This window comes from Sarcophilus harrisii, chromosome 6 (genome assembly GCF_902635505.1).
Source record: "Sarcophilus harrisii chromosome 6, mSarHar1.11, whole genome shotgun sequence".
NCBI lineage: Eukaryota > Metazoa > Chordata > Mammalia > Dasyuromorphia > Dasyuridae > Sarcophilus > Sarcophilus harrisii.
Window position 1 is genome coordinate 244,157,368 of NC_045431.1, and position 60,948 is coordinate 244,218,315.

Sequence of the window (60,948 nt, forward strand, 5' to 3'; positions counted from 1 at the left end):
CCTTCCCTCGGTGAATTATTTCCTATTTATCCTGCCTGCAGCTTGCCTTGTATATACTTGTATCTCCCCTGTTAGACTGTCAGCTTCCCGTGGGCAGGATCTGTCTCTGTCTCCCTAGAGCTCAGCAAAGTGTGTGACAAGGAGATGCTTCATAAACCTTAATAGAACTGGATCGACTAATTTGTATCCTGGACCCATTGGGTATTCTGGGGCAAGGCCTAGGTATTCCTTTTAAAAATGACATTTAAAAGGCATTTGGGAGGACATTTTAGTCGTTTTATTTGCATAATTCTGGACTACTTTCCAAAATGGCTGAACAATTCACAGCTCCACCACCCGGGCAATGACAGGTTAATCTTTCTACAACCCTTTCGATATTATTAAAAGACATTTAAAAAATAGAATTACAAAGGAGATCCATGATATTCAAATACTGTTATCAAACTATTTTTTAAAAAATAAGACCTCAGGCATTTAAAAATAGAATTACAAAGGAAATCGACGATATTGAAATACTATTATCAAACTATTAAAAAAAAATTAAAAGCAAGATCAGAGAGCTCAGGTTAAGAACGCAAACCTTAAAGGTAGCTGATCTCCCCAGTATCCACTCAGAGCAATATCTCCCATCTCTGTCTCTGCCCTCTTAGTCACATTCACATTCTTTACTTGGCTTCGTCTCCCCGCTAGGCCATTAAGACCCCTGAGGACAAGAGCTAACTGTCCTTGTTCAGCATCACTCCCATAGCATCTTAGACAAATCAGGCAGAGAGCAGATATTCAGTGAACTGGAGGAAAGGGCTTCTTTATGAGAGCATAGCCTGGCCTCTAGGGAGGCTCTAGGGAGGCCGTGGGGCAGAAAGTATTGCTGGGGTGAGAAGAGAAGCTGGGATACCAAGAAAGGCAACAACTACCCTGCCTTCCGGAGTTATCTGTTTCCTAGAGGCGGGGGAAGGTCCATGGAGGATCAGATGGCCAATCTAGAGCTGGAAGGGACCTTGGAGGCCACTTTGTAGTTGGAAAGATAGCGCCCCAGAGTTCACACGGGTAGAGGGGCATGGAAGAGGGAGGGGGGAGGGATTCCCTAATTCCAAACCTACTGTTCTGGGAGCCTCCCAAGGTAAATGCCAGGAACAGGATGGAATTGGAAAATCTCTTTGTTATGGCAATTGTTACCAAGATTCCGATCAGAGGGAATCTCCACAGTGCTGGTTTGAATAACAAAAAAGCTGCAATATTCTGGAGTTTAGGGTGTTCCCTCAAAACAATGATAAGTACTCCCTTTAAAAAAGAAAGAAAGAAAGAAAGAAAGAAAGAAAGAAAGAAAGAAAGAAAGAAAGAAAGAAAGAAAGAAAGAAAGAAAGAAAGAAAAAGCAGAGATAAGAATTTTTTCCTTTTTTTTTTTTTTCAGAGATAAGAATTTCAAAGAAAAACAACTGAGAGACCCAGATTCTGGATGTGGATTTGGAGTGAGCTTTAGGATCCTAGGGAAAATGAGGTGTCCTTTCCCTGTGAAAACCCATGGGAAATTTTTTGTACTGAGAGGATTTTTCTCTTTTTCTTTGCCTTGCTTTTGTTTGGGTAAAAATCATACCCAGAAAAGATATAGACAAAGTCAATGAAAGATCATGTGTCAGAGGGAAAGCACTTTCAGTGGGAAGGGGTGGAAGAGAAAGGTGCTTAGTGTTAGAGGAAGCCTGGGAAGCCCAGATACATTCATTCAATTGATGTTTATTCTGTGCTCTTTGTATATTAGTAACTCTGAGCGAGATCCAGAGATTACCCAGCTTTCCAAGAGCTTCCAATCTAGTTACAGAGATAAAACTCCAAGGAATCATTACAGGAAATTCAGACAGATGCTAGAGAAAAGGGACAGGTGAGCCAGGGAAGGATGTGCCAGGAGGTCCTTTTTCAGAGGACATAGATGGGAATGAGGGATGTTTCCCGGGAGCACAGAGACTGGCTACAGCCAGGTTAGTTCCTCTATAAACCATAACCATCGGTGTTAGAAAAGTTTAAAGTTATAATGCTAACATTCTATGCTTTGGGCTCCCTCCCACTTCTGACATTCTGTGTCCTACGGTCCTTCCACTTCTGACATGGCCACGTTCTCAGGTCCTTCTATTGCCAAACCATTTCTGTGTCTTTGCCAAGAAAACTCTACATCCATGGGGTCACGGGGAGTCATACACGACTTGAACCCAGAACAATAAGAAAAGATCTTTCTATTTCTAAAGTCCTGGATTCTAAAGTTCCCGGCTTTCATATTTTATATTCAAAGCCCCAAGGTCCCTCCCAACTCAGAAATGCTACATTCAAAGGTTTCCCTACTCTCTTAATATTCTTTGGCTCACCCAGAGATCAGGGTGCATGAATGAGGGCAGAGGGAGAGAAAGAATGGGAGGAAGTGAGAAGTAAGAAGAGATATGGAACACAGAGTTTTGCAAGGATGAATGTTGGCAACTATCTTTGCATGTATTTGGAAAATAAAAGGCTATTAATGAGAGAGACAGAGATAGAAAGAGAGAGAGAGAGACAGAGACAGAGACACAGAGAGAAGTAAGGAAGACCAGTCAGTAGACATCCAATGACCTTGATCTTCATTGTCTCGGTCATCCACTGTGATGACCAGTTCGTGTACTATCAACCTCACAGTTCACCCACCATCCACTAGGCTTGATAGTTCAGGCAGCACCTTTACACAAACTAAGGCTCCTACCCCTTGTTAGAAGGCACCTGGTGATCCCAAGCAAGAGCCCCACAACTTGGCTTCAGTGGGAGGTGGGGGATATTTTGGGCAAAGAAGCAGTTTTTTCCCAGCCTTTGAGGAAGTGCATCCTCCTTAGGGGTGTGTTCCCTCAATCCTGCTGATGCAGAATTCAGGCCTAACTTTAATTGTTCTTCCCCATCCCACCTCGATCCCTCCCTACAGCTTGAAACATTTGGGGAGAGATGGGAGGTGAGACCATTTGTTTTGAATGTGTCTGAGTTGGAGATGGGAGCGTCTATGGGAAATGGCAACCCCCTCCACTCTCTTTCCCAAGAAAACTCCAAATTGGGCCCCAAAGCTTCAAATGACCATAAAACAACCGAGCAACATGGTCCCCAAATTCTAGATGCCCACAAGGCAACAGTTGGCCAGGCAGGACCACAAAGACGGTCATTGAACCCCAGGGTGCTGGTGAGCTCATCAAACGAGATAAACAGGAAAGAAAGCCCAGCACAAAGGCTTTTAGAAGGGAGAATCAACAAAGGAGGGATACTGATAAGGGGAAAAGCAAAAGATAAGTTGGCCCAACAGTCAGTATATGGGAAGTCCCCAATAAATAACAAACAAATAGATGAATAAAAGGATGACTTAATAAACAAGTAGATAAATGAATAAATAAATAAATAAATGCTGCTTGAATTGAATTGCATTGACCCTTAAAGCACTATTCAAATAAGAGTGTTACCATGTGAGGCAGCTGGATGGTACAGTGGATTGATCATCACCCCTGAAGTCAGGAAGACCTGAGATCAAATGTGACCTCAGACACTTAACCCTTCCTGGTTGTGACCCTGGGCACTTAATCCCAATTGCCTTAGCAGGAAAAAAAAAAAAAAGGTGTTCACTATGTCTATGGGGGTCAAGGGATAGAAGACAAGAGCCTGTCTCAAGAGGCCCCTTGGTGGTCCTCTGTCCTTCCCAACTCCTTCTCCAATGTTCTTTTTATCTTTATTTCAGCAGGCCAGTGGGTGCCCAGTGCTGAGCCAGTTAATCCTCCCAGAGCATGGGGACTGCCTTGCGAGCAAGCCAGTCTGCCGGCAAAGCCCCCCCAGCAGACCAATCTCCTCGCTCTCTCCTCCTGACACTGAGGGGCTTAGAACCAAGAATCTGAGGACCTGAGAGACAGACCAACGTGTATTCCTGGCCTCGGGGATTGAGCGTTCCCAGCCTGACAGGGACTCATTCAGGGATTCGGGGTGGCGCGGGGCCCCTTCTTGGGCCTCCGGCTCCACATCTGGAAAACAAGCCCTCCCAGGGAGCCACTGCCTAGAGGGATCCTGTATGCAGATGCACGAAGACGCTCATTCCATCAAAGAAGGGATTATTCTGCTGTAGACCTTGGACGGCTGCCTCCTCACGGAAAACAGGAGGGAGGCCCTTTCCAGCACAGCCTGTGGGGCCCCTCAGCAAATATTGCTCGATGCCGATGTGGGGCGTTCCTGGGAGGCTTCCAGCAGCAGTTGGGGAACAGTTCAGGGACGCGAGCCTCGGGGCCACCCCCGGGTCCACTTCCTGTTGAGCCTGAGATGGCTCCCTGGGCAGTGGCTCCGAGCAGGCGTCCACCTCCGGGCCGAAGCCTGGCTGTCCAAGGCTCCAGCACTTAGGTGTCTGGTGAAAGAGGAAGAGAGAGGAAAAGAAAGTCCTTCCTAATGGAAACTCAATGACTTTGGGAGCCTTTGGTCTTTCTCCTTGCCTCTTTTCTCTCTCTCCCCACCCCCCCCAGAAGCTCTGAGAGGAGAGGTTCCCGGGGACCTGGGAAGAGGAAGGACAATCATTTGCCCCCACACAGACCCAGGTTTGGAGGCATCTTGGGAGTATCTCAAGCCTGACAGACAGGCCTTGTATATACATAGTCTCCGATTGGAAAAACTATTGTTCTTGAGTGGGATGGGCCCTCAGAGGCCCCTAATCTGACCTTCAGTCCTTTCTGGTTTCAGAATGAGGTCTGGAGAGATGATATGTGACTTGTCCAAGATCACACAGTGATTTGCTGTGTCCTCAGAGCCAATACTCAATCATACCACACTCAATCCTAACTGAAGGCGTGAAGGAAAGCCCACATGCCAGATCCTCCTGGGCCACAATTGAGGCAAAGCGTCAACTTGTGTGAATACGGGGGCTATCTATGTGTGCAAAGATGGAGGGAGAGGGATCCCAGCGGCCCCTGGCAGGACCCCCCCGGCCCTAATCTGAGGCCTTTCTTGTAGTGTGACTTCCAGTCACTCCCTATCTCTGGGCCCCATGAAGGGGTTGGGTTGAGTAGGATCTCAAGCCTGGGCCCGTCTTTATTTCAGACAGTCCTTTGTTCAGAGAAATATGCAATCTGATTAAAAAGTGCTTATGGGGAGACACAAAGATTTAGTCAAAGAACCTGGGACTCGTGGCGTGGGAAGGGGCCCCAGAGGGCAGCCGGCTGCTCCAAGCCCTATCTGAGTGCAGGGCCTGCTTTGCAACGTCCCCAACAGGAGGTTCTCCAGCCTCAGCAGGCAGAGGCCCTCCAGGGGCTCCCCGTGGTCCCACTGAGCAGGCTCTGCGGGTCTGGGTCAGACCCACAAGGGTCAGGAGGACAATGCCAGGAGACAAGGAGTGACAGATTTGTGACCGGTTTCCTAGGTCGGTCTGTCTGTGGTGATAAAACAAAACCAAATGTGACTTTGGGGCCCTGTCTCCTTCCTGGACTGACTGCACAGAAAGTGGCTAGAGAGGGCTTCTGGGAGGAGCCTGGATGCCAAGCAGAGGACCTCGCTTGGGCCCTGGCTCAGCCCCTTCTGCTCTAGTGATCATGAGCCAGCCTGTTTTCCTCTCTGAGCCTCAATTTCTTCACCTGTAAAATGACCTCCATGATCTCCTCAGATGATTGTGACGATTCCCCATCAGCTTTAAGTCTCATGACTTATGACCTAAGGCTGTAATTTCCAAGCAACCCTTGTGACTTATCTATGCATTCCTGGAGGCCTTCACACTCTGTTCTTGTCCCTAGTTAAGCAACAGCCCATGAAGCAAGAGTAGGGGAAAAGGGGAAGGACTTTGGGCCGCTCTATCTCTTCTGAACCGAGGGCAGTCAGTGACTTAAAAAACCCAAACGATTTTGATCTTCCTGGCACTCTGCTAAGACCATCTGGTGTGGGACTCTTGTTGGTCAGGGCCTCCATTCCTTCCACCACTTAGGGCCTCCATTCCTCTGGGAATGATAAGCAATTACTTCCTTGAGCTTCCAGGATGATGGATATCAGCCCTCCCCTCCACCGAGGCCCTCCATTGTGGCCTCTGAGCCTTGAGCAGAAGGTGCAAAAAATCAGATCTTCTTCATGACCAAGGCTGTCTATGACTGGATGTCTCCTTCAGAGAAGGAGATTCAAGGGGCTGTCAGAGGCCCAGCCAGCCCAGATGATCTGAGTGAAGAATCTAGCAGGTCTCTAGTGTGGACAAGCCTGGTGGCCCTTAGAACCACTTCCGGCCCGTTGAACAAGCTCTGGTCCAGTGGCTGAATGAGTAAAGGAATGAGTGGATCCCAGCCTGGCCCTGGCATGTTGGGCCTTGCTGAGGAAAGAGCCCGGAGTCCCAGCTTCCCCAGCCTTTGCTAAGCCCTGACTCTCTGCCCGGACCCACGCCAGGTGCTGCCCAGGAGACAACGCCATGTGGCTTACAATTCAGTGCAGAATTACACTTTACAGGCCAGCACAAAGCAGCATTAAGCATATAAAGGGTAGCAGCCTGAAAGGATGGAGGCGTTTTAAGAAGGGACGGGCTGATTGGTTAATGTGGGCCCCTGGCAGAAGGATTTGAGTGGGCTTGGGCAGCTGGGGAAGGATTCCAAAGGGGCAAAGAGAGCAGGAGGCCCTGGGACCAGGAGAGTGGGTGAGGCTGTATGTCAGTAACAGCAGCTCAGAGTCATCAGGCCTTTCCCACAACTCCTTCTCTTGGGACCTTTTCCCTTTAAAGTACTGTTTTGTAAGCATGTGCCTCCCCCAGTCCAAGGTTGCCAACCAACATAGGCCCACTCTAGCCTTGATATCCAAGTGTCTCGCTCTTTTTTCGGAGGAAGAAATGGGGAAGGAAAGAGGAACTGGCTCTGTGTGAGGGAACTCCCTCTATCAAAGCAGCTTGCAGCAGTTTATAGAGTGGGTGGGGGACGCTGAAAAGCAACATGACTTGTCCAGCGTCACACAGACAGTGAAGAGACTGGAACTCGGATCTTCCTATAAAGGTCGGGCACACTAGATCCTTAGTAAAGGGCATTTCAAACATAATAAGTCAGCATGGCTCAAATCCAGCAATCTGCCAACTTTGTGGCACTTTCAAAGTCTTGGAAAGCTGGCTCATCTTCATCCTTCCTTTTCCCCAAGGTTTGGAAAGTTCTAACTCCAGCCTCATTATGAAGAGTCAATCATCTGAATCAATCAAACTTTATTAAGTGGGTGCACTTTGTGCCAGACACCACAATAATCTCTGAGGATAAAAAAGAGGTCAGATTCAGTCCCAGCCCTCAAGGAGCTTCCAATCAAGTGACTTCCAGCCTCGTATCCCAAGAAGATGTTTCTGAGATTCATCTTGGATCACTTTTCCCAATTGTTTCCTTCTACTACATGGGATTTCTTTAGCTCCATAAGCACTGATTAAACACTTAGAGCCAGACAATACAGATACAAACTACTCCCATTTTACATTCTACTGCAGACATGTTATCTCTGCAAGTTCATAAATAACTACATGCATGTGAGTGTGAAAATGTGCAAAGTAGTGGTGAAGAGAGAGTCCTAACAATTTAGAGGCTTAGGAGGCTTCTTGTAGGAAGTGGAGGTGCTCGTTGAACTGAGCTTCGAAGGGAGTCAGATTCCAAGAAATGCATCATAAAGTTAGGAAACTCCTAATTTAAAATAGGGGAATGACAGGCAGTTGGCCAAGGATGGAGTACCCTGAACAAAATTAGGAGGAAGATAATACAGCATATCGAGGAGACATATTCGTGCTTATGTGAATTTATCTAGGAACCAGAGAGAGGAAGAAGAGCAAAGAGCTTTTGATAATCAATGAAAGGAGAAAGACAAGTGTTTTTGTCATCAGGGTATACGGCATCTGAACAGGAGAGAGGCGTTTGGGGAACAGAGCACAAACCAGGCAGAGCTACGATGGCAACTTGATCACCCACATAGCCACAATGAAGGTTTGGGGCCAGTTTTATAATGACCAGCTTAGACATTGTGATATTTAGTCTCAGAAGACAAAACTGAGGGAGAAGAGAATTACATTCAAGTATTTGAAGTGTTTTTTGGGGGCAGAGGGCTAGGACTTGCTCCATTGGCCCCCGAGGATAAAACCAGGACCTATGGTAGATGGAAGCCACAGGAAGAAGTGGGTACAAACTTAGCAAGAAGAGCCACTTCTTCCTCTGAGACTGAAGTGAAGGGAGAGAGTGGAAGCTAATGTTTAGAGGATCTGAAGCATAGAAGGTTATGGTGAAGACATAGAACAGGTTCAGAAAAGGAAGATGGGAAGATGTGGTTAGACATAGACGTGGGATATTTGGATGACAGGATCAAAGGTAAGAGAATCCCTGTGATGACTGGGGCAGAGAGAAGGCACACATCATGGCGGCTGAGAAGATGCAAAGGCATCTGACAGCAGTCAGAATGGAAGCTGGCGTCCCCAAGATGGAGTGGAGGAACAATGTGAGGCAGATACCAAAATCCTTGAGAAAGGAGGAACTGGCTAACAGGTACCAAGATCAGATGGAACTTCAAAGGGAGAGAGGCTACTGGATGCCCCGGAAGCACCTGAAAATGGCAGTGAGGAGTGAGGATGGCTGATCCCATAGGTAAAGAAGGAAATATACATGCAGTCCTGGAGAAGGGAGGCTGGGGAGGGAGAGTCCTCCCGGGGAAGCCAGGTTTGGGGGACTGTAAGGGGATGGAAGGAGCCCGAGAGGAAGAAGTCTGATGTGAGGGGCAGGTAGATAATAATAGAAGAGGGGCTCCATAAGGCAGTGGAAGAAATAGTTGAGTCAGACAGAGTTTTGTAAGGATTAATGTTGAAAATTTATTCATAAATATCTTTTGAAAATTAAAAAGGTTGGGGCAGCTAGGTGGTGCAATGGATAGAACTCCAGCCCTGGAGTCAGGAGGAACTGAGTTCAAATCTGGTCTCAGACACTTAACACTTCCCAGCTGTATGACCCTGGGCAATTCACTTTACCCCAATTGCCTCAGCAAAAATAAATAAATTAAAATTTTAAAAAAAGAAGAAAATTAAAAAGGTTTAATAAAAAAAAATAGAGTTGAATCAAATTGAGACCCTGGAAAGATAGTGACGACATGGTATGATATACTCTCAAATATATAAAACCCCCTATAATCACTGGCACTTGACTTATGCACCTCCCTAAAAAACAAAATAAAGACTCTTTTCACAAGCAGAGAAAAAGGTCATGATTCCATCTCCTCAGCCTTCAGAAGCAGAAACCAAGGAGCCAGCCACACATCTGCCTGTACCTGCTTATTTACCGCCGGCCAGCCATCATTAGGCTAGCACTGCCCAAAGCCAGACCCAAAACTGTGATGATACTGTAGCCTCTAAGAGAAGCACTGGGTGGTGGCTGCCCCAGCTTGGGCGCCCAGCCCTCCCAGGCGGTCACCCGCAGGGCCCCGTCTTGCAATAAATTGAGGAGAGTTGGCTCAGAGCACAAGACATCTGGCAAATCTGGCGCCTCAAGAGGTTTTTCTGGAGATTGATTTTCCTTATCAAAAGTTCAGACCTATTGGAATGAACGTCTGATGGTCAGGGTAAAAGAGTTGTTGGGGCAGGATTGCTTTTCACTCACATGATAATGATATCAGGTCATTCCGAGACAGAAACCACATCCAATAATTGCATCTTTCGCTGTGTCTAAGAGAGATGTAAGCTGAAGGTTCTAAGAGGGAGTGGGAGGAGAATAATGTGAGGCAGGCACCAAAGTCCTTGAGAAAGGAGGGACCGGCTAACAGGTACCAAGATATAGATGGAACCTTAAAGGGACAGAGGCTACTGGGTGGCCCTTTCTAGAAGTATCTGCAGTGATGGGTAAGATGGATGGCCATTCCCACAGGTGTAGTAAGGAAGAAATATATATCCAGTCCTGGAGAAGGAAGATGGGAATGGAAGGCTCTCTTGCGGAAGTCAGGTTTGGGGGATTGTAAAGGGATGGAAGGAGCTTGAGAGGAAGAAGTCTGATGTGAAGGGCAGGTTACTGACATCTGCTCTAGATGAATATGGAGCAGATTCATAGAGCATCAGAGCTGGAAGTAAACTTGGAACATGGAATATCAGATCTGAGGGGGCCCTTAGAACATGGATTGTCAGAGCTGGAAGGGACTTTAGAACATGGATGAGACGAGAGGGAGCCCAGAACATGGATTGTCAGAGCTGGGAAGCACCTTAGAACACCTTAGAACATGGAATGTCAAAGTTAGGGGATCCTTGGACTAAAACACATATCACATTTTAAGCCTAGAAGGAATCTTTGATAATAGAAAATCAATCAATAAAGCACCAATCTCTATTAAGCAAGTTCTATATGTTAGACCCAATGCTAGGTGCAGATGATAGAAAGACAAAAATAAATCAGCCCCTGCCTTCAAGAGGCTTATATTCTATGAATATCCATAAGTTTAACTTCAAATCTCAGAGAGACTTAGAACATAGAGCTCAGAGCCCAGGAGGACCTTTGGACATGAGTGTTGTTGGTTAGAAAGGACTTCATCAATCATCTCATCTGATCTACTTATTGTACACATGAGCAAAGTCAAGTCAAGGGTGCCCCGTTGGGTAAGAGAGAGCTAGGACTATAATTTCGGGTCCCTGACTCTCCATCTGTGTGCTCTCTCCATGGAGCTTTCTGAATCGTTGCTGCTCGGGGCTCTTAGAGTCTATAAAAGGATAATTCAGCCTATAGAAGCGATCAGTCCCCTGGCCTTGACCCTGGTTGAATTATAGCAGCATTTCCTTTGGTTTTGGGCACCGTGTTTTACGAGGGATGCTGCCAGGTTCAATGGATGGCCCCTCATAGGGATTCCCAGCCTCTGAACCACTTATGAATCCTTCTTTCTGACCAAACTGAGCCATGTCATAAATCTGTCTTTCTCACCTCTGACCCTGGTATCAAAGGTCACCGAGGTCCTTTCGATCTCCAAACCTGTGATCATTTAATTAAGGTTACCACCTTACGTCCCGCCCTCCACAAAAGCTTCACTCAAGACAAGATCCCTATCCAGAACCAGAGGCCATGGTATCCAATCCATCCTCTTAATTTTTTTTTCATTCAATGGAAATCTAACTTTTCTTTCCCTCCATCATCCCTCCCTGTCCTTCCACCCTGAGAAAAAGAAAAAAATCCCTGTTATAAACATGTATCAGGAAGCAAAGCAAATACCACCATTGGTCATGTCAATAACAGCATCTCTTGATCTGCCCTGTGTCCATCAGGAGGCAGAGAGCATGTTCCATCAGGAGTTTGCTGGGATCCAGGACCCTCAGTCTGTCAAAGCTGATTATCTCTCCAGTGTTGCAGAAATGGTCCACATCAGTTCATATCAAATTTTCAAACCATCCCTTTCATCATTTCTCACAGCACAACAGTGTTCCATCCTCTTTGGTTTAGCTGGCCGTTCCCTCACTCTTGGGCACTCCCTTAGTTTCCAGTTCTTTATCCCTACCAAAAATGCTGCTGTAAATATAATTGTACACATGGGCCCTTTTGTCCTTTCTTTAATTTTTTTTTTTCTTTTGCTAAGGCAATTAGGTTTAGTGACTTGCCCATGGTCACACAGCTAAGTGTCCAAGGTCAGATTTGAACTCAGGTCCTCCTGATTTCAGGGCTGATGCTCTATCCACTGTACCACCTACCGCTCCTTTAATTTCTTTAGAGACTCACCAGTGGTATCACTGGGTCAAAGGGCATGCACTTTAATAGCTTCGAGGACATAATTCCAAATTGCTCTCCACAAAGGTTGGGCCGGTTCAATGTGTCTCTTTGGTAATTGTCATTTTTCTCCCCCCACCTTTTCTTTCCAGATAGAGAAACTGAGGCACAGAATGGTTAAAACATTAGAACGTCATATATGCCTGCCTCTGGAATGGAAATTTAAGTCATTGGGCTCTTATAGATTCCAGGGATTGATTTTGATTGTTTTTTTGGGACCCTGCCTCTGAAAAGGGGAGGGAAAGGCTTGTCCTCCAGAGAAGGGCTTCTGGCAGGGAGACAGACTCTCCTCCTGAAATGCCCGCCTTATAAGGGCAGCCTTGCCCCGCGCACCTGTTGTGGGCGCCGGGGACGCGCTTTGCCAAGTATCGGAGGGGCCGGCCGGAGCCAGGCCAAATTTGTCTCGGTGCAGAAGCTCCCTGACCCTTCCTCTACTCAGCTCTGGCCGGCCTGTGCTGGGGCCACTGAATAATTTATGGTGTAACTCCAGAGAGACACCCTGGCCTTCCACCCTCTCAGAAACTTAAACCTGCCACTGTGGGGCCAGAAAGACCCGCCCTGTTCACTGGGAGCAGAAGCTAAAGGGTTTTCTGAGACCTGGGGCAGGGCCGAATTTTCCTGAGCCAGTGAGAGGCTCTGAGGGGACCTGCTTTCCTTGGCTGGTCAGTGTTAAGCGTGCCCAGCTAGAGAAACATTCTGGTTCTCGATTCTGTTCTGAGCTTCTCCCAGTTTGGGCTTCCTTGTCTAGAACCCCTTGCGGCCTCAGCATCCTCTCCGTTAGCAAGCCAGTGTAGCTGAGTAAAGAGCCGGCCTGAAGCCAGCAAGATATGGCATTGATCCTCCCTCCTCAGGACGCTGCTCCACACTTCCTCATGCCAGCTGGGCACTGTGCCAGCCTCCCGACACTCAGAGCTCTGACCATCCTTGACCCTTCCCCTCTTCTCCCTCCCACTCCCCACCTTCCATCACCTGCTCTGGCCTACCAGTTTTATCCCTGCCACATCCATGCCACAAGAATTAATAATAAAAGGGGGCACTTGAAGGTTGGCGAAAACGTTCTCTCACTTGAGCCTGGGAGGTGGAGTCATTATCATCCTCCATTTATAGCTGTGGAAACCGAGTCAGGGAAGGGCTGAAGTAGCTTTTTCAGAGTCACCCAGCTGAGTGTTGGAGGCCAGATTTGAACTTAGTCCCGGCTCAGTATCACCGTGGTCTTGTCCCTTGACATCTCTTACCCCCAGTTGGTCTCCTTGCTGCCCGTTCCTATCCTGATAGATCCATGCTTCCAGAATAACCCAAGACTGCTTATCCTCTGCTCAAACACCATCCATGACTCCTGGTTTCCCTGGGATAGCAAGTCTGAATCCTCCCTACGTAACTTCCCCCCCTCATGTCCTATGACTGTATCACAAACTAAATTCTAGTCATAATGAGAGAGGCAGAGAGAGAGAGGTTAAAAAGAAAGGGAGGGGTAAAAAGAGAGAGGAGAAAAAGAAGGAAGGAGGGAGAGGGAAAGAGAGGAAAGGAGGGACAAAGAAGCAAGGAAAGGCAGAGAGGGAAGAAGGGGAGAGAAAGAGTTCGAGGAAGGGAAGGAGAGAAAGCCGGGTAGGAGGCCTGGAGCCTCCGTTTCCTCGTTGGGGGCCCGGCCTGGGTGTCCATGGCCCTGCTCTTCCTGCTTGTAGCTATGATAGCTACATCCTCGTGGGCTCCAAGAGGCCTGAAGAACAAGCTGCCAGAGGCCCGAGCCAGACTTTGCCAGCGCAGCCCTGACGGCTGGGCCCGAGCCCGTTTTGCCCACTCAGGACGCTCTGCCCTGCATAGGGGGACCGAGTGGTCCGGTAGCCACGGGACACTCAGACATGGCCTGGTGACCAAGTGTAGCAGCCGAGTGAGCTTCAGGCCCTTCTCCCCTGGGACTGATGCGCTGGAACAGGGGAGCCTGGGCCCTGTTCGGGGACTGCCCCTCCTTGCTCCATCTTTCAGAAAAGAATCCCTGTGCACGAGCTAGCTGAGGTTACCCGGCCAGATCGGTGGTGAGACTGGTTACCAAGAAAGGGGAGATTCTGAGAAGGGTCACTGACCCTGGAGAAAACAACCCTGAGTGAGGCTCAAGCCAGTCACATTAGAGATCCCACGGCTCCTTAGAGCTTCCCCGACTCCTGAGGGAAATAGTCAGCCGCCCTCTGGGTGGGATTTTGGGGACCAGTGGGAATGGGGAGCCCCTGAAGGCTTTAGAAGAAAGGTAGAAGCTTGGCCCCTTGGATTCTGAGAGGACGGCAGTGGCCCGGGCAACCATGGGCAGAATGCTGCTGTGCTGGGAGTTAGAACCTCCCCCCCTCAGTCTGTTCTGTTGGGGTGCTCAGGGACAAGGCCCTTCCCCCACCCCGTCCCACCCGCACCCCATTTGTTTCCCCAACAGTAAAGGCTAGGGGTTGGCTTAGAGGGGTGTTGGGGTCCCCACAGCTCTGGATGGATCGACCGCTAGTACGTTTTGTCCAACCTCTCCCATTTTTTTGTCAGGCTGAACCAGTTAACTCTGCCAGCCACTGAATTGGGGGCAGAGGCCCAGGGTGCCCCAGGGCCTGGCAGCCTGGCCTGCTGTCTGTTGAGGGCTCAGATGCCCCATCTGTTGCTGCTTCCTGGGGTACATGAAAAACAACAATACGAGCCCTCTGCTCCCCAGAGAAGATTAACCGTGGAAGTTAACTGGCAGCCAGGGCTTGTTCTTGGATGCCCGGGTGCCAGGCCCTGCAAAGCAGCGACTCCTGCCTGGCCAGAGCGGAGGGAGTTAACGTCAGCTCCAGATGGCTGATGGGTCCCCCGCTGCCAAGTCTTCTCCCTCCCACTTGTGGTGGTCTGACTCCCGCCGGACCCAGCCAGCTGCTGCTCCAGGGGCCCAGGCAGGGGGTGGAGGCGGGTGCCCGGGCCTGCTTGCTCCATATTTACAGTCTGTGGACGTAGGGGATGAAGGAACTTTGCATACAGTGAAAAGGAGGCCAGACCTGGAGGCCGGGGGATTAGTCTGAACCCCTTCCTAGAAGCCCCCATTGAGGCCTCCGGAAAACTGCCAACCTTCTCAGAGGCCCCATCAGTCAATGGGGCATCCCACTCAACATCCTGCCATCCCCAGAGCTGCCCGAAAGGCGAAAGAGACATAGGAGGCATGAATAAGCTCTGGGGAGGAGAAGGGCTCAACAACTGAACAGGGGGGCAAGTTCCTGTCCAGGGGCCGGGTTTGTGTGGTGCAGCTGCCCGGGAGAGAGACAAAAGTTGGCCAAGAAAGTGGCCAAAGTGGGGAGGAAGGTGGCGGGGGGAAGGGGAGGCTCTGGCCCAAACTGGCTATGTGACCTCCTCTGGGCTTCAGCTCCCTCCAATGTTACAGAAGAGCCAGCGGTCTTTAAGGATTCTCCCAACTCTCCCATTCCCTGCTCTGAACACCTTCCCAGCTCAGACATTCTATGTTCTAAGGGCCTTCCCAACTTGGACATTCTGTGTTCTAAGGACCTTCCCAGCTCAGACATTCTGTGTTCTAAAGGGCCTTCTAAGTTCTGACAGTCTATGTTCTTGGGTCTCTTCTACCTTTGAATTCCATGTTCTCAGGGCTCTCCCAGCTCTGACAGGCCATGGCTCTAAGAGTGGCCTCTCCCCTGTCTTCAGTCATGTCCAGCCTCTATCCCAGGAGAACTTCCCTCAGAACCCCCTGGATTTGGCCTGGGAAATCTCTGTTCTGACAGACAGAACGTGGCTTTTGACCAGTATCGAGAGTTATTTAAGCTGGCAGCCAGGAAATACCAAGCAGTCAGAGGCTGGCCTCTTGCTGAGTGCTTCTCTGACCAAGGTGCCCCCTCCCCAGTCCAAGTGATGATTTTCCTGAAGCACAACAGGTCTGACTGTGTCACCCCTCTTTCAATAACCTCCAGTGGCTCCCTATTACCTCAGGATCAAACGGAAAACCCAGCATTTGGCCCTGAAAGCTCTTTACAGACGGCTCCCCCCCTCTCCCGACTTTTTCTTGAACACCCTTCATATTCTCTGGCTTCCTCGGGGTCCTCACTAACAAATCCCCCATCATCCCCAAGAAGGGCGCCTCTCGGGTGACTCGCCCCTGACAAGGGTCTCAGGTACCCCGAGTCCCAGTGGCATGAGCAGAGTCCCCCGAGCTGAATGTGGGATTCCTCACGCCCCGTTACCGCCTGGCAGTCCTGGGCTAAGTTGTCACCCGAACAGCCAGGAAGCCAAGGCTAGGACCCAGCACAGTTCGAAGGCAGCTTACCGAGGAGACCAACTCCCCCTTCCCTTTGGCCCAAAAGTGCGGTTCAAAGGTGGAATTCTGAGCCTAGTCGACTGTCGGGGGCAGATCTCTCTCCTGGAGGGTTTTGTGTTGTCCTGCAGATCCCGGCAGGAAGGCCTCTAGCCCCGAGGTCCACCTTCACTCATTCTTTCCACATTCAGTAAACTCTGCAGGGGGAACCAAGCATATAACCTACTGAGTGGGGACCAGGAAAAGAACCTATTTGTGGGAGACCCTGATGAGACTCTATGTGGCTCAGAAATGATGAGGGGTCACCACTTAATAAAAAAAAAAAAAGCTGGAGACATCTCTAGAAGCAAAGCAACGTTTATTATATGTTCTTGAGAGAAGGGTGGGGGAAAGATCAAAGAGAGGAAGCACCTCCTGGCGGCAGGGTTAAAACTTCAATCCCTACCACAGATATTCCTCCCACCACTGACCCTCATCCTCATTGGCTGAGGGTCTCACATTCTAAATGAGAACTACCCAAGAAATTGAACTTGACCAATAAGTACATAGTGGCCCATATTTGACTGAAATAGGGAGAAAATGATGTCATGGGAGGATAGCAAGAAGGGGACTCAGATATGCCCTTGGATCAATGCTCAAAGTCCTTCAAGCCTACTCCAACTCTGAAGCAGATGAAGCCTTCCTCGATTTTCACACCTGTCTTGAAAGATCTCACCTCATCTCTTTCAACTCCAACCAGGGCCAACTCCCAAAAGGTCACACCAAGGAAACTCTTCTAATCCCCCAGGGGTGGAGGTTCTGACCCAGCCCCATTACTGTGATGAATCCACCCTCCAAGTTCATTCTCTCATCTAACCTTCTCCCTTCTAAAGAATACTTCATTTTGTTTACAGATACAGATTGAGGAAGAACACCCCAAAAATGAGGAAACTTGAGGGCCTTGGTTGGGACTAGTCACCCCCGGGAGGGAGACGCCTTGAAATGAGGGTTGAATGACCAGGAAGTAAACTTGACTCTGGCTTTTGGGAAATGAAATTGACTCTTGGGTTTCTGGGGCAGGGTGGGGTGAGGTGGTTAATATGTAGTGAAGTGAGTGAAGGAAGAACATTGTGCACAACAACAACAAGATTATGTGAGGATCAACTGCCAAGACTTGGCTCTTCTCAGCAATGCTGTGATTCGAGGCAACTCCGATAGACTTGGGATGGAACGATGGGGACCGAATGGGGAGTGAAGCAGAGAATTTTTCCTGTTGGTTTTTGTTATTTGCTTTTTCTTTTCTCCCTTTTGAGCTGAGTTTTCTTGCACAACATGACAAATATGGAAATGTTGAAAAGAATTGCACATTTTTAATCTGCATCAGATTGTTTGCTGTCGGGTAGGGAGGAAGGGAGGAAGGGAGAAAAAGTTGGAATACAAAGTCTTACAAAAATGTTGAAAACTATATTTCCCCCCCTTCTTTTAACAAAAATATTTATTGATTTATTTTTAAGACGCATTGCTTTATGAATCATGTTGGGAAAGAAAAAAATCGAAACAAAAGGAAAAAACCATGGGAGAGATTAAAAAAAAAAAAAACAGAAAAAAAGAAGTAAATATAACATGTGTTGATTTACATTCAATCTTCTTAGTTCTTTTTCTGGATGCTGATGGCATTTTCTGTCCAAAGTTTATTAGATGGCCTAGAACTGAACCACTGAGAAGAACCAAATCCGTCATAGTTGATCACTGTATATTCTTCCTGTTACTGTATACAGTGTATTCTTACTTGTTTCTGCTTGTTTGGCTCAGCATTTATTTGTGTCAATCTCTCCAGGGCTTTCTATAATCAGCTTGTTTATCATTTTTTATACAATAATATTCCATTATCTTTATGTACCATGACTGAGGAAGTTGTGAGCTGCCACATTTTAATACATATGGGTCCCTTTCCCTCCTTTATGACTTCCTTGGGATACAGACCCAGTAATGGCCCTGTTGGGTCAAAGGGTATACAGTATTACAGCCCATTGGGCACAGTTCCAGATTGTTCTCCAGAACGGTTAGATCATTTCACAACTCCACCAACAATGCATTAGTGTGCCAGTTTCCCCACATCCCCTCCAACATTTGTCATTATCTTTTCCTGTCATCTTAGCCAATCTGAGAGGTGTGGGGTAGGGCTTCGGAGTTGTTTTATTTTGATGAAAACTATCTTTACCTGTATCTGGAAAAAGAAAATATAACTGAGGAAAAAATGTTGCCTCGGAGTTGGACCTGCTTCTCCAACAAGCTCTCAGTTTCAAGGCTGTTTTCCTCTCAGTCTGATGAGCCCGTGACAGTTCTTACATAACGGAGGCTTTGGGATGATGCTGTGCTGTGTGGGAGGGATGTCTGCCCCTCAGTCACTGAGATCCTCCCCATCACCCTCTCTAACCTCCAGTCCATTGTGACCTTGTGATTTGACGGCCATGGGATTTTCCCATCTGCCCCTTCCTCTCCACTCACCTGATCAGGCTGAGCTCAGCTTTTAACTAGAATATTGCACTGGTCTCCTCCCCTCCCATGCCTGTGTTTCCAGTCTGCCTCAACCGTACAGGAACGTTCACTCCTTAGACCCCCCAGCCCAGTCAAATTTGCCCTAAATGCTGGAATTCCTACTAACTGCTCTACTTTCCTCAGCTGTGAAATGGGAATAATAACACCCTAATTGTAATCTCACAGGCTCGAGATGAGATAATGTCTATAAAGAGCCCTATAAATGTCAGTGATTATCATTAAGTGGTTAATGAATTAATTAATATACTGGGAGCCTCCCTGTTACCCTCAGGGAGTCAGACAACTCACCTTGTTCAGAATAAATGGCAGCAGGTAAGTGATTTCCTTCCATGAGGAGGAGTCCTCCTCTTCCTCCTCTTCAGGATTCAATCTTCAAGAAGTAGGCAATGGCTGAATGCTCACCTCACTTCACCTGCCTCTGCCCTTCCTTCTGCTATTTCTCCCTGAACAAGTCCTCCACCCCTTTATCTAAGCCTTTGCCCAAGGGAAGGAGAGATACTGTGGGTACTGCTGGGTACCTGGAGGGCACTGCTGGATACCCGGAGGGCACTACTGGGTACCCGGAAGGTGCAGGTGGGTACCCTGAGGGTACCACTGGGTACCTGGAGGGTGCAGAGTTCTGAGGAAAGCCACAGGCCCAGGCTTTGGGAGGCAGGTGACTGAGGAGGGAATCAAATGTAACTTCTTTGAGGGTAGGAGCCACGGGGATACTTTTTTTAAACTTAGTATCACCAGCATGTATCGAAGCAATATAGGATTCTGCCCCCACCTAAGCCTGACTAATGCTGACCCTGCGGTTCAGGCTTGGGGACGCAACACAAAGAGACAGTCCTAGCACAGCAAACATCTGACAGAAGGAGATTCGTACAACGGGGGCTCAGGAAAAAGCGCTTGTCCCAAGGAGCCTCCCCCTCATCTTCTCCTACACTGGGACCTTCTGTTCTGTGACCGGGAAGCCTTGCCCCTGGTTGGCACTTAATGCCCCAGACCAGGGAAGGATTTCACGGCCCAGTCTGGGTGAGGGGAATGTTGTGTCTGTGGCAGACCATCCCCTTCTCCCAGAGCCTCGGCCCAGCCCAGGCCTGGCAGGTAGACCTTAAGGTAGAGGTACCTTAAGGAGACCTCGGTGGGGCAACAGAAGCTCTTTGGGGAGAGGGTAAGTCTGCATCCACACCGAGGAAAACAGAATCATGCAAGTCTGGCGCGCCCTCAGCACTGGGATCAGGAGGCTCCATGGACCGGAGCCAGGGAGCGCCTCTGTCCACATTTCAGGGCCCAGGCCAGCCCAGCTCGGCCTCCCTGACCCCAGGCCCACTTTTCTACTCCCATTGCTCCAGGCTTGCCCTCCGAGGGCTCTCAGCTAAGCTTGGCTAGAGTAAAGGGGCTGGCTTAAGAGGAAACCCCAGACACTAGTGTGCAACTGGAATGGCAATCAAAGAAACAGGTTCCCATCACCTTTCTGCCCCCAGTGGCCCCTCTGTGAGAAAGTCACATTTCTGGGTTTCGTTTCCTCAGGGGATGGATTGGGCCAGAGGAACTCAGTCACTTCCCAATTCAGAATCCCAAGACCTTTCTTGATCTGGGGAGGAGTGGTATCTCTCACAGGCTTCACCTGAGGGAGGGGCGGGGGTCACAGCATTCCCCTGTCCAGCTCTGACCCCTGAACCTGAGGGAGGGGCTCTGGCCATCTCAGGAAGCAGCTGGGAGGTCAAGAGTGGAAAGGCCTGGCCTAGTCAGAAGGGAAGTGAGGAATAGGGGAAGGGACTGATTTTTTTTTAAGACAAATTTCCAGATGGACTTTCACTTCCTTTTTGAGGTGATGGTAGACAGTGTCTTACTGATTCTGGAACTTGAAGGTTCTGGCACTTGTCCAAAGGGGCCTGAACTTATGGGGGGGAGGGGTGCCTGACAAATGGTGAGCACCGAAGACCTTTCATCTCCCCTGACCACTCTCCAGCTCCTGCCCTGCCCAGAACTGACCACAATCCACCTGGGGCAGTGTCTGGTGGGGGTGGGGAGGTTGCCAAGGATCCGGCAGCTATGGCTCCCTTTGCACACAGTAGCTGCGGATGCCAGGCTCTTAGCCCAGAAGGCAGCAGCCATGCTGGGCTGGGAGTGGCTGCTTTTGCTCACGGTTGAATTGCTGGGTTTGGATCCTTCTAAGCGCTTACCCAGTGCCTGAGCCCCTCCCCCCCTCCGGATCCATGGAAACACAAAACCCAGGGGAACTGAGACCAGGTTGCCCAGGTAACCAGGATCCTGGCAGGTGGAGATGCCTTTCGGTTGGAGCTAAGTCTGGGCCGCTGGCATCCATTCTAAACCTTCACACACAATTCAGCAGCCTCCCCACTGCCCTCCCCCCCCTCCCCCCCATGGAAACCGCCGCCAGGCCACCCCTTCTCTTAGCTTCCCCGACTTCCTCCAAGACTCCATCTTAGGCCCCCTCCCTAGTGGCTGGAGCCTTCCCATCTTAAAGAAGGCCCTGCTTCTATTCCCTCTGTCTTGTACTTTGCATGGTATTCCTGTTGTCCCCTGTCCCTCCCCCCAGACCCTTTAGGAGGTGAGCACCTTGAGGACAGGGACTCCCCGAAGCTGCCCCAACTTGAACCAGCAGGTCAGGTACCCAGAAGGCAGCTGACATCTCTCTTCAGAACTCCAGGGATAATCAATCCCAAGGGACTCAGGGCTTTCCAGGCCCCCTCCTCCTTCCGGGGGACCCTTCCCAATGGTTCCCTCCAGCCTGGCCCTCCCTCCCCTCTCCAGCCTCTGGGCCTTCTCACTGGCCGGCTGCCCCCATGCTTGGAACCTCCCTTCTTCTCCCGCCGACCTGGTTTTAGTTGAATGATGTTTGTGGCAATGTGGAGAGAAGAACTGCCCGGGTTTCACGCATATTGGATTACGAGGGGAGGGGGTGGGAGAAGGGAGGGAGAAAAAATGAGACCATGAGATTTTGTAAGGGTGAATGTTGAAGGTTTTCCGTGTGTATAGTTTGAAAATAAAAAGCTTTAATTAAAAAAAAAAACAAACAAAAACAGTTTCAGCTGAAATCCTGCATTCTGTGGGGAGCCTTTCCCAACCCCCTCTCCATTTTAATGCCTTCCTATTGTTTATTTCCATTACTGGGAGCTCTTTGAGGGTACTTACTGTCTTTTTACCTTTCTTTGCAGTATCCCCACCATAAAGCACAGTGCCAGGCATACAGTAGGAGCTTAATAAGTGCTTATCCCACCAATGCTTCCCAATATTATTTAGCCTCTCCTCAATTGCAATTAACCAATTAGCACTAATTAACTTTTACAAAAAAACATTTACTGGAGGAGGTACAGCAATCTCCCCTCAGCTTCACTACCCAGCCCCACTCCATCTGAGAGATGCATTCTCTCCCTCTGGCCGCTCTGTAACAGTATCCACCTGGCTGGGAGGGGGAGGGGGTCCTGGCAGTAGATGTTTTTTTCTCCTGGGGAGTCCAGAACCAATCTATGGATTTCTGCCTTGCTTGGCTAGGCTGGCTTCCTGCCGGTGTCCCTCTGGCGAGCCCTAGCCTCCCTGCCCGCAGGACGTGGGCTATTACAGGGACTTGGAAGGGCCCTGAAGGACCCCCTCAATCTCGGGACATTTCTTGATTCAAAGTGAGGTTGAGGAGTCTCGACCAGGACAAAGGCATTGTGTGTTCATGGACCTGCCACGTGGTGGCGGGTGGGGAGACAAAGCCTGGCTTTCCCTGTCCTCCCCTGGAAATAAATGGCTGCTCTTCCCCTTCAAAAGTGTCAGGGAGGAAAAGAAGAGATGGTCTGTCGGGACCTTTGCCCCCTTTGAAGGCCCTCTGCCAACCATTCAGGGAGCCATGGGGAATCCTTCAGGGGATACCTGTTGATACTCCCAAGTGGGGGCCCTGTCTCTCCATTACACAGTGGGGGGCAAAGTGGAACCTCACAGCTACGACATATTGCCCATGTGGACCCTCATCATCTAGTCCCCTGGAGGTACCCACATCCCCAGCACTAGGAACCTGGCAGACAACAAGTGCTTAAGAAATGTGAATTTATTTCAAGTTTCCACCCTTTGGACTTTGCTCTGAAGCAACCTCCTCCTCCTCCTCCTCCTCCTTCTCAGGGCTAAATTCCTACCATTCCCTTAAAATTGAGTTTTGCCTTCTTTAATGTGCTTATCATGCATTCATTTGTATTATAGTTACATATCTTATCCCTCATTGGACAAGATGAGGTATCCTGGATAGAGCATCAGCCAGATCCTTCTTCATTTAACCTTTGCGGGCCTCAGTTTCCTCATCTGGGAAATGGGGATGATAATTATAAATGATTATATACCACAGAGCAAAGGTGTGGATCAAATAAAAGAAACCTATATACAGTAAACATACATTAAATCACTCCTATGGTCCAGGGTAAGTACTAGAAATATAAAGAAAGGAAAAAATTAGGAATTCACATCCCAGTGAAACAATTAGTATGTAGTATAGGACATATAGAACCAATTCTATAAAGGCTTTGCAAAACTTAGATCTTTATATGAAGGTACACAATAACTATTATAATTAGGGCAAAGATTAATACAGTAGGTGCTTAATAAATGTTGATTTGAATGGATGAATAAAGGAACAAAAAGGTAGATGAAGACCAATATCCCCAAGAGCTGAGCCTAATAGTACTTAATGTATTTGCTGAAATAGTGATTGAAAGGAAGTAGGACAGATTTTTTAACAGATTATGAAAGGCTTCTGGTAGGAGTAGAGCTTTAGGGGACAACAATATTTTCCCCCAATCTTTTTATTATATAAATTTTTTTTCAATCTATAAAAGTTTATCTGCTTACACTCAACATCTCCCTACCCTCACCCATTGAAAACAAAAATAATACAAAATCTAGGTTAAAAACACAATAAATCCGTTCTTTCTTGGCTTTATCCAAGCAAATATTTGTCTCCTTTCTGTACTCGGAGTGCCTGGCTTCCCTATCAGGAACTAGGAGCCACGTGACTGGTCATGATGCTGATAAGCGTTCCTAATTCTTCCAGAATTGCGCATCTTTCCTATTGTTAGGAACTGTTCTTGCTCTGTTTGTTTCACTCAATACAAGTCTTCCGAAATTTCTCTGAAATGTCACAAGATCTTATACAGCACCAGAGTATTTCATCACATTTTTACATCATAACTTGTTCAACCATTCCCTAATTTATAGATACCCTTTTATATTCCCACTTCAAAAAAAGCAAAAAAGCAAGTTTTCCCCCATTCTTAGTTTTTTTTACTTAGGACCAATCTCTCCCTTAACAGACCCTCCCTCTAATTCTCACTCCCTCTCCTTTTTCTCCTCTGTGCTTTTGTACCATATGTCTGTCAGTCAATACTAACTATAATAATAATATACTAAGCAGCAGCTTTGCTGGGGATGCAACTAGAAAAAAAGAAAGACAGCCCCGGCCCTCATGGAGCTTACAATCCAATAGCAAAGATGACCAGCCTGGAGAGAAATGAGATGTTCCGACTCTAACCTAACCCTAACCCTAAATGTGAGTGTGAGAGTGTGTGTATGTACCTTTCTGGACCGGTTCATCTCCCTCCATGTCTAGATGTCTACTTCTGTACCCTCACAGTGTGAGATAATTTTCCCTAACCTTCCTTTCCTCCCTTTTCCCAGTGTATTCCTCTTTTCCTCTTTTTCCATTCTTTTCGGGAGCTCATCAATGCTTCAGAGAACTATTCTCTAATTAGGTTCTATTTCAGAGAAGTCAAGTGCCTCATCTTTCCATTCTAGAATGAAGTTTTTCTTTTTTCCCTAATATTTCTTTCTTTCTTTTTTAATTATAGCTTGTTATTTACAAGATATACGCATGGGTAACTTTTCAGCACTGACAATTGCCAAACCTTTTGTTCCAATTTTTTCCCTCCTCCCCCTCACCCCCTTCCCCCAGATGGCAGTTTGACCAATATATATTAAATATATTAAAGTATAAATTAAATACAAAATAAGTATACATGTCCAATTTATTTCGCTGTACAAAAAAAATCTGACTTTGAAATAGCCTGTGAAGCAAATCAAAAATGCAGGTGGACAAAAATAGAGGGATTGGGAATTCTATGTAATGGTTCATAAGTCATCTCCCAGAGTTCTTTCACTGAAGTTCTTTATCCTGGTTTATCTCTTATCATTTATTTGTTTACCGTTTTTTTGTTTTTGTTTTTCTTAACTCCTTGCTTTGACTTTCAAAGTTTCTTCTCCTCCCCAGATAGTGAGCTTCTGCAGGCCAGGGATTTCTTTGTTCTCTTTTTAAATCTGCAGCACTTAGTAGGTACTTAATTCATGTTTAGCTCTGGGCTTTTTACCTGGAATGTTCAGAAGTATTCTATTTATATTCAATTTTGCGGGGTGGGCTCCTTATAATTGTACACCTAGGTCACCACCCTTGGTCTTCTAGAATATCACCATTTGAGGACTTTTCCTTTTCAGCTTAGTGATCCTCATGACTCCTCATAAGCTGACTTCTTCCCTGTCACTGCTTGTGGTATTATTATTACTATTAATACTATTATTATTATTATTATTATTATTATTGTGGAAGTTCTAAATTTTGGTTATAATGTTACTGAGACTTTGGGGGAGTTGATTTCAAGAGATGACCAGTGGATCCCTTCTATCATCCCTGAACCTTCAGCACAAGTTGTTGTTAGATTCTCTACATTAGAGGGTTCTTAACCTTTGGCAATCTGGGGGAAACTCCTGTTTCAGAAAATAATTTTATTTTAATAACTGAAGAGATGTGATTTCCTCTTCCCCCATCTAAGTTCTTGGTTTCCCTGATGTCTAAGGCCCTTGAAAACTTACCTTCTAACTTCCCAGGCTTCTTACAAACTCCCCCCTTCTCCACTCCATGTCCTAAGATTCAGTGACGCTGCTTTCTGGCTATCCTGCCAATAAGACCCTCTGTCCCCTCTGCTCCAAGCTTTCTTTCTGGCTGCTCTTCCCCATGCCTGGAAGGCTCTCCTAAATCCCACCCCCAAATCCCACTTCCAACAGAAAGCCTTCCCCAACCCCTTTTAATTCCAGGGCCTTCTCTCTGCCAATTATTTCTTATTTAAATTTTGTTGTCATTTTTTAAGTTGTTTTAATCATGTCAACTCTTCCTGACCCCTTTTGGGAGAGTGAAGCTGACCCTTTTGTGCAGCTGTGTCTCACTTAAATCCAAGTTGTGTACAAGATACCATCCTGTGGTACCCGTGGTCCTCCAAAGGCCAATACCGACATTTCCTATTAATCCTTTATATAGCACATAGTAGGTGCTTAATGTCTTTTGATTGACTGGCCAAGTCACTTCCATTCTCTCCCCTGTTTCTTCATCTTTAAAATGAAAGTGTTGGGACTTCTAAAGTTGCTTCCAGCACTGAATCTGTGATCCCTGTCTGCTGATCCCCTCCTTTTCCTCTGGAATCCTGGGATGATGGTGTCTGTGAGCTCTAAGATGCAGCCTGGCTGATGGTCTCTGGGATACCTTACGTTTTTCACTCATTGTTCCTGAGAGGGGGAGGGTTTTCCCCAAAATCCATGAGGAAAGACGGAGTGTTTGCTTCCACTCAAGAAATTTCACCTCTCAGACATGCCCTGGTTAATAACTAGTTCACCAGCTATCATCTTAGAACTGGCAGGAATCATCTGTAATTACTTGATTCAGGAGCTTGATAATAAGGGGGGTTAAAGGGATTGTTTCCGAAGCCACACGGCCCACAGGTGCTAACTTGCCTTCTTTTCTGCTCCTTGAAACCTAGGCCTCCGAAGGGTCACCTTGCTCTCCCTCTGTCATCTCTACTTATCATGGACCCCACTTTCTCTGTATCCTTTCCAGGATCCCCAAGTCCCTGCTTTCTTTAGAGTCTCCAAAAGCCAGCACAAGCCCAACCAGCTTCTGGAAATTTGGGGAACACACTTGGTTCACTAGATTTAAAGAAAGGCCCCATATTTATAGGATAGCTCCCCCAAAACCACAGTAACTCAAAACCAACATACACATCCAACAGCTGGAGACGGCTCATTAATTAATGGAAGCTGTGGCGGCTCTTTTTACAAGTGGGCTCCCATGAAAAGAACCTTGGCTTTGAGGTACTTCGTGAATTGCATCCACTCAAACTCACGAGCCCCTATCAATGTTTTCATTTATTCCAGTCAACCAGAAGACACATTTGTTTAAACAAAACTGTCTTAAGGCACAAGTTTAACTGTGGCATTTCTGGAGAAATTTTAATGGCTCCCTCTTCTTTCCAGGATAAAATCTGAACTCCTTTGCTTGTCATTTTTTTCCCCCTGAGGCAGTTAGGGTTAAGTGACTCACCCAGGGTCACACAGCTAGAAACTATTAAGTGTCTGAGACCAGATCTGAATTCAGGTCTTCCCAAATTAAGGGCTGGTGCTCTACCCACTGTGCTACGTAGCTGCCCCTTTGCTTGTCATTTGAAGATCTTGACCAGCTAGCTCCATTCTACCCTTCCATGATTCTCTCGGTCAACTTGCTGTCATGGTTCTAAAAGGAGGGCATCTGAGTTCAAATCCCACCTCAGATTCTATACACTCGGGATCCCATGATCCTGGTATAAAACATTCCATCCCCCTGCCTTCCTTACCTTCACCCTCACCCCACCATGCCTGGAATATACTCCGGCTTCACCTCCACCTCAGAGAACATGGTGCCCCCTGTTGCTACTGCCCTCTCCACCTTTGAATTGATTTTATATGCCCTGTTTTTCTTCTTCAGCCCCTTTCTGTACCCTTAATAAAACAGAAGCTCTCAGCAGGCAGGGACTACTTTGTTTTCATCTTTGAGACTCTAGTGCCTGGCACACTGTAGGTGCTTAATAAAAGCTTCTTGAGTGAAGGGAAGGTGAGCTGGGCTCATCCCTTCATTTTACTGATGAAGATCCAGAAGTCCAGAGGGATGGATTTGCCCAGGGCACATAAAGAGGGGGCGGTTAGTCGGGGTTCTAACCCAGCTCTGATGATCCCAATGCAGCCCTCCCGGCCCTCTCTTCTGTTAATGTGACATCGGCTGTATACAAGCACTAACCCAGCTGAAGAGGGGCAGTGGGTAGGACGGAAACCCCAGCAAGACTTAAAGTCTGGGGGCCTGGGCTCAAATGTTCCCTTTATTTCTCTGTATCTGGAGCTAATCCTTTTGGCCTTTGGACTCGCTTCCTCCTTTGTAAAATCGTCTTGGTCCGAATGGGATCAGACCCCGGAGGCTCTGAGGGCCCTTCCTGCCCAAGGCCCAGCTCAGAAAGTGGGGTTCATATTCCCGGGGCTGGGGCTGCCCCTGCCACCCGCCTCCTCCCCCGCTCTTATCTCCCAGTGACTTTGACCCAAGCTGCCATGATGGTTCCTTGTGACCCATCGCACACAATGGGTGCGCCGGCACGCCAGCCTTTTTGTCCCCCGTGTGGGAACTGATCTGTCTGCACAGCACCCCATAATCAACGGAACTAACAGCCCTAGATTACAGCTCAATTAGGGGAACGGTTATTAGTCACCTGCTAAGTCCCATCACACCTGCCACCGGGAGCTCCTTAATAAATGCTGACCGGGCTGTCAGATAGCCCTGCACTCAGCGCCCTTTCAGGAACCCCTCCCTCCATCTGGAAAAAATGAGTCTGTTTTTCTACAGAGATGAAGAGACTGGGGTCCAGAGGGTCAATTCTGAAGTTGAGTAAGAGTTGGGTCTCCTGCTCTCACCCAGGTCCCGCTCCCATCTCCGGACCTCTCCCTAGGGAATGGCAAAGCCCCCCCCCAGCTCGTTCCCAGAAGCCTCTGGCTGCACCTGCCTTGGCTGGCCTCTCCCGCTCCCTAACTCAGACACCCCCCTCCCCAGCACCCCTCGGGACAGTTGTCTCCCTGCCACAGCTCTCAGAACCCCTCCTGTCACTGGGGACATCGGAGAAGAGATCTGGCAAGAGGGGATGGAGGAGTGGGCCCCAGGCAGTGGGTGCAGATGGCCTTCCCCGGTGATGGAGCCGTGATTGGCTTGGTGGGGCCGGATACAGAATTCCTAACTGGGGCCCCTCCATTTCAGGGAGTCTGCACATCTACATGGGAGAGTCTCATCTTTTATTGTAGCTGAAATGTAGCATTTCCTTCCATTAGGATTAAAAGCAGACCCTTATTCAGAGCACGGTCTGGGAGGTGAAAGACAGGCTGATGGAGCATTTTGTGGGACTGGGAAGATCTAAGCCCTACTGATTTCAGATTGGTAAAAGAAATGAGCTGGATGACCCCCAAGTACCAATTGTCAGCACTTATTAAGCGTCTACTATGTGCCTTGGAGCAAATCCTGGCTCTGATACTTATAACTCTGTGACTTTGGGCAAATCTTTAGGTCTTTCTGAAGGGAAAGGGAAAGACGAGCATTTATTAAGCACCTACTATGTGTCTAGCACTCTACTTAATGCCTAGGATCTCATTTGATCCTTACCACAATGCTGAGTTGTAGGAGCTATTATACCCATTTTACATCCAAGGAAATTGAGGCAGGCAGCAGTTAAGAGACTTGCTGTCTGAGGTAGTATTTGAACTCAGGTCTTCCCAATTCCAAAGCTCCATGGCCCATCTGGCTGCTTCTGAATCTCTGATTCCTCATTTGTAAGATGGAAACAAGAATTTCACTGACATCCCCAAAGGTTTGAGATGGTGAGGCTAGTAAAGCTTTGAAACCTTTTGTTTTATTCTGATCTTAACACCAAATAAATAAGCATCTCCACAAAGAATAGGAAAAGGGGCTCATACATGAATCTATTATGTACAGCTTGTTTTTCCTTTAAAGGATTTAATAAATTCAACATGCAACTTTCAAAACTGTCCTAGTTTATATTTTCTTCAGTTCTCTGTGTATTTAAAAATAAAATATTTCAAATGCTTCTTTCCTCCTTTCCTCTCTTTCTTTTTCCTTCTTTCCTCTCTTCCTTCCTTTCTTCCTTTTTCTCCTTCCTTCCTTTCTTTTTCTCTTTCTTCCTCTTTTTCTTTCTCTCTTCTTCATTTCTTCCTTTCTCCTGGAAGTATTCCTTCCCCTCTCCCCTCCCCACATTCCCACACTTCTTCCTGAAGTTTTTTTTTTTTTAACTTTCCTGTTGAAGTACTACATTTTCATTTCCGAGCTGCCAATTATAAGTACATGTGTACATTTATTCAATTAAGAGTCAAACCCTTCATCTGAACCGCTGCAAGAACCCGTGGTAGTGCTGTCCCTGATGCTTTAAAAAAAAAAAATTCCCAGGAGTTCTTTACTATAAGTAAACAATCAAGAGTGTTAGATTATCTTGTACCTTGAACATCATAAACTGTAAAGTTGAGCACCTAACACTGCCGGCTTTATCATTAACTTAAAACGCACCGAAGGCTGAACTGCAACAAAAACAAGAGCGTGTTGAGTGTTAAGATGCCTGTGGTCCTTTACTTCCTCCTTAGCACAACCAGACGGCAGCACTTCAACAAAGAAAGGGCCTTCATTGGCCCAGGTCTCTCCATTGTTATGGGGGCTTCTTTCTTTTCTTTTCTTTCTTTTTTTTTTTTTGGGGGGGGGCTTCTTTCTTGAGATGGGCCAAAGTTTGCCAACTCTACTGAATCTATTTCCTCGGCTTCCTTTATTCCTTTCTAAGCTTTAATTTTTCCAACCAAGAATTTAGTTGAAAAAAGAAGATCATTCTCTGGGCAGTTTTATCTTCAATTCGGTGATTAGATGACCCTTTTTTTGTTTGTTATTTGGTGATAAGATGACACACTTTCTTCACACGTTTGATATCTCCACATGGGCTTATAATCTGATCAGTACTATCTATAGTTCTGTCCTTAAGAGTTGATATCAGCTTCTGACAACCAGACAAAACTTGGACCAGCATGGAATATGTTGGTAAATATGGTGTTATCCTTTGACCCAAACATTGTCTTCTAGCTGCTAGTTGCCTTCTTCAGGCAATGTGATCTTCAGATCATCTTATCTCTGTTGATCCAAAGTACCAGAATCCTTTTCTTTCTTTCTTCCTCAGCAACTTTTACATCTTTCTAGGAGGCCGATTTGTTCCCCGTGCTTCACCCATTCCTTATATGATTGAATTTGGAAACATTTCTATTCTTATCTGATGAATTCTCATCTGCATGTCTATACCAGTACTACTGGGACAACCCTTCTTATCTTTGTACAGTCCTAAATTAATCAGTTTATAATTTATTTTTTGTTTCAAAAATTGACTTTTACACTTTTGAGCTGATATTTTTGCCCATCTTTCCTTCCCTCTCGCCCTCCTAGGGAGCCATTCTGCTATCAAAGCCAGCACTCGCCAGGGTCCCCGCTACCTGGCGAACAGGATTTTGCAGGCCGATCTCCTCCAAATTAGCCCCTTTGGGAGCTGCTATCACATGCTGTGCAGTGGCTAGTTCTCCACTTTAGTCTCTCTTTGCATCAGAAAGCTCTTGAGAAAGCTCTCTGACCTTTTCTCTTTCTTTTGGAATCTTATCTGGGCAGAATTTCAAAGTTCTTCCGGGGAGACTTGGGGGGGGGGTTTTCTCCAAAACTTCAGAGCGAGCTGTTTTCTATACTCTGAGGAGCACCTTCCTGGCTGCTGTTTGGGGGAGGGGCTGGGAAGGGGTCACCCGGGAGCTGACTGAGGGGTTGGGGAGAGAGCAGAGGAAAAGGAAGGGGGCAGTTCTTGTGACTAAGGTTGGCTGCTTCTCCTTGAATTTTCCGGAAAGTCCCCCCCAGTCTGGCACACCCCAAAGTGTTCCAGAAATAAGAGCAGGGCCTAAGGTTGCCATGAAGCTTGATAGGAGTTTGAAGGAACTTAAGAGATTATATAGTTTCTCATTTTTTCCCTCTGTTTAATTAATGCTTTTGGTTTTATACCAGTCATTTGCGGGGATACTTAACCACCCACCCCCGGTCTTCCCTAGTTAACAAAACAACAGTGATGCTATCTGACAGGGTATGGACCATTCCACACCCATAACACCCCGAAGGCTGGAAGGTCCATTCCCTTATTTCTTCTCAGGGCAGGTTAGTTTTCATTCTATAGTTTTCCCCTTTGTTTTGTTCTTTTTTTGTTTTTATTTTCCATCTCCCATTTTACCAAAGTAGGGGCTGATGCTAAGAGGGTCTAAGTACCTGAATCAGAAGCATCTTCGCCAATAAGCAGCAAAGCCTGGGTTCTGGGTCCAGTCTGTGTGATGTTCTGTGCCCCTGGTGCCCTGCGGATGGAAGATCATACTGGTCCGGCTTGGGGGAGGAGGCGGCCAAAGGAAGGGACAGTAAGTCAAAGGGTAAAGAGTCTGACCTGGAGCCAGAGGGCCTGAGCTCAAATTCTGAGTCTCCCTCCCCCAGAGGTCCCCCCTTGTACTCCTCCCCAGTCCCCCAGTCACTCCCCTTGTGCTCTCTGAAGCAGCAACTCCAGCCTCCTGCCCAGTGCTCCCTCGGTGGCTCTCCCTCCTCATCTCCCCCTCCTGGCTTCCCTCAAGTCCTGACCACATCCCACCTCCCACAGGAAGCACCTTCCTTCCTTTGGTCATTTCCAGGTTATCCTGCATAGAGCTTGTTTTCACCTAATTTTCCTGTTACTTTTTCCTTTAGCCGGGACCTTGGACCAGCCCTTACCTGACAGGCCTCGGGCTCCCCATCTGTAAGGTGGTGGGTGCTGGGTGCCCAGTGGTCTCCAGGGGGCCCAGTCTGCAATCCCAGGCTGCTCCGGAACCTGGCACCGGGATCTCCAGCCAGCTCCTTCCCAGGCACCCGGTCGTCTGCTTAAGTGAGGGGATAAGGACCATTTTGTTACCGTGAGGAAGTGCCATCGACCAAAACCTGGGCATCCTGGGGTGGCAGGTGTCTCTGTGGAACCTTATTTACCGATTCCTCTGGTTCGGTTACTTTTATTTTGTGAGCTTCAGAGTTTTCCCCACTCCCTACTCCAAATAAATGGATCTAGAATCAACTGAATGGTGCCCAGCACCGAATGACTACTCAGGCAGCAGCCTGATTAATCCGGAGGCACCTGACCAGGCTACTTCCAGGCTCCAAGAGTCTGGGGCTCCCTGTTGCTTTGAACTGCCTCCACCTGGTTTTTAAGGTCAATTCTGGCCCCCGTTGTTTTATTGAAATAAAAATTGCTCTTTCACACGTTACAAACTAAGCCAATGCAGCCAAACACTTACTTAGGTTCTAATCTGTTGTTATTTGTCCTTCCCTCTCCAAAAGAAGCCCGACATCAGGGAGGGGACCCCATGACATACAAGTGAATTGGGTTTGAGGGAGGGAGGCTGGGCAAGGTCACCGCCTCACTTCCCGCCCCCCAGAGCCACTGGGCCCAGCGCCCAGACACAGACCGGGAGGCTGGAGACGGCCGGACGCAGGGGGGGTCTGGGCTTTCTGAGCTAAGATCTGACAGGCCTCAGTCTGACTGAAGCAAAACCCACTCAGTGATTACAGCTGGGGAGCAACTGAGGCAGAGACAGGCCTTTTACGTAATCAAAAATAAAATAAATCAGGAGGGAGAAGATGCTCAGGCCTTCAGGCCCAAACAGAAATGACTGATGTTTACCTTCACTCTGAGTTAGCCAGGACCCAAGCAATGACCCTCCGGGGTTTGGCCTGGGTCCCTCTGTTGGCCAATCAAGCCCAGTCGGAGTGATTTGGTTTCCAGGGCGCGGAGGATACCAAGACAAGCAAAAGAAAGCCAAGCTATACCTCCTCCTTTTTCTCCTCCTCTCTTCCCTCCTTGTCTTTCTCCTCTCTCTTCTTCCTTCTTCCTCCTCCCTCCTCTTTCCCTTCCTTTCTTTTCCTCCTCCCTGTTTCTCTTTCCCTCCCTTCCTTCTTTCTTTCCTCCTCCCTCCTCTTCCTCCTCCTTCCCTCTCCTTTGTCCTCCCTCCCTCCCTCCCTCTCCCCTCAGACAGACCCACTGGATGGCTCTGAGCCCTGCTGAGGGCCTCCCTGTCAGCCTCAACTCTTTCCCTCCTCCTCCATCCTCCATTCAGCCACTGACTGATTTTATAATTATCTAAACATCTTTAAAAAACGCGGGTTTCAGGAAGTCTGGGCCAGGAATCCCTGGGTGGCTGCCCACGGGGGATCCCTCCACTTTACAGAGAAAAGTGAGGCTGGAAAGGGGGAGGCTCTGCCTGAGGCCCCTGTTATTTCCCTCGCTCCCCAGGCTCCAAGTCTCAAGGCTTCTGAGGGACTTTGAGGAAGCTCCCTTCCCTTTCTGGGGCTCCGAGGCAGAGCAGGGGCCAGCTGGGTGGCCAGGCCCTCCCACAAGGCCTGGAAGGATCCCCTGGGCCTCTGAAAATCCTTGGGAACAGGAGATCCTCCCCCAGATCTCAGGGGTCCTGCCCCGAGTGACCCCAGTCTCTCTGAGGGGCCGAGATGTCTGGCGGACCAGGGTGCACCTCGAGGTCCTGGGGGTAGGTTCAGAGCTGCCAAGGGCAGGGGGCAGGGCCCGTCCCCGCTGGGCGCTGCTCGGGCCCCAGAACGAATAATCAGTAACCCCAGGAGGTTGGGGGCTGACCTGCAGGGAGCCCCCGACACTCGTCAGGCCCTCAGGCTCATTCCTCCAGAGAGGGCAAGGGTTCCATCAGCTGAGCTCCCCCCCCCCAAGCTCTGGCACCTGCCCCCCCACCCCGTCTGCTTCCCTGTCCCCGGTGGCTCCCGGCTCTGAGGACACTGAGGGTCTGGGGGGCCAGAGTGGGGGGGGGGCTTGGAGTCTGGGGCCTGCTCAGCGCCGACGCTGCGTTCTAAGGCCCCTATGCCGTGTTCGGGGGGGGGGGGGCGCTTGCCCTCTGTGTGTTCTAGAGCCCTTGGAGTTCTGGTGAAGCCCCCGGAATCCTGTAAAAGCGTCCCATGAGCAGCTGGGGTCACAGAGGGGCCCAGTTAGGCTGAAAGCGTCTCCAAGGCTCCCAAAGAGCCCGGGGTCCAGGCTGAGACCACCCTGAGGGGGGGCCTCCCAGCTTGGACCTCCGTCCGCTCAGGGGGACCACTGAAGGGGGAGGGGCTCCCCCAGAGAGCCCCCATCTGAGCCCAGGCCCCACCCCCACCTCCCAAACTCCCGAGGTCAGGATTATTCAGCCAGCTTTCCCTCGAGAAATCCCTCCCACCCTTCTTCCCCTCCCCCCACCATGACAAAGCAAGTTTTCAGAGGAGCAGGAGCTGGGAAAGTGCAGAGTCATGGTGGGACAGCATTCCCCTCCCCCAGCCCCCACTGGCCTCCCGGCCTGGGCCCCCTCCCCCCCAGCCACAGAGAAAACATTCCCAGGAAAGGGGGGAGGGGGCTTTGCCGCAGCCCCCCACCCAGGTGTGTGCACACACACTCATACTGTTTGTCCAGCCCCCCCCCCAGCCCTCAGAGGCACAGGGACAATGGCTGGGCGCCCCCACCTCCGGCCCCTTGGAGCTGCCCGTGCTCTGGGCGCCTCCCTTGGCTTCTGGGGTTCTGACACTGGCTCTCCGGGCATTCCCTTTGAGACCTCCGGCTGCAGGGTCCCCGTCCCTCCGAGCTGGGACATCCCCAGGGCTCTTCGGACTCAGAAACCTGGTTCCAAGGCCCACGGTCGGTGCTGGGGCCTAAGGCTCCCTCGTCTGGGCTCCGGTCTGAGGGCCCTCCATTCAGACCTGGGGACTGGAACTCGAGCCCCCGCCCGGGCCAAGTCCTGGACGCCACGGGAGGCGGCCTCTGGCCCCCGGCCTCCCCCAGGCCCACCCTGAGAAACGCACGGGGAATCCCCGCCACCAGCTCGGGCCCAGCTCGGGCGAAGGTCTAGGGCAGCTCCGGCCCCTCCTCCTCCTCCATTCGGCCTCCCAGGGCAGGGCCGCAGGCTCGGCCTCTAGGCGAGGACTTCCCCGTCCTGCCGAGCAGCAGCCCCCAGCCCGGGGCCAGGTGTCCGTCTGCGGACTGACCAGAGCTGCCCGTGACAGGACCGAGCCGAACCCTCGTACCCCTCGTCTCCCCCACACCCAGCGGGTGCCTGGTATACAGGAGGCACTTAATCAGTGCCGGGGCTGACCTCTGGGGAGTCCCTGAGCTGCTCACCCGAGGGGGGCCGCGATCTGAACTTGGAGCCTTGGGTTTCAAATAGAGGAGACTCCTGCAGACCCTGCTCAGAACCGATTCTAAATTCATAAAATAAACCCTCCTCCTCCTCCTCCTCCTATTATCCAGATAAACATTCATTTTCCCCGTTCGGTTTCCGGCCCCTGCGGGTGGGCTTCGGGCCCCAGGTGAAGAAATCCCCCCCAGCGCTCCCGGCGGGCCCGGGCCCTTGTTCCTTGTTCTCCAGCCGCAGCTGCCCCTCGGGCTCACGTGACCCGTTCCCGGAGCCGCCCGGCCAAAGAACAGATTTCCCCCATTTTCTTTGCCCAACTCGGCTGCACAAAAGGCTTTCTCGGAGGACCAGGTGGCCGCCCCCCTCCCAGTTTGGGGGGGGGGGGCGGATGGCGGGAAGCGTGACATCAGCGCGTCCCACCTGGGCCGCCGGGGAGAGCCAGGGGGCCGTATCTGCTTTGAGCAGGAGCCAGGGAGGGCCCGGGAGCATCCCCAGCCGAGGGCTCGGGGTTATCTCTTGGCCCAATCGTCCCTGCCACCCCCGCGCTCCCTGCTTCTGGGAGATAGGCCCGACCGTGCGCTGGGGGCCCCTTTCCCGGGAAGGAGCCCCGGCTGCTGCCCTCCCGCAGGCCCCGCCATCCCACTCCCCGCGGAGAAGGGGGCGCGGCCTGCGCTGCCTGACCTCCCAGCTCCCCCGAGGCCCCGCCGCTGCCCCCGCTCCGCAAGGGGCCAGTGCCCTCCCCTGGGCCCGGGCCAGGAGCTGATGACGACCGTCTCCCATCCTCGAATGGCCCCTGGGGACCGTTAGGCCGGGCGGGGGAGGGGGCGCCCGTCCCGCTGGCAGGGCCCAGGATCGGGGGAGGAGGGGCCCCTGCGGAGACCCTCCTGCTCCGGGTCCCCGTCCCAGGGGCGCCTTGCAGGTGGCCGGACCCCGGGGCCAAAGTCACCCCTCGGAAGCACGCGCCGGGCCGTTCCGGCCCCGGCAAGGGCACAAGCCCCCCGGACCCTCGCGGGCCGTTCCCTCGGCGGGGCGGAGCCGCCTTTGTCTCCGTATGGGGAGAGAAAGGCCGCCCGCTTGCTCTTTCCCTGGTCTTTGTGCTGCCGCGCACGTGACGGCCAGGCCGGACCCCGGGAGGCAGCCGGACCGCGATGACCTCGGGTCAGACTGCGCGGGTCCCGCGCCTCAGTTTCCCCATCTGTAAAGTGGGGCTCGGAGACCCCGCCCAGTGGGGCGGAGGGCCGAAGCCCCATCTCCCCAGGAGGGGTGGGGGGGCCCAGACGCCGCGCCCTTCCCGGCTCCGGGGCCCGGCCCCCCAGCGGCCCCTCCCCAGGGTCGGTCTCTGCAGCTGCAGCCTGGGAGGGGGGCTTCGCCCCGCGCCGCCGAGACGCCCTCCCTGATTTCTCCCCACTCCCGGGGGAGGGACCCTCCTCCTAAAGGCAGCGCATCAAAAAAGGGGGGGGGCAGAAAGCCCTTCCAGACAAAGGGGCGCGTGGGCTCAGCCCAACCCCCCCCTTCGCAGTGCACCCCCAGCCCGGGCCGAGCGCAGCCGTGGGCGTGGGCAGGGGAGGGGGAGAGCTCGCTTCGCGGAACAGCGGGAGATTCCAGCCTCCGCCCGCCCCTCCCCCTCCGCCGTGCGGCGCAAACTCCGCCTGAGGGGCTGCGAGGGAGCGGGAGGGAAGGGCGGAGGCCGCGAGTCCCGTGATCCCGGGCCCGCCCCCCGCGCGGCCATTGGCGGGCACTGGCGTGACGCGGGGCGGGGCCTCGGCGCGGCTATAAAGGCCCTGCGCGGGCGGCCCGCAGTCGCCAGAAGCGCAGGGAAGGGGAGTCGCTGCGGTTTCCTGCTTCAACAGTGCTTGAACGGAACCCGCCGCTCGATTCCCGGCCGGAGCCGCCCTTAGCCACCTCTCCACCTTCACCTCCACTAACCAACACTTCTTCCGTCCTTCCGTTCGAGCAGCAGCCGTCCGCCTCAGCCGCCCCGGCCCTCGCCGCCGCCGCCGCCGCCCCAGCCTCAGCCGCAGCCGCTGCGCAGCCGCCTCCTCCCTCCGCCTCCTCGCCGCCGCCATGACGACCTCATCTCCCTCTCAGGTCCGACAGAACTACCACCAGGACTCGGAGGCCGCCATCAACCGGCAGATCAACCTGGAGCTCTACGCCTCCTACGTCTACCTGTCCATGGTGAGGACGGGCCCGGGGCGGGCGGGGCCGGGGATGAGGCCCCGGGGGGGGGGGGCGGGGAGCCTGCGCCTGCGCACTGGAGCTCCGGCGAGGCCCCGCCTCCTGCTCCCGGGAGCCCTGGGGCCGTGCGCTCCAGGGCGGGGCCCGCCGAGCCCGCGTCTGCAGCCCTGGGCCAGCAGCTCCTGTTGTGGGGCTTCGCGGGCCCCGCGCCTCGGCCCCCGCAGTCGGGGTAACGCCTGTGCCCGCTCTCCTTTCAGTCTTTCTACTTCGACCGCGATGACGTGGCGTTGAAGAACTTCGCCAAGTACTTCCTCCACCAGTCCCACGAGGAGAGGGAACATGCTGAGAAGCTGATGAAACTCCAAAACCAGCGCGGCGGCCGCATCTTCCTGCAGGACATTAAGGTGGGCGGGGCCCGGGGGGGTGCGGGGGGGAGGGGAGGAGGCGGGCGGGGCTCGGACTGACCGGCGGCCTCTGCGCGTTACAGAAACCGGACCGCGATGACTGGGAGAGCGGGCTGAACGCAATGGAGTGTGCTCTGCACCTGGAAAAAAATGTCAATCAGTCGTTACTGGAATTGCACAAGCTGGCAACTGACAAAAACGACCCCCATGTGAGTATCGGCCCCTCCCCCGGTGGGCGTGGCTGCGGGACCTATGTGATTTCATCGAAACCCACTACCTGGACGAACAGGTCAAGTCCATCAAACAACTGGGTGATCACGTAACCAACCTGCGCAAAATGGGGGCCCCCGATTCTGGCATGGCGGAATATCTTTTTGACAAGCACACCCTTGGAGACAGTGACAACGAGAGCTAAGCGAGAGCGGAGCCGCACCTGGCTTCCCCCACACCCGAGAGGTGTGGGCGAGACTCCCACTGTCTTTCAGTGCATGCATATTTTGGTTATCTGACCTTTTCATAATCTGTACCAAAAAACTACCACCATTTACATCCCAATAAAGTGACTTGGTACTGATGAAATGACTGTGTGCCGGGCGTTCTTTCGGGGCGATCCATAAGGGAGGAGGGGCTGGTGAACCTGTGGCTCATCACAGGTGAGGTGCTCCCCAGAGGTGCTTATCGGGAAAAGGGCCAATAAATAGTGGGGAGCGGGGGAGAGAGGCTGCCACCTTCTCTTCTAGCCCAAGAGTCCCAGTGGAGACGCAAGTCCTGCTTGCAAATCTTAGTCTGCCGAAAGCAATAGGTCCTTTGTTCTGGCTTGGAGGGGTCACACAGGCCTTTCCCCCCCCCCCATCTTATCAAGGGCAGTGAACACTTGGAGCTCTCCCGGTCCAGCTCTATTCATTTGCACCTGCTTTCCCTGGGTGCGAGTGAAATGTGAAAACAAGCAGACTTGTAGAGCGGTGGGGGGGGGGGGGGTTAGCAGAGATGGCCTTGGCCAGGGTGGGGTCATTGCTCTGCCTATAGCTGGCACCCCAGGGAGAGCGACTTAGGGGCATTTAGGTAGATGTTCTCTGGCCCAAGCTGAGACGCCCTGAGCCATTACCTGCTGCCCAATAAATCCCAGTGGTTCCTGGCCTTCCCTGCTCTATCCACCAGCCGTCCTGTGCCAGGCCTAGGGACTGTCCCTGGAAATCCGGGGAGTCCCGGGATCCCCAAAGCTGTGGGTGGTGGGAATCCCCCAAGTGAGTGCCAGGGGCGTGGGGGCTCCAAGCCCCAGCTAGGCACCCAAAGGTGGCAGGACACAGCTTCCGAGCCACACACGGCTTTTATTTTGGAACGCAGGGGCAAGAGCTTGGGGTGCAGGAGATTTCGAGCCTCCTGGGGTTGAAGGAAACGTCTCTCTCTCTGTTGGGAGGGGCTGGTGGGCAACTGCCCAGAACAAAGCAAGAGAAGGAAGAATAAGGAAGCGAATGCCAAGGCGCCACCTAGGTGGGCCTGGGCTGCCCCTTCAGGGTGAGCAGGTGGCAGGAACTGCTTTGGCCATGGAGTCTGCCCTTCCCTCTTTCCCTCTCCTCTTCCTTTCCTCACTTCCTTCCTCTTCCTCTCTATTCCTTTTCTTCCCTTACTCCCTTTCTTTTCATTTCTTTCCTCCCTCCCTCCTTTCTTTCCTTCCTCTCTTCCCCTCTTCTTTCTTTTCCTTCCTCCCTTCATTCCTTTGTTTCTTCTTTCTCTTTTTTCCTTTCTTCCTTTCTCCTTTCCTTTCTTCCTTTCTCCTTTCCTTTCTCCTTTCTTTCCTTTCTTCCTTTCTCCTTTCTTTTCTTCCTTCCTTTCTCCTTTCTTTCCTTTCTCCTTTCCTTTATTCCTTTCTTCCATTCTTTCTTCCTTTCTCCTTTCTTTTCTTCCTTCCTTTCTCCTTTCTTTCCTTTCTCCTTTCCTTTATTCCTTTCTTCCTTTCTTTCTTCCTTTCTCCTTTTTCTTCCTTCCTTTCTCCTTTCTTTCCTTTCTCCTTTCCTTTATTCCTTTCTTCCATTCTTTCTTCCTTTCTCCTTTCTTTTCTTCCTTCCTTTCTCCTTTCTTTCCTTTCTCCTTTCCTTTATTCCTTTCTTCCATTCTTTCTTCCTTTCTCCTTTCTTTTCTTCCTTCCTTTCTCCTTTCTTTCCTTTCTCCTTTCCTTTATTCCTTTCTTCCATTCTTTCTTCCTTTCTCCTTTCTTTTCTTCCTTCCTTTCTCCTTTCTTTCCTTTCTCCTTTCCTTTATTCCTTTCTTCTGTTCTTTCTTCCTTTCTCCTTTCTTTTCTTCCTTCCTTTCTCCTTTCTTTCCTTTCTCCTTTCCTTTATTCCTTTCTTCCATTCTTTCTTCCTTTCTCCTTTCTTTTCTTCCTTCCTTTCTCCTTTCTTTCCTTTCTCCTTTCCTTTATTCCTTTCTTCCGTTCTTTCTTCCTTTCTCCTTTCCTTTCTTCCTTTCTCCTTTCTTTCCTTTCTTCCTTCCTTTCTCCTTTCCTTTATTCCTTTCTTCCTTTCTTCCCTTGTCTCTCCTCTGGCAGGCTTTGGGAGAAGCCCTCTGCTGGCCGACCAGCTCCTGCAGTCTCCTTCAGCGTGGGGAGGGGGCTGGAGCATAAGGAAAGGGAAGGAGCTGTGTGAGGAAGGCGTTGGGCGGCCCTGGCTCCCGGGCTAACTGAACCTGCCCACTTGCCCAGACTCGGAGAACTCGCCTCTCTCCAGCACTGCTTCCACCAGGCCCGCCAGGTCCCCCTCTGCCAGGGAGATGCCCGAGTCTTTGGGGGAGGAGTGCTCTGTGGCAGCCCTGCGCCCGCCAGGGAAGGCGACGTTGCTCCCCCGGTCCCTCAGGGCCTCCGATGTTTCCCTGGAGACCGGGCTGGGCCCGGCGCCCTCTGAGCCAGGGACAGCGGCTTTGCTGGACCTGACGGCAGAGAGCGATGGAGGTGCCAGGGGGCTGGTGGAGGGCAGGGCAGGGTCACCACTGGGGCTGCCTGTTGTAGCGGGCAGAGAACCCAAACAGAGGGCAGAGGTGCCCTCCAGGGCCAGCCAGGGCTGCCAGGGGCTTCTGGGCCTCCTGCAGCCGTCCGGCTTCTCCCCGTCGGCCTGGAACAGCCTGCTGAGACTCTCGGAAGCTGGGGTTTGGGCCTCCGGGGTCCCTGGGACACTGAGGTCTTCGAGTTTCCTGGGTAGATGGTCCTCCAGGGGGCCCACCAAGGAAGCCTCGGGGCTTCTGCCTCTCTCTGTGGGCCAGACAAAAGTTTCCCTCACGCTGGAGGTCACGGAGTTCTGGCTGGCGTCCATGTCGCTGGCCTGGGAGGGGCCCAAGTTGGCACAGTTGTCCTTGGCGGAGGCCGGGCCCGGCTGGACCAGGGTGGCGCCTCTTCTGCCCGGCGGACGCCTCAGCGGGAAGACCAGAGGGAAGGAGCTGATGGGGGTCTGGGGGGCGCTGTAGAAGCCGGGCCTCTCGCAGAAGGGCGTGGAGATGAAGGCGTCCAGCTCCCGCAGCTTCGAGTCTTCACTCTCCCAGTGTTCCCTCAGGCTGCTGCCGGTCTGGGAAAGGGCATCGGCCCTCGAGGTCCAGGCCGGGCAGGAGCCCCTGGGCTTGCCCACGTCCTGGTACGAGTAATCCCTCCTCCGAAGCAGGTTCATTCTAGAGGCGGACCTGGTGAAGCCGGGCGGCTGAACCCCCAGGAGGCGGCTGAAGGGACCCATGAAGGGAGTTGAGTGGTTCGCCTCCTCATTCTCCTTAATTTGCTCCAGGGGCTGAAATTCCATCTCTTCTTTCTGCATGCTGGGGGGGGGGGACAGGACACCCACCTCGTCAGCCTGGGCCAGGGCTGCTCACTCCCCCGCCCGACCCAGCCCTCCGCCCCCCAGAGTGGCCCTGGCGGCACAGGAAGAGCCAGGACGGCTTAAGATATACCCGCGTCTGGCCGCCATGTCAGCATTTGTTAGTATCTCTTGACCTTTGCCACCCCCGTCGTATGGCCAAGTACTATCACCCCCACTTACTGAAGAAAAAGAGGAGCCAGAAGCCCAGGATCACATAAGGAGGAAGAAGAGGTGGGAGTCTTAGAATGTGATGTGGGCTAATGGGGAGAGCGTCAGAGGGAGCCGGAGACCTGCTGGAATCCCCCCTCTTTCCAAAGGCCGTCACACTGTCTGTGCCCTCTGACCCAGCAGGGTCTCTCCCGGGCCTGTATCCCAAAGAGATCTTAAAGGTGCAAGAAGGTTTGTGGCGGCCCTCTTTGTAGGGCTCAGGGGATGCCCATCAGTCGGAGCACGGCTGAATGAGCTGGGGTACATGAATGTTATAGAATATCACTGTTCTGTAAGAAGCGGCCAGCAGGAGGATTTCAGAGAGGCCTGGGGAGAATTACAGGAGCTGATGCTGAGGGAAATGAACGGGACCAGATCATTGTACACGGCAACTAAAGATTCTACGAAGACCGATTCTGACGGACGGGGCTCTCTTCAACATTGAGATGATTCAGACCAGTTCCAATGGTCTTGTGATGGAGAGAGCCATTTATACCCAGAGAGAGGCCTGTAGGGACCGAGTGGGGATCACAACATAGCATTTCCACTCTTTTTTGTTTGTTGCATTTTGTTTTCTTTCTCTTTTTTTTCCTTTTGGATCTGATTTTTCTCGTGCAACAAGGTTATTGTATCAATATGTATAATATATTGGATTTAACATGTAAACATATATTGGATTTTAACCTGTAGTGGATTACTTGCCATCTAGGGGAGGGGGTGGGGGAGATTTGGAACACAAAGTTTTGCAAAGGTCAATGCAGAAAAACTTACCCGTGCATGTTTTGAAAATAAAAAGCTCTAATAAAAAAAAAGAACCCCACCTCTTTGCTAGCTACGTCTCGTCTGATGGTTACTTTGACAAAAAGAAATTCCTGGCTAAGTCTCTTCCCCGTGGTCTGCCTCAGTTTCCTTACATGTGAAATGGGAACGATAGCAGACCTATGTCCCGATAAAATGAGCTATTCGTACATCTGTGTACGCCCCAAAGCTCCGGGTAAACGCTGGGAAGCATCCTGATGACTTTCTTATTTGATGAGGTGCCTCCGTCTCTTCCGGCTCCAAATTCTATGATTCTAAGACCCTCACACTCTAAATCTCAGGATTTCCCGAAATTGCAAATGGTAGAATTTCAGGGCATCGAATGGAAAACTCGCTTCCCAAGTCAGTCCACTAGAGGGCTCCCGACACCCAGGCAACGTTCCACGGTCCATCATGGGGGCCTTGGCAGAGCTGCTCTGGCTCCCAAACTCCTCGGTCCCGGCTGTGATCCCTGCCACGAGAAACGAGCCTTCCCCAAGCCCCGGCCCAAGGAGACGGGAGATGGGGGAGATGGCTCCCGGGCTGAGGGAAGAAGAGCTCCAGGTTTAACACCGAGGCTTCCTTCTCCCACGGGACCTTGGGCCCTCCGCCTTCCTCCTCTGAGACTCGCCTTCCTCAGCTGCAAAATGATGGGGCCAGACCCTGAAGCCCCTCTCAGGTCTCAATCATGGTTCAATCATCGTGGTCGTAACTGGAAAACCAGCCTCGGGTGGAGCAGGGGCTCCCTCTGCAGCCCAGTGAAGCCCCTCCGTCCGGCAGGGGGCTCGGAGCATCCCAGGGCCCTGAGCCGGAGGAACCTTCGAGAACATCCCGTCCACCTGGCTCCCCTCTGCTCCCCATTCTTCGCATAATGTGGCCGCTGCCGAGCCGTGGTTTTAGGAGGTGTGACTGTGGGTAAAGACTTCGGGGCTATTTGGAATGGTCGGGTTTGGTGGTTTTTTATTCCAGATGCTCGCTGGGATGTGCAGAGGGCCAGATTGTCGTACAAGAAAGGTCGTGTTAATGAGAAAGAGACAGAGACAGAGACAGTCAAGGAAACGAGGACAGAGACAGAGAGAGACAGAGACACAGAGAGACAGAGACACACAGAGAGACAGAGACAGAGGTAGTTGAGACGTAGACACAAAGACAGAGAGGGAAATAAAAAGACAGAGAAGAAAGAGAGAGAGCAAGACACAGAGACACACAGAGAGGGGCAGAGATGGACAGACAGAGGCAGTCAAAGAGACAGGGACAAAGAGAGAGACAGAGACAGACTGAGAGAGATAGATAGAGAGAGACGGAGAGACCAAGACACAGAGACACACAGAGACACAGAGATTGACAGAGACAATCAAAGAGACAGGGACAGAAAGAGAGAGACAGTCAAAGAGATAGAGACAGGGATGGAGAAACAGAGAGACAGAGACAGAAACAGAAAGAAGAAAGAGGAAGAGATGGAGAGAGACAGACACACACACAGAGACAGAGACAGAGAGAAGAGCATCTTAGGGAGACCCAAGTCCAAGTAAGGCCCCACGTGTGTCAGTGCTAGGAGGGGCAACAGAACCGCCAGAGTTCATGTTATTTGCTGGAGAGCACGAGTGTCTGGTTCACGCCCTTCAGACCCCCAAGATGTTCTATCAGATTAAACCTCCAAAGCTGGCGGACTTTTCCTGCAGATGAGGGAGGTCGTGGGGCCCAAGGCCTCTTCCTTCCATCACCCCAGCCCTGAAAGGGGGGGATGCGGGGAGGAGGACTCACTTGATGTCGAAGGTGGAGCCCAGGAAGGAGGCCCGCTTGGACTCGGCGGCTGCGGCCGTGTAGGGCAGGTGGGGATCGGGGTCGTTCCAGAACACGTCCTTTTCCAGGACTGGCAGGTCCTGGTGCATCTCATCCACGGCCAGGAGAGATACCTGTGTTTGGGGGGGGGGGGAGAGGGAGGAGTGAGAAAGAGCCTGAACGCCTTGGGGAGGTCATATGATTTCTGTCTGCCTCAGTTTCCTCATCTGTAAAATGGGGATGATAATGGCCCCTCCCTCACAAGGTGGTTGTGCTTTGTAAATGCTCACTAGCTATTTGAGCTGACTGGTTTCATGGGCTTGTTAAGGAGACGCAATAGGTGAATGTATCTGAGAACATTTTTATAAAATAAAATTCAGGTACGTGGGGGGAATTCTGTAACCACATGGGTATCGTAGTTGCATTGGAAGGGCCAGGACCAGCAAGGACAGCGTCCTGTCAAAATTAATTATCTCCCTCACCAACCAGGACGAGGTTTTACCCACTGTAGGTACTTAATAGAGGATGTTTTTTCCTGTCTCAAAGTGCCTAGAACTGTGCAACCCCCCCCTCCCCCCTCCCCCCAGCTCGGGACTGGCTGACTTTGCCATTCCTGTACCTGTAAATTCCGGTCGATCAGCCAGTTGGCCTCAAAATCATCATCATCCTCTCCAAAGGGGTTAATGAGCTGCTCGGCTACCTAACAGGGAGAAGGGGAACAGCGCTGCCCTTCTTGGGAAAGGTCATTCCCTCAGCCCGGGGAAGCTGGCCTAGGACAGCTCGGCCCTCCGGGAAAGGTCCGGCCGAGTCCCCGGCGTCACGGCTCAGCCTCTGCCAATCCCGAGGACGCGGCCGGATCGGGCACTCACTGTCGCCTTCCTCGGCCCCCACCCCCCAGTCCGGGATTACCCACCGGCCCCCAGCCCTCCCGCCTCCACAGCCTCCTCCCAGGCCCAGCTCAGGCTGAGCCTCCTGGAACAAAAAGCTTCCATGATGGGCTTTGGAATATAAAATTTCAGAGTGGAGCCGGAGCTTGGAACGCAGGACATTAGAAAGATGGAAGAAGCCTCAGAACTCGGAACAGAGAACGTCATGTCTGAGAGGGGGCCTAGAACCGAGATCTGCCTCACTGGGAGGACCTTGGAACAGAGAATTTCAGATCTGAGAGGAGCCTGACTTAAAAAAAGAGAGAGAAGGTCAAGGAGCCACTAGGTGGCTCAGGGATAGAGCAATAGGAGCTGAGCTCAAACCCAGCTTCAGACATTTACCAGCTATGTGTGTGACCCCATTGTCTCCCCCCAAAAATGGAATGTCCACGCTTAGCTCACAGACCATCCGGGCCGGGAGGGAGCTTTCAGAGAGAACGTCAGGGCAGGGGGGAAGCTTAGAACCAGAACATAGAGGGGCTGAGATGGCAGGAGCCTCAGGGACCATCTAGTCCAATCATGTTATAGAAAAGACCATAAGAGACTAGAATGTTCCTTCTGCCTGCCGGGTCCCCATTCTTGCCCCTCCTCCCCCATGTCCCCTCAGATCTCCCTTCTCCCTCTCCCCCACTGCCCAGCTCCTGGCCATTGGCCCAGCCTGAAGGCTTCCTTTGGCACAGGACTCACCTTTAACCAACCAGCGTAGAAGAAGAACTGGAGAAGGGTGAAAACGGGCACGAAAAGGTCGAGCTCATGGCCTGGGTAGGATTTGGCCGGATCCAGAAACTGGCGTCCTATCAGACAGGCCAGAAAGAAGCTGTAGACGGCGACGGTGACCACCTGGGTGAGAAGGGGGAGAAGGCCGTGAGTCACCCCTCGCGGAACGGGGCAGGGGGTGATGGAGGAGAGAACCTGGCTCCTTCTCTCCCAAGCGGGATCCCCCCATCATGGCGGCTTCTCCACCAACAGCTGTGGAGTCTCAGCATCTCAGAATCATGGCACCCTGGAACCTTAGAACTGAGAGGAACCTTAGGCTGTGAGGAACCCTAGAAGCTGACTTGTCCAAGGAACCTCCCTTCTCCTGTCCAGCTCCTTTCTCAACCCCTACTCAGCCTCCTCATTTCAGGGAACAAGGGGAAGGGATGCTCCAGTTCTGGGACCCTCTACCTCCGAGTTGAGCTGGAAGGGAGGGAACCTTAGAATATAAAATGTTCTGAAAAAGGCCTCAGAACCCAGGATGCTGTAGAATTGGTCAGTGTTTTGTATTTGATCCCTTTTAGGCCCCAAAGGCTGGTTCTCCTAATGTCAGAGGAACTGGAATCATACACCAGACAGACACAGACTCTCGGAGCTCCGGGATCCTCAGGGCCCATCTGCTCCGGTGTCTGACCGGGCAAGAATATTCTCTATAGCCTCTAGGTGGACAAGTAGAGGCACAGCCAAGAAGGCCTGAGAACAGACTCTGCTTCAGATATTGGATAACAGCCCTCAGGGCATGTATTATCTCACCTGAGATAATACACGCAGTGAACTCTAGAAACATTATTATTACTGTCACGGCATTCCTGACAAGCGTGCACTGGCAGACCTCCAGTCACTCCGCCCAGTTCACACTGGGACAAATCTCATTGTTTGTTAGAAATCTCATTGTTTTTCCCTCGTTACTCTGTCCTCCTGCACCTTCCCGTGTGGGAACGGCCATGACCCGTGTGATAGGTGCAGCTAATGTCACAGATCACAGAATTCTTGGTCTAGATGAGTATCTTCTTTCCAGAGGCTCTTTTCAGGAGGTTGTGAACTTAAAATGCCTTTTTGTATCATTGTTTTCCTTTGTAATCCTGTGTATTTTATTTTATTTTAAATTTATTTAATAGCCTTTTATTTACAGTTTATATGTATCGGTAACTTTACAGCATTAACTGTGTATTTTATTTTAAGTTCTTAAAAACACGAGTGTGTGAACATCAGCAGCTTTCCTACCCACACAGCCCGGGACAAAATGAAGGCCGAACCCCTCCGGTGACTTTCTGCCCGAGCTTCTGTCCCTCCCAGAATCCCCTGTTCTCCTGGCTCTCTCTGGATCTGGTCCGCTTACCTGTGTGTAGACTAGAGGCACGCTGATCCAGTCATAGCCGTAGAGCGCGCCGCACTGAGAGCGTAAGGTGTTCAGTTCCTGGAGAAGAGAAGCGACTGTCATGTGGGAACGCTCACATTTCTCCTTCTGACCCCCACGTCCCACCCTCACAGAGCACCCTCTGTGCTCGTGTTTGGAAACAGTGGGGGTGATGGGCAGATACCAGGGGTCTGAGGCCTATGGGCTGATTTCTTGCAAGATCTCAGAGCTAAAAATGACCTAGAGCATGGAATATATCAGTCTGGTTTGATCCTCTTGTGCAGTTGGGGAAGATGAACCCTCAAACCTAGAACTTTTTCTGTATAACAGTTTTCTTCTTCCTTGTGCCTCTGGACAAGCCATTTCAAAAGCTTTAAGCCTCAGTTTCTCCATTCTGTAAAATCAAATTTACATCAATGGACTATCCATTTCACAAGGTCGTTGTAGGGAAAGTGTGTGTAAACAGTGGAGGGCAAAAAAAAAAAAAAATGAGAGCTGTTATCCGCTCCCACAGGCTGGACCCCTGGGGAGGGGCTGCCAAGCAGGACCTCTGTCCCGAGACGTTCCTCAGTGGTGCTCCGTGGAGGATTAGGTAGCAGCCAGTTTACAGGACAAAAGCCCAGCCCGAGGTGTTCTTCAAGGTGCCTGCTCCACAGATCTTATGCTCTCTTATGCCCATTGACCTTCCTCTGCCCTCTCCCTCCCTTCCACCCCAAGCTCCAAGCACGCCCGAGCTTACATTAAGGATACCCTGGAGAACAACGCTGTCCCTGATCTGGCCCTCTCTCCGGGCTTTGGCGGCCAGGTTGGAGAACCACACACACGGGACCCAGAATTTGTTGTGGGGAGAGTTGAGGCTCTCAAATTGTTTGTGCTCTTCAGGGGTCATGAGGCCTGGGGAATATAAGAGAAAGTGTCAGAGATGAGGGAAGGGAAGGGGGAGAAAGAGGGACCCACAGAAGGAGGGACAGAGACACAAAAACAATAGTAGAACAACTCAGACTGTGCAAGACTAGCTGAATGGGTCAGCAGGGATCAGCTCTATTTACCTACCAGCAGCTCTTCTCTGTGTTGATTTGGGACAATCAAAATTTGGGGAGGACCAATGGGAAGATTTCCACATTAGGGGCCACAAGTTGTTCAGTCATTTCACTCGTGTCTGACTCTTGGTGACCCCATTTGGGGTTTTCTTGGCAAAGATACTGGAGTGGTTTGTCATTTTCTTCTCCAGCTCATTTTACAGATGAGGAAACTGAGGCAAACAGGGTTAAGTGACTTGCATAGGGTCACATGGCTAGTAAGTGTCAGAGGCCAGATTTGAATTCAGGAAGATACCTCCAGGTCGGATGCTCCATCCACTATGGTGCCACTGAGCTGTCCTGAGTAATGTACTTACCTCCATGAACTTGGGCAAGCCTCTTGAGCCTCAGTTTCCTCATCTATAAAATGGTGATAGGATACTCAATGACCTCTGAAGTTGCCTACAATACTCAATAGTAATCAATAGTCTAGTTGTGTTTACACTGCCCAATGTATCGGGCTGGTAGAAGGAAAGTGCTTTGTAAACTCTCCCAAAACTTGGGTCGTTGTTGTTTTGACTGTTATTGTTGAGGCGTTGGGTTATTGTTTGGAAGAGACATATTCAGCTTCAGGATCAGAAAGATCAGGGTTCAAGTGCCCTAAGCTCTCAGTAGCTCAGGCAGCTCTGCAAGATGATAAATCACAGAGCACACACCCATTTGCTTGCGGCTGGATGTGGCCTGAGTGTTGCAACAGGGAAATGTACCTCGGTCGCCAGCTTTTCCAGGGTGACGCTGCTGCTCTCTCAGGCCCTGAGTGGGAAGGCTAACAACGTGTGCTGCCGTTACCCAGGATTCAGTGTGTTTTGTTTGAATCCTTCCCTCCACTGCACCCCACAACCCCAGACCCATCCCTACATGTGTGGTGGGAAGAGCCGGGAGATCCAAGCTGCCATGATGGCTGGGGCGGTAGTGGTTTAGCACCTGCACGCGGCCTGGATTAAGGGAAAGGGACTTCACTTCTCCTCTTGTCTCTGTAGCTAAAGGCATCTTGGATAAATCCCTCCTCTTCTCTGGCCCAGAGAGGAAGGCTGGACTGAGTGCGAAATCTCCCCTGCTCAGCTGAAATCCCATGGATCTATAGGCTAGGCTCCGCCATCAATTCCTCAGAGACTTTGGGTCTCTCATGGAGAGCTGGACTTCAGGAACTCTTCTGTGTTCTAGTCCAGCCAAGAGACTTGGCCTGGCAGGTGGTATAATGGATAGAACATGGAGCTGGAGTCAAGAAGACCTGGATTCAAATCTAGCCTCAGACACTCTCTGAGTGAGCATGGCAAGTCCTTTACTCTGAAAATTTTTAGGGGCTAAAGAACAAGTGATTGTTCTTGTTATTGTAGAGATAGGTCCGAGCCGCAAGACAGGGGGTTGGCTGTCCAGCCTTGCAGGGAGCCATCGTGTCCCATAGTCACCCTTCCCATCAGCCCTGCCCACTCACCAGCCCGCACTAAGTGTTGGGTGCTGGGGAAGCGCTTGTAGACAGCAGTGCTGACTGAACGGAGGATGAGCACGGTGCACAGGTGGGCGTAGCGCATCAGGGTGCGGCGAAGCAGCCGGCCTTGCTCGCCCTCGCCCTCCACGTTGGCCGAGACCAGGTTCATAAGCCGGTCAGGCCAAGGGATGCTCTGGTACTGGCTCCACCAGCGGGATACAACCAGGGTCACGTAGAAACCTGGACCAGGGAATAGATGAAGGAGGGAAACTGAGTCCTGTCTGGCATTCAGTCAATTCATCGCTCAATGAGCATTTATTTAGTACCTACTGTGAACCAGACAATGTTCTGGGCTCTGGCCTAGAAAGATGAAGAATGAGTTAAGGACCTCACGGTCCACTGGGGGGAACGCCGTCCACACACACATGTATGATCATGATACATTTAGGGAATACATTCCAGTTAGCTAATTACAATGTAATTTTGGGGGTGGAGGCCATGGGAGATCAGCAAAGGCTTCATGCAGAATGGGTACCTGAGGTTTATTTGAAAGAAGGGAAGAGAGAGAGAGAGAGAGAGACAGAGAGATAGAGAGAGACAGAGAGAGGAGAGACAGAGAGAAGAGAGACAGACAGAGAGAGAGAGACTGAGACAGAGACAGAGACAGAGAGACAGAGGGAGACAGAGAGAGGACAAACAGAGAGGAGAGACAGAGAGGAGAGAGACAGAGAGACAGAGAGAGGAGAAACAGAGGAGAGAGAGAGAGAGAGAGAGAGAGAGAAATGGAGATATGGAGATGGGGAAGAGACAGAGAATGGAGATAAGGGAAGAGACAGAGACAGAGAATGGAGATATGGAGGTAGGGGAAAAGAGAGAGACAGAGAAGAGAGAAAGTGAATTCCAGGCCTGAAGACCTGCCCGCACAGAGCCACAGAGATGAGAGCTGGAATGCTGCAAGGCCAGGAGGCCAGGGTGTCTACACAATACTGTGGGAGAGGGAAAATGTCCAGGGAGGCTGGAAAAATAGATTAGGACTAAGTTCTAAGAGCATTAAAAAGCCCAATAGAGGGGTAGGTATCTGACCACAGAGACAACAGGGAAGCCCCAGGAGCTTATGGGGAGGGAAGAGGGGCCATGGGCTCAATGAGTTGGATGCTTAAGGAAAATCATTTTGGCAACTTTGGGATGGAGTGGAGTGAGGTGAGCGATCCAGGCTGTGGGTGAGGAAAGGGTCTGGAGCCTACAAGAGAGTTGGTGACCAGCCAGAGGCCAGCAGAGGTGTCTCTGGGGTCAAGGATTTGAGACTGGGATGCCCGAACAGTGTCGGGGGGTGATGAGGGGCAGGGGACCCTGGGATGACTGGGATCAGAGGATTAGAGGCTCTAGAATCGGGAGCCAGAAAGGAGAGATAATTTGCCCCCAAGAGAGTTTAAGGCAAAGACAGGATTTGAATCCAAGACTTCTGACCCCAAAATCATTGCTCTTGCCCCTGGGGCCAGGAATTAGTGACCTTTTACCTCTTTGGGTTTTTACCCTAGAAGTGAGGATGGGGATTAAATCTCAGGCCAAAGCTCAGGATCCTTCTACGACTTCAAGAAAGGCAGAGCCAATACCGTGCCTCAGTTTCCCCCTTCTCTATAATAGGAAGAATCAGCCTTAATACTCAAGGATTAGGGAACTGTAAGAACATGGTACCCCAAGGCTAAGGGGCTCCTGGGAGGTCCAATTTGCTGCTTATTTCCCTAGGTAGGGGCTTGTGTCTATTTACTACCCCCAGAAAGACCCTTTTTCTTTAAAAGTGCCAGAGAGATTTCACCCGGTGCCCCTAGAACCTGTCTAATCACTCTCCCAGCTACAATTTTAACTCGTTTCAAACATTCAACAAGGATTTATTAACTTCCTTAATGTACAAGTGAACCTGTCCCTGTTTGCCCCCAAGAGGCTGATATTCTAAAACAAAAATTGGAATTCAATTTCATTCAACAAAAATACAGACCAGGGGAAGGGAAGAAAACCCTAAAATTGCTCCTGCCTTCAGGGGACTTCCGTCGGACTGGGCAGAACAAGACCCAGGCAAGGAAATTTCACTTTATTTGGATGTGGAAAATCAGAACAGGCAGTTAGCCGTGGTGGCTAAAGCTCTGAGATTGGATTCAGGAAATCTAGCCTCAGACACTTACTAGACCCTGGGCAGGTCAGTTGACCTCTGTTTGCCTCAATTTCCTCAACTGTAAAATGAGGATAATAGTAGCACTTACCTTGAAGGATTATTATGAATCTCACGATATTATTTGTAAACAAAGAAAACAAAACACTCGTTCCAAAGTGGACACTATAGAAATGCTTATTCCCTTCCTTTATTGCCCCTAAGAGTGAGGTGAGACTTGAAGGAAGCTAAAGGTGAGGAAGAAGAGCTCCAAGATGGAGGGAAGAGTTATCAAACCAGTCTGGTTGGGATGTAAAGCGCATGCAAGAAAGTAACATGAAGTAAGTTAGGATAGCTCCGGGCAAGAGCCACTAAAAATCTTTATAAAATTGAATTGCGTTCAACAAAAATATCTGGACTGGGGGGAAGGAAGAAAAATGTAAAATTGCTCCTGCTTTCACGGACTTAATTTGGAAGAGTTTAAATGCCTGGATATAGCATCGTTTTGCCCTGTGGTCAGTAGGGAGCCCTTGACTGTTCTAGAGTGGGATGTGACATGATCAGAAGGCATTGTGGGGAATGGCTTGGAGAGGGGAACAACTAGACAAAGAAAACCAATTGGGATGCTATTCTAGGGATCCAGGAGAAAGGCGACAAGACCCGTGTGAGCAAGGAGAAAGTGAAAGAGGACCAGAAATTTTCCTCCTGTTCGTTCTTCATTTTTGGAGAGGAACGATGGCATAAACTGGCCAGCTTTGGCAGATGAGGAGATATGGGCTGGAGTGGAGATGAGGAGAGGGAAAAGTGGCAGTCTCATTGCAGGGAATATGGCAGTTTAGAAGAAGCAGAGTGTTCAAGATGGGAGGTAGAGGAGAAGTTTCATTATGTCGTCAGTACGTTGAGTTTGGGGCAAACGTAGACGGGATGGCCGAGGAGCGCTATCTGGCAGGTAAACTGACAACGTGAGACTGGAGCGCAAGAAAAGAGAGATGAATTTGGGAGGCCTTGGTAGAGTGATAATAAGTAAATCCAGGGGAGTTGAGATCACCAAGAAAAAAAATTAAGGGAAGTATTTTTAACCTGGGGTTCACAGACCAGCACCCCAAGAGGCCTGGAGTTAGATTTCACGGGTCTGCAAACATGGATGGGAAAAAGCCTTTTATTTTCACTAATCTCTGATATTTGATATTTCTTTCAATTATGAAATTAAAAATAAGACTTCAAAGTTATTTTAAAATAATATTTTTCCTTCTGGGAATGGATTCATAGACCGAAACAGACAATTGGAGGGATCCAGGACCCCAAAAAAGGGTAAGAAGCTCCGGTGGTAAATGAGATGAGGAGAGAGCTTGAGATGGAGTTTTGGGGGACCCTCATAGCTCACATGGGCTGGCTACAGAGAAGGAGAGGAGGAGACCCAAGAGTATCAAGTTGGGTTGGGGGGGGAGAGGATACAGGAGGAAGGGATTATGCCATGAGGTGCAGAGGGGGACACGTGGCTGTGGAGAGACCCTCAGCTCTAGAAATCCGGAGTCTAGGAGAGAGCGATTCCAAGGAAGTTCTGGATTTAGAAGCCAGATTGTAAGAGGTTGGGAAGTGAGTGGGAGAGGAGGGAAAGGAGACAAGGATGAGGTAATTCTTTCTAGGAGTTTGTGAATCGCAGGGCCCAGAAGATGCTGACTTGAAGGGAGGGGCGGTTTTTCTGGAGTTAATGAGGGTCTGCCACATGTGCAAAGCCTCTGGGCTGGTTTCCCCCCAAGAGAAGAAGCTGGGAAGTGTTTTGGAGAGATCTTAGAGCGTGTGCAGACGTTCTGTCGCTGGTTCGGGCCCACTAACATGGCCTGAGGATGGGACTGGCTCTGCGATTGGCAGAGGGATTTTAAAGGCCCCTCACCCCCAGCTGCTTCTTTGTTTCCCTCCTTTGACTTCATTTGGGGTCTCCTTAGCTCCTGGCCTTGGATCATCCCAACTTGGAAGTGGGAAAGGTTGGGAGGATGGGCCGGAGAAAGCCATGGGGGATGGATCCCCCGAGTGTGACCTCTGGCAGGGCTGTGGGGATGACAGCCTAGCAGTAGCTGAGGTTTGGGTCCTTCTAACAATTGTTCCCCATTTGAATATGAACCTGGTAAATCCAAGGCAACAACGAATGGAACTCAATTTGGCGTCTCTTCCCCCTGAGAAAGAAGGTTTTAGGGAGCAGGGCTTCCAAGATGTCGGGAAACGTTTGTACGTTTGTCCTGGATGTATCTTTGAGTCAATGTCCCTCTGGAAGAGCTTCTGAGAGTAAAAGGTTAAGGAGAATCGGGCTAGTTACGGGCCTCCAACAATGGTGGACACATGACTGGTGGGGGTCCAGAGGGACAGACCCCCCCCCCGGGGTACCTCGGAGCCTGCAGGGGCCAGTGGAGCCATTGGGCCCTGAGAAGGAAGGGCCAGTACAAGAATGGAGGACTATTTGGGCGTGCATGGGGAAAGATGGACCATGGGGCTGAAGCACAGAGTGATTGAAGGGGCAAGCTCCAGGAGGAGGTAAGAGGGGGCTGGGTTCAAGGACACAGGACATAGCCTGAAGCCTGAAACAAAAGAGAAGTGGGGGGGGGGAGGAAAAGAGACGGCTCAAGACAGATGGAGAGAGAGCCAGCTCCAGAGTCGGAGGAGCTGGATTCAAATCCTGCCGCCAGCTCTGGCCTCAGTTTCCCTCATCTGTAGAATGAGGTTGGACCAGCTGGCCTCAGACCCATCTAGCTTTGGATACAGGATCCTGTGAAGATGGCCTCCATTTCTCAGTAAAGTGGGGACTGAGAAGGACTTAGGGATTTGTAGAAATCAGAAACAGTTGTTCCCCAGGATCTGAATGAACCTTGAACATAGTGTCCTTGCCCCCGACTTGTGGGCCACCACATTCCTTTCCCTTCCTTCTTCCCCTGGCAAATAGATGGACAGAGGATGGACAGATGAACAGACAGAGGATAGACAGGTGGACAGATAGATGGACAGATGGATAAATAGACAGACAGAGGATGGACAGATGAACAGACAGGGGATAGACAGGTGGACAGATAGATGGACAGATGGATAAATAGACAGACAGAGGATGGACAGATGAACAGACAGAGGATAGACAGGTGGACAGATAGATAGATGGACAGATGGATAAATAGACAGACAGAGGATGGACAGATGAACAGACAGAGGATAGACAGGTGGACAGATAGATAGATGGACAGATGGATAAATAGACAGACAGAGGATGGACAAATAGACAGACAGATGGACAAATAGATAGATGGAGAAACAGACAGATGGATGGATAGATGGATAAATAGACAGACATGGCTAGATGGACAGATGAGCAGATGGACGGATAGATGGACAAATATACAGATGGACAGATGGACAAACAGACAGACAGATGGATGGACAGATGAATAAATATACAGATGGACAGATGGACAAATAGACATGGATAGATGGACAGATGGATGGATGTATGGACAAGTAGATGGATGGACAGATGGACAAATAGAGATGGACAGACAGATGAGCAGATGGACAAGGACAGATGAACACACAGATGAACCCTATGAGGAGCACTTCTCTTAAGGGCAGCTCACAAGCTCCCTGTTTGACCCTGGCAGCACTAGTGTCCCACTTATTCTGCATCTTAGCGGCCCCTGCCCTGGTTCAGGAGAGGGAGTCTGGGGGCAGGATGGAAGAGACCTTGTGGACTTACCGAGCACAAAGGACACGGGGATGAGTTGGGCGTATTTGTCACAGTACAGGGCCAGCTTCTCAAAGAGCAGCCTCTGGCTCTCACTGAGGATCAGCCTGAGAAAAACGGAGAGAGGGAGGGAGTCGCAGCAAGAGTGACACGAGCTGGGGCTTCTGGGGCTGGTGGAGCAGGAAGGGATCGGGAGGATCTGGAGCATGTCCTGACAGACACAAGTGTGTAACCCTGGATGGGTCACTTGGTCCCAGTACTTCCTAAGCCCCTACTGTGTGCCTGGCACTGTGCTCGGCTCTGGGGAGTCTCTGCTGCCGGGGTCTCACAGTCCGAAGGGAGGGACAAGAAGCACACGGGTTGCACGCAGGATGAATCGGAGGTGATCAGCAGAGGGAAAGCCCGAGAATGGAGAGGGATCGGAACCGGCTAATTCGGGCACTGCTGATCCACAGAAAACACCGGCCAAAAACTGCCCGCCAAAGCGAGTCCAGGGAAGAGGAAGGATGGTGACTCGCTTTGGCGGGCAGTTTTTGGCCGGTGTTGTCTGTGGATCAGCAGTGTGTGTCTCCCGCCCAGCTCTGGGGTTCTAAGGCCCTTATGCAGCCATGAGCTTCAAGGTTCCTCCCAGCTCTGGCACTCTAGGTTTTAGGTTCTAAATCTTTCCAAGCCCTGAAATTCGGAGTCCTGTGTTCTAAAATCCTTTCCAGTTGTAAGTTTCTTTATTCTCGGGTCCTTTCTGGCCTTCATGTTCTAGGATCAAAAGTTCCTTTTAGTTCTGATGTTCTATGGTCTAAAATTTCTTTTGGTTGACATTCTGGGTCCTAGATTCTAACTCTTCTTTGAGCCCTGAAATTCGGAGTCCTGTGTTCTAAAATCCTTTCCATTTCTGAGTTTCTTTAATCTCAGGTCCCTTCTGGACTTGACTTTCTGTGATCAAAGGTTCCTTCTAGTTCTGATGTTCTAGGTTCTAAGATTTCTAGCTGACATCCTGTGTTCTAGTTCTCGTCTTCCTCCCAACTCTGATATTCCATGTTCTAAGGTTCTTCCCAGTTCTGACAGTCTGAGTTCTAGGTTCTAAGGTTTCCCCCCAGCTCTGACATTCTAGGTTCTAAGTTCCCCCCGCCCTGACCCTCCCTCCTTCAGACTCACCTGTAAATCATGCTAATGGTGAAGTAGCAGAGGATGAAGATGGTGAACTCACAGTAGAGGAGCTTGTAGATGCTCCCCCGCCACTGCAGGAGGAGGCTGGAGAAGGTGCCCAGGTGGACGTTGGCCACCCGATTGGTGTAGGTGACAGTCATGATGCTCCGAGGGCAAGGAGAAGCCAGGGGTGGGGCACCGGGCGGCCGCGGCAGGGTCCCGAGAGACGGGCCGGGGGCGGGATGACCAGGAACGGATTACAAGAGTTTTCAACATGAGCGACCTTTTGGGGGGGTCCCCAAGAACTGGGGGAAGGTCTCTAAGCACTTGTGGCTGAGATGGGGGCCCCGGGGCTGGCAGGGTCCTGCACTTCCCCTCACACCCTCCTGCCCTTCACACTACCCTCCCACCCCCAAGCCCGGGAGCTTCCCTGTCCGCTCCAGGTCCCCACTTTGACCTATGTCCCTCCAAATCCTCTCAGGTCAAATGAGCCCAAGGCTACGTATGTCCCCCGCACCTGTGCAGACATGAACATGTGCCGGGTGTGTCCGGGTATGTTCTGTGCCCTTGTACGTGTGGGCACGACATGTCCACCTCTGCCTCCCAGCTAAGTCCTACTGTGCCCATTAGCCCCCTTATCCCTGGGAAACGGCTCCCACCCGTCCTCTCATACTCACAGGTGGGACGTCCAGGCAGTGCCGGGGCCCGGGAATGTTCGCCTGCTCCCGGTCAGCTCCCCAGGGGGCCCGCTGCCGCCGTCCCCCCCCCCCAACCCCTCATCCCCACTCCCCACGAGGGGGGGAGGTGCTCTTACCAAACTCCAGCCAAGCTGGGCCCCGCTGCCAGCCACGGTCACTTGATTCCATAATCCCAGTTCCTTCCACAAAGGAGGCCATTGTCTCTGCCGGGCTCTGTCTAATCTTCCAGCTAAAGCCTGCTCGGTCCCTGCAGCATCCCTGCTTCTCAGCCCCTCCCCCACACCCTTTCCGGGCACCCGGGCCCCTCTAATTCTTTCCCGCTCCCCTCCTGCCCACGTGGCCGGAGCGGTGCCTCAAAGGCCTCAATCCGGGCAGGAAGGATCAGGCTCCCCTCCCTAATGTTCCCGGCCTTCTAGGGGTAGGAGAGGAAGAGGAGGAGAAGAAAAAGGCAGAGAGTGTATGTGAGTGTGAGTGAGCATGTGATTATGTGTGTGAGTGTGAGAGTGTGTGTGAGTGTGATCGTGTGATTATGTGTGTGAGTGTGATTGTGGGATTACGAGTGTGAGTGTGTGTGTGAGTGTGTGAGAGTGAGTGTGATTGTGTGATTATGTGTGTGTGTGTGAGTATGAATGTGTGTGAGTGTGATTGTGGGATTACGAGTGTGAGTGTGTGTGAGTGTGTGTGTGAGTGTGTGAGAGTGAGTGTGATTGTGTGATTGTGAGTGTGTGAGTGTGTGAGTATGATTGTGGGATTACGAGTGTGAGTGTGTGTGTGAGTGGGTGAGAGTGAGTGTGATTATGTGATTATGTGTGTGTGAATGTGAATGTGTGTGTGAGTGTGAGTATGTGTGAGTGTGAGTGTATGTGAGTGTGTGTAGGGGTGGGGATGGTGGTGGATACCGCCGAGAGGACTCAGGAAAACTTGAATCCCAGCGCCAACCCCCTGCTATGGCCTTTGGGAGGGAGGGTACTTCTAGCAGTGAAGGGATCAAGATGGAGCAATGAACAAACGAGTGAATGAACATTTCTTTTTTAAAATTAAAAAAATCAATAGCTTTTTCTTCGGAAAATGTAGGCAAAGATAGTTTTCTACATTCACTCTTGCACAGCCTCGTGTTCCAAACATTCCCCCTTCTTCTCCCCTTCCCCCCCCTTCCCCCAGATGTCAAGTAAGCCAATATAGATTAAATGTGGGCAATTCTTCCCTACATTTCCCGGTTATCCGCTGCTCAAGGGAAATCAGATCAAAAAGGAGAAAGAAAACAAAGAGCAAGCAAAGAATGACCAAAAAGGTGAAATGCTCCGTGTGACCCACTGTGTGCACAGTTCTTCGGCATTTTCTGGGAACTAAGTTCTAGAGGTAGAAGAGAAGGAGGAGGAAAGGAGGAGAAGGAAGGGCAGCGGGCCGGGCCATCGCCCTAGTTTGGCCCGGGTGGGCAGGGCTGCAACAGAAATCCTGGCCTTTGAAATCAAGAACCTGAGTTCAAATCTTGCCTCTGGTACCCACTGTGACCTTAGAGAAATCATTTCTCTCCTCGAGCCTGGGGTTCCTCGCTTTAAGATGAGGGGATCGGACCAGACGCCCAGAGGCGCTTCTCCCAGCTCCAAATCAGTGATCTCGACACTTTGACTTAAGAAACCCTGAAAGTCCCCAGGACTATGGTAGTAGGAGGCCCAAAGCTAGAGCAGCATGTGCCCTTGAGGCTACCCTCCCCCTCTACTAACTCTGCTGGCTGCAGAGCTCCCCCTTCTCCATCAGGATTCTGGAGGGCCCTGAGCTGCTAAGGAGTGATTTCCCATACGGCAGCTCCAGAGCCCCCATCAGTGTGCTCCCCTTCCTCCTTACTGCGCTCATCTCACTCAGGCAGCCGAGCGCAGTTCGTTTGGATTTGCAGTTTCCTGTGCTACATTATTATTATAAATTAACAAATAAATAACAAAACGAAATGGGCATTTTTATTATTATTATACTTGTTATAGAAATGCTTGTTTTATTCCATAAATTAACAATTAAATATATAAAATAATTAACAATTAAATAAATAAAAATGTCATCCCTTTTATATAAGTGTTGTCTTTTCTGCTCTGGAGTTATTCTTCCCTCTCTCCTTAAGGCTCTGAGGGGATTGTGGTCCCTCCATAAGGCTCAGTTGGAGAGGAACAGCCCCTGTTTAGGCCCAGAAGGGAGAAGGCCAGGAGACCCAAGGAGCCTCCCTTGCCTTTCTCTGTAATTATTTGTGCTGCCAAAAGTTTGTGGGCAAGGACTTATTTCTGGAAATGCCTCTGGGGCCGAAGCCCTTCCTCTTCCTCCGTGGGAAGCACGATTTGGGGGCCGACGGCGCACACATGGAGCGCAGCTTTGTCGGGTGCAGGAGAGGAGCTTTTCGCAGGAATCTCAGGCTGCTCCGCTCAGTTCCTTAAAGTCAGCCTTTAATAGTTGACATCTTCCTCTTTTGATTTCCTGAGAAATCTGGTTTCTCTTCTTCCTTCTTCTCCGAGCTCACATCCAGTCCAGCTGGCGGATCGTGCTCAGTGCTCCTTGGGGAAGCTCGGTAGTTAGCGCCCCTCTGTTTGCTACTCCAGGCTCGATGAGAACACGAGAAAGGGCGGGCAGGTTGGTTCAGGCGCCCATGTGCTGGGCACTCAGTGATGGAGAGACGGGAAGAATTCACAGACTCCACAGCATCCATCAAAGCTCTAAATGAGACATTCATTTTTTTTTGGACAGGGCCAATGCAGGAATTCATTTTGCCTCAGTATCCATAGTTATTACAAGAATTTTCTTTGTTTGTTTGTTTGTTTTTTAATGGTGAAGGGATAAGTGAGTAGGGGAGAAAACTGATTTTTGCTCTTGGAAAAGAGTCTCAGAGGGGAAGGGACCCCAAAGCCCACATCTGCTCATG

At 50.8% G+C, this 60,948-nt stretch overlaps 3 protein-coding genes across 3 annotated transcripts; 2 read left to right on the forward strand and 1 right to left on the reverse strand.

Annotated features, from left to right (window-relative positions):
* The first annotated feature begins 34,906 nt into the window (after positions 1–34,906).
* On the forward strand, positions 34,907–36,396 carry LOC116420097 (basic proline-rich protein-like). Its single transcript, XM_031943654.1, has 3 exons — positions 34,907–35,096; positions 35,143–35,514; positions 35,960–36,396. Exons 1-3 carry the CDS (start codon positions 34,907–34,909, stop codon positions 36,394–36,396), a joined length of 999 nt encoding a protein of 332 aa, XP_031799514.1.
* A 976-nt stretch (positions 36,397–37,372) lies between these two features.
* Positions 37,373–38,750, forward strand: FTH1 (ferritin heavy chain 1). Its single transcript, XM_031941577.1, has 4 exons — positions 37,373–37,767; positions 38,025–38,171; positions 38,255–38,380; positions 38,422–38,750. The coding sequence occupies exons 1-4, from the start codon at positions 37,654–37,656 to the stop codon at positions 38,584–38,586; spliced, it is 552 nt and encodes a 183-aa protein (XP_031797437.1). The 5' UTR covers positions 37,373–37,653; the 3' UTR covers positions 38,587–38,750.
* Positions 38,751–40,837: 2,087 nt separating this feature from the next.
* On the reverse strand, positions 40,838–56,309 carry BEST1 (bestrophin 1). The gene is made up of 8 exons (XM_031942025.1): positions 56,218–56,309; positions 50,345–50,578; positions 48,570–48,724; positions 47,813–47,890; positions 46,405–46,557; positions 45,411–45,491; positions 44,774–44,925; positions 40,838–41,963 (listed from the first exon to the last, which is right to left on the reverse strand). The coding sequence occupies exons 2-8, from the start codon at positions 50,505–50,507 to the stop codon at positions 40,844–40,846; spliced, it is 1,902 nt and encodes a 633-aa protein (XP_031797885.1). The 5' UTR covers positions 50,508–50,578; positions 56,218–56,309; the 3' UTR covers positions 40,838–40,843.
* Positions 56,310–60,948: the final 4,639 nt, after the last annotated feature.

Bases quoted from the DNA above. Each gene is read 5' to 3' on its own strand.
- LOC116420097 (XM_031943654.1), top strand. From the start codon at position 34,907: ATGGCTGGGCGCCCCCACCTCCGGCCCCTTGGAGCTGCCCGTGCTCTG. The intron at 35,097-35,142 runs GTCGGTGCTGGG...CTCCGGTCTGAG, and splicing joins ACCTGGTTCCAAGGCCCACG to GGCCCTCCATTCAGACCTGG. The intron at 35,515-35,959 runs GTATACAGGAGG...CCCCCCTCCCAG, and splicing joins CCACACCCAGCGGGTGCCTG to TTTGGGGGGGGGGGGCGGAT.
- FTH1 (XM_031941577.1), top strand. From the start codon at position 37,654: ATGACGACCTCATCTCCCTCTCAGGTCCGACAGAACTACCACCAGGAC. The intron at 38,172-38,254 runs GTGGGCGGGGCC...TGCGCGTTACAG, and splicing joins TCTTCCTGCAGGACATTAAG to AAACCGGACCGCGATGACTG. The intron at 38,381-38,421 runs GTGAGTATCGGC...TGGCTGCGGGAC, and splicing joins CTGACAAAAACGACCCCCAT to CTATGTGATTTCATCGAAAC.
- BEST1 (XM_031942025.1), bottom strand. From the start codon at position 50,507: ATGAACCTGGTCTCGGCCAACGTGGAGGGCGAGGGCGAGCAAGGCCGG. The intron at 48,725-50,344 runs GTGAGTGGGCAG...TATATTCCCCAG, and splicing joins CCAACACTTAGTGCGGGCTG to GCCTCATGACCCCTGAAGAG. The intron at 44,926-45,410 runs GTACAGGAATGG...CCCCAAACACAG, and splicing joins TGATCGACCGGAATTTACAG to GTATCTCTCCTGGCCGTGGA.